Source organism: Onychostoma macrolepis, chromosome 05 (assembly GCF_012432095.1).
Source record: "Onychostoma macrolepis isolate SWU-2019 chromosome 05, ASM1243209v1, whole genome shotgun sequence".
In the NCBI taxonomy this organism is placed as follows: domain Eukaryota; kingdom Metazoa; phylum Chordata; class Actinopteri; order Cypriniformes; family Cyprinidae; genus Onychostoma; species Onychostoma macrolepis.
Genome location: NC_081159.1, coordinates 36,813,970 through 36,886,058, shown reverse-complemented (window position 1 = coordinate 36,886,058; position 72,089 = coordinate 36,813,970). Strand labels below are relative to the sequence as shown.

At 37.0% G+C, this 72,089-nt stretch overlaps 2 long non-coding RNA genes across 2 annotated transcripts; one reads left to right on the top strand and one right to left on the bottom strand.

The window, feature by feature from the left end:
• The first annotated feature begins 55,189 nt into the window (after positions 1–55,189).
• Positions 55,190–58,097, top strand: LOC131540215 (uncharacterized). Its single transcript, XR_009271218.1, has 3 exons — positions 55,190–56,819; positions 57,026–57,513; positions 57,621–58,097. It is a non-coding gene; the product is annotated as an uncharacterized LOC131540215 (long non-coding RNA).
• Positions 58,098–60,297: 2,200 nt separating this feature from the next.
• On the bottom strand, positions 60,298–63,088 carry LOC131540217 (uncharacterized). Its single transcript, XR_009271219.1, has 3 exons — positions 62,520–63,088; positions 61,947–62,081; positions 60,298–61,128 (listed from the first exon to the last, which is right to left on the bottom strand). It is a non-coding gene; the product is annotated as an uncharacterized LOC131540217 (long non-coding RNA).
• Positions 63,089–72,089: the final 9,001 nt, after the last annotated feature.

The following is a 72,089-nucleotide window of genomic DNA, read 5'->3' as shown; positions in this document are numbered from 1 at the left end:
TAAGACACGAACCAAAACATTACTTTATTATGTTATCGGTCCTTTTACACATATTTTGTGTGCTATCGATTTTAAGAGTGTATGGTTTATCGTTCATGCAGATTATGTTTTAAAGTTGTTAAGCCAAATCGATGAGTTTATAAGACCGGTTTATTCTTTCTACACACTTATACTTCAGACATGTAGAACATATCAGCGTTTACGTGTAGGCTACTCAATATTGGTCGGTCTGACTCGTATCCGACATGAAGGATCGGTGAATGAAATCATGACCACAAACAGATTAAATGAACAAAAGACGCCTTCACGCTGTTAACTTTATTTGTATGTTTCACTGATATAAAACGACCCGAGTTGTTAGGAAAGAAGTGTATACTGACATAACTGCGAGATGGCGTAAGGATCCGATGAATCGGTTCGTTGAACCGAACTGTGGGAAAGAATCGATTCACGGAAATGAATCGGCTTCGCGACACTAACAGAGCTCACAAAAAGGGGTTTGTAACATCGCAACACAGAACTTAATATTCTTCACAAAAAAGTGTGGACGTGTGTCTTTTTATATAGGTTATCTGAGCGTGCGAATAATTAGAAGTCCGACGATTTAGAGATCTGTCGCGTATGACCATTTTGGTATATGTATCCCCGACGGCCATGTTTGTAGTCTGAGGTGTATGCTGGGTATTGTAGTTCGTTGGCCTGAAAGACCGCGACATTTGAATGAGGTATTAGTTACACGTGTTCAATTTAACATCTTTGTAAAACAAAAATAATTGTTAAAACGTATTTAGCCTAAACAAATATATATATATAAAAGAATACGATATACTTATGGTAAAACAGACTTGACGTGTATATGTTGAAATGGTGCACCCGTTGTTGTGTTATTTCGTGAAATAGCTTTAGGATTCGGTTGTGTGTTCTTGAAATCAAATCTTAAGAAAAAGTCAGTCAGTCCTGCTGCAGGTGAATACCCCGTTGGTCTTCATCGTGAAATTATGAACCCATCATCAGCACCATTCTGGAGAACGTGTGTTGTGTTAGACTGTTTGCTTCGCGACCCTCCCGAGTTCGTTGTGTTCGCTACCTCGGCATGTCTTCGTCTAATTGAACGTGACCGGTATTTTGAACACCCGTTAGCTCACGTCTATATTTTCTAGTTTCATCATAAACTAGGTAAGCAGGGACTTGTAATAATACGTAGAACGTCTGATAAGTTGTTCGTCCAGAGTTTTATCTTGCTGCGGTGTTATAATATAAATTTTCCAGTTTTTAAGTTGTCTAACAAGAGTCTCACTGTGTGTGCGAAAGTAAAATACCTTGGACATTTTATCACTGAACGCGTGACAGATGCTGAGGATATTGAAAGGTATGATGTATATGCAGGCGAACATACTTTACGTAAGTTTAGTTTCTGTTCAGATGAGGTAAAGGTGTCACTTTTCAAAGCGTACTGTACAACACTTTATACTCATTTGCGGCGTAACTACAGACCATCTAGTTTACAAAGCCGCAAGTAGCTTATAATGATGCAAGGAGAATCTTACTACGGAGGCCTAGATGTCATAGTGCAAGTGAAATGTTTGTGAGTGCGAGTAATCACTTTTAAAACACTGTTACGAAATCTTATGTATAGTTTTATCGGTCGGCTTAATGCTTCTAAAAATGAGATTATTGTGGGTTTATCAAATATAGGGGTTAGTACTACACGGTATCAGTCAAAGTTGTGGAGACACCGGTATTGCTGTATTTTGTAACTCTTTATGTCTGTGATAGATGCTATGGGTTGTATATGCTGTCTACTGTCTTTTTTAAATCTGGACCTTGAGTCTGTAATAAAGTTTGATTGATTGATTGAATACATTTGCTGCAATGGTTGTACTTGTTGTTAGAATGTTTCAAATTGGATCCAGGCTTGTTTTATGATCGTACCCTTGTTTGTCAAACTAGTCTTAAGTGATATTGTTCACATTTTAAACAGGTTAAACAGGTTAATGTCCTCTTCGGCATCTATAGTTGTAATAATGCAAAACATAACTCCATTATAGGGTTTCTAGATGATAAAACAAAACTTATGTATGTTGTTGGGAGTTTGTGGGAAAGCCATGTGCTTGCGTGAGAGAGTTTGAAAGAAAATGCTTTAGCTTAAAGTTAAGATTTTACTACACACTATAAACATTCTAACTTAGAAACACAACACTATTTTAATTTTTTTATTATTTCCAACAAACCGGTTGTTCTTTTTTATTGATTAATATGATAGAATCATGCTGAATTTACAAGGATGTGTATTTATACAATAATGTTTCATGTACTCACTGGTTACTGTATACATATTCAAGAGAAATGCGTAACCTCAGTTGTTTTAATCAATCTAAAGTTGTTAGTCTGTCATTATAATATCTTATTATAATAAGAAAAGTCTTTCATACATTCTATTTTCATCTGCCCCCGGGGGCGGGTCTCTGTTACAGAGTGTGGTTGTGAATCCTATATGAAAGCTAAAAATGACCCTTTTAAACTATTTTTAATAGTAATATTGAACTTGACACATTTTACACATACGTAACGTGCATCTTAACACACGCTTATTGTTTCATTTCAATTTTGCACATATCATAACTGTACATACATATTTGTCTATATTATATATTGTGTTTTTGCTATTTTGTACATTGTCTATTTGTATATTATTCTTTTATTATCTGTGTCCTGTCCTGTTGTTGTCTTTCTGTTGCACTGTGGAGCTTCTGTAACTATAACAATTCCTCGTATGTGCAAACATACCTGACCGATAAAGCTCGTTCTGATTCTGATTCTGATGTCATCACAAACCGTAAGACACATCAGTTTTGGTGATAAGATGGAGTTATCAAATATTTGATTGTTGCTTATATCTATTATTTGATCAAATCTTAGTGAAATAAAACTATAAAGAGCCAATTGTTTTATTTTAATTAAATAAAACATTATAGTGTGAAAAATAAATGTTGCATTTAAACAGCATGGTTAATAATGCCGTTTTAAAGTGAGAAAGAAAGATTCTGTGAGGGATTTGTTGCACCTTGTTTAAGAATTACTTTTGTTGTAAACAACCTTACAACAGCTAATTTTAGTCTATTTTAGATCTAATTTATAAAGAAAAACCTCTGTAAGCGCATTGCATTCATCAGAGGATCATTTGACAACTTCGGATCCTCATCACGGTTTTAGGTGTGAAAGATCTAAAATCTACAAAACCTTAAATTATTTGTTAAAACAAAAGTTACATCATTGTTTAATCATACTGTTTTCCATCATCTTGTAGAGATACCCTGTGTGATGCTAAAAGTGTATTTATACGACATCGTAAAAGTTGAAATGTTTAACTGCAGGGGTTGTTTTAGTGTGTGTGTGTGTGTGTGTGTGTGTGTTTTTCATGTGAGTGTTTGTGGTTTATTAAACTATTTTTAGCAGTAATATTGAACTTTGCACATGTTTTACACATACTTAACATCTTAACACAATTGTATCAGTAAGATATTTGTCACAAACCGTCAGACACATCAGGCGGGGTTGATAAATTGGACTTATCGCTTATTTGAATTATTTCCTCTGTCAATTATTTGATCACATCTTAGTAAAATAAACCTATATAGACCAGTTGTTTTTATTTTAATAAAATAAAACATTATACTGTGAAAAAAGATTCTGTGAGACATTTGCACCACCTTGTTTAGGAATTACTTTTGTTGCAAACTACCTTATGACAACTAATTTTAGTCTATTTAGCTCTAATTCATAAAGAAAATCTCTGTAGCTGACTTGCATTCATCAGAAGTTAATTTGACAACTTCTGATCCTCATCATGATTTAGGTTTGAAAGATCTAAAACTTATTTGTTAAAACAAAAGATATATATCATTGTTTAATCATACTGCTTTTCATCATCTTGTAGAGATACCCAGTGTGAAGTTTTTATTTGTAAACGTCTCGTATGAAACATCATACAAGTCTAAATGTTTAACTGTATAGGTTTGTTTTAGTGTGTGTGTGTGTGTGTGTGTGTGTGTGTGTGTTTGTTTTGCAGTGTTTGTGTTTTATTATACTATTTTTAACAGTAATATTGAACTTTGCACGTTTTACACATACTTAATATCTTAACACAACTGTATCAGTAAGATATTTGTCACAAACCGTCAGACAGGTCAGGCGGGGTTGATAAGTTGGACTTATCGCTTATTTGAATTACTACTTCTGTCAATTATTTGATCAATTCTTAGTAAAATAAACCTATATAGACCAATCGTTTTTATTTTAATAAAATAAAACATCATACTTTGAAAATAAATATGCTGCATTTAAACACCACAGTAAATAATACAATTTTAAAGTGAGAAAGAAAGATTCTGTGAGGGATTTGTAGCACCTTGTTTAGGAATTACTTTTGTTGTAAACAACCTATGACAATTAATTTTCAGTCTAATTCATGAAGAAATTCTCTGTATTCACCACAGGATCGTTTGACTGCTTCTAATCCTCGCTTTAGAGGTTCATGTTAGGTTTGAGAGATATAAAACTACAAATCTTAACTTATTTGTTAAAACAATAGTTATATTGTTGTTTAATCATGCTGCTTTTCATCATCTTGTAGAGATACCCTGTGTGATGCTAAAAGTTTTTATTTCTAAAAGGTTTGTATGAGACATCATAAAAGTTTACATGTTTAAATGTAGGGGATTGTTTGTGTATGTTTGAGTATGTTTTTCCTAAACTATACCTAAACTTTTAACTTAACCAGCTATGTGTCATATAAAAACTTCAAAAGGGGACACATCCTTTGATAAATGAACAGCTACACCAAAGTTTACGATGCCAGATCCCCAAAACTCGTTAGATTGCAAATGAGTTGCGTCTCCAGAAACACCTTTAGATGTTTTACAGCAACTCTCTCGATCTGATACGGATGCGTCGTTAATCATTCGTCCAGACACACAGTTCTCATTTCGTTGTCCCTTTACATTTCGTGCGATAATGTAAAAAGTTTAGGCGTCTAATTATGGCTGAAAAATCCAAAGACGTCCGAAATATTTGCTTTCATTCCGGTTTCCGCTCACATGCGCGCGTATGCGTTTGAACCGTTATAGCAGGCTAGAAAGTTTAAAGATTGACAAAAATCAAGAGTAAATAAAGGCATTACACTACTAAAATAAAATAAAACAAGACAGACAACCTTTTCCTGCGGCTTAGAGGCGATTTTTATAAGAAAAAAATAAAAAACAAATTTTTAAAAGTGAAAAAAGTCTGGGTTATATAACACGTCAGAAGTCTTAAACTTGACAAAAATAGAAGAGTAAATAACTAAACTAAAGTAAATAAAATAAGCACCATTTCCCTGCGGGTTAGGTAGGCCTACTGTTTGTTTAAAAGGTCAAAACTAGACTAACCTAATTTTAAAATGAAACGCTTTAGGATGAGTGCCGAATTGTTTCATTAATTAAGAAATACTAAAGATTTATTAAAAATAACGTTCGTTCTAATGTTAAAACATTACTTTAATTCTTTTAAGTCTTTGCGTCGGTCTCTCCTCACGCTGTTAGGGGGTGGCGGAAGGCGTGGTCTGGATTCACCGGCGTAAACGCATTCTGAGTTTTGACGCGCTAGTGTGCGGTTATCTGACGGAGTCTGCTCTTTTTCTTTTTTTCTTTCTTTCTTTATTTTACATCGCAGTTATTTTTTCTCTTTCTTTTATTTCCTAACTTGTAACAAGATTTTGACGAGTAGCTTACATAACGAACGTGTCTGATGCTTTTTTCTGTTTTAGAAGACGGGTAAGATAAGTCAGAGCTATTTGCTGTAACTTGTGAGAAAAGCTACCTTTTAATCTGTAATGATAGAACGTTGTAAAGTATGCTTTTTTTGTTTTAGAAGATGAGTCGACATTATTTAGCTTGTAATGTTATGCTATTGTTTTAACTAAGGTGTTTTGTTTGTTTTAAATAAACAAACACGTACACTTCTTTTTATTTAACTTAAAACGTTTTAAACTAGTTAGAGTTCGTTAGAACAACGCTAGCAAGTCGTTGCTCATTTTACGTATATGTTTGATGTTTTTGTTGATATGTGTGCGTGAAAACTCTAATAAAACTTCCCTTTATCCCGTTTAACACAGTTTCACAATTTAAAGTTTAAACACATAATAGTCTTCAATGGCCCACACAAAACACGGTTCCCAAAACATTCATAAATACCTTAGGATCACTGGACAGTAAAACAGATGCTCATTTAGATGGTTGGGGGCGGACAAACAGGTGTCCAGTTTGGGTGGGTGGGAGGGTGGGGGTCTTATCTTTATGAGGGGCAATAAATCAAAATTTGGACACAAAGCATACTACTATCTCTCTCAGAACTTTGTCAATTTCTGTTGTTTTCATCTGACTTTATCTTTTTACGTCTTGACAATTATAAAGTACACTTCACAAGTACAACTACTAAATTGAATTATAAATGGAATGACTGTGTATACTTGTATAGTGCTTATAATAAACAATTATTATAAGTTAAATTAATATAATATAACAAAGCAGCTTAACAGAACATTTTACTGTTGTGTTTATAATGCCTTATTGTTTCACAATAGAGCAAGTTTTAGGACTGGGTGATATTACAATATATCCCCTGGATTTAGAACTAGCTATATTATATTTATAGTTCTGTCTAGCACATATATCAGTACTTCAGTGACTCAAGCACAATGATCTTTCTCCACGGTCGTTCGTGCACTATGCCGGTAATATCAGATCTGGTATCCAAATTCTGTGCAACAGTGAACCAGTCCAAAACAACAGATGCTCGCTTCCACTGCCCAGGCCTGGATACAAAGGGCAAAGCATGCCATTGACCATCACTTATGTCATCAATGAGCCTTATTCGCTCAATATACACTGTAGTTGTGCACAGTTTACACAGACAACACCACACAAGTGTATTTGCACTGCTAGGAGACTGAGAGGTAAAATTATTGATAGTTTTGCACTCATTCATTAGAGTGGAGGTGTTGAAACTGAAGTGCCATCTGTAGTCAATCCACGGGGTCTTAACCAGCAGCATTTATTGCACATATGATTACGGGGTGGCGTGCTGTTTTCTTTACAAGCCATCTGTCCAGGAGAGCATACAGAAGACCTGACTAGATACAAAAAAAAAAACACAAATTCTCTGATAGGATGTGGTGTTGGAAAACATGAATCACACATTAACTACAAAGATCTCATTCATTTTGCTTTAAGGCAACAGACTCGTTAGATTTTTTGCCACCTAATGCATAACAGCTTGATCCAATAACATCCTATAAAGCGCAGCAGCCCACCTGCCCTCCTGGACACTCTCCAGTTTTCTCTGGCATTTCTATTTCATTAAAGGAATGGTTTGCTCAGAAATGAAAAATTCTTCTTCATACAGTAGCGGTTCATGAGGCTGTGTCCGCCAGGCCCCAGAAAAGGGACAATAAATACCTGAAATACAGTTAAAGTGATGCATATGACTTTATATTCCAAGTCCTCTGAGTTGATACTGTATGATGGCTGGATGATTATTTATCATATGACTTGTAAAATGTAAAGTTACAAATGTAAAGGTTTTTTATTTATTTTTTTATTTTATTTTTTTTAACAGTGGGTAACACTTTACAGTATAATAACTGCACACTATGAATCATTAGGTAAGCATTAGTAAATAGTCAGTTCATTCTTTATAAAGCATTGTCCCAACATTAATAGTCATTAGTAAGCAGTTTATAAATACATCTATAAATGCCTTGTTCTTGATTTATAAGCATCTATTACAAAGGATATTTAATGTCAGGGTCTTGCCCTGACAGCTGTGTCAGCCTTGTCTGTCTTGTCTATGTTTAATGTCTCCTTGTTTGTCTTGTGCATGAGCACATGGTTGTGTCTTTGTGTTGGCCATGTGCTCCCTTTGTCCTGCTTCCTTGTTTAGTCCTAGTCTAGTTCTTGTTTAATTGATTGTGTCCACTTGATCCTCATGTGCTCTGCTCCTTTATATGGTGCTCATTTTCCCTCTTGTCTTTGCTGGTTCGATTTGTGTACATTAAATGTGCTTGCTCCTAGCTAGTATCATTAGTCTTGTTAGAGCTTTCTATTCAGTATTTTGCATCCTATCAAGTTTAGTTTTTTTCCCCTCTTGTTATGTTCTAGTTTTTATTTTGTTCTTGTGTTTATTCTATAGTCCAGTTCCAGTCTTGGTTTAGTTCTTCCTTTTTGTTTGTAGTGCTAGCTATTTATTTCTAGCTTTTTCCTTTTGTTATTCCTTTGGTTTCATAAGTTCCAGTTTATCATTTCTAGCATTTATTTTATTAGTTTATTTTCCTTTACAGTTTTATTTCTTGTTTTTATCCCTAAGTTTTTACTTTTGATTGGTGTCTATCTCTTGTCCATCCTGTTGTCTTGTCTTTGTGTGTGTCTGTCGTGTTGGTTCCTGCCCTGCTCCCTGAGTCCTCCTTGGTCGCTGATTCTTCTGACCTGACTAACATTTGGGGATTCAAGAGTTATCATCCCCAGGGCCAAGCCTGGGGTTCCTTGAGCTGCTACCTAGTCCCCGTTTTCCTCAGAGTCTGGAGCTACCCCCCTTCTCCGACCAGCCTGTTCTCCGGTCGTGTGCCCTGCCCCATTGTGTGGACTGTTCTGCATCCGGGTCCTCCCTTGCCAAACCCTGACATTTAAAGGCTCAGTTACCTTCCTACAACAAAAAATAAACCAACACAAAGGGATACAGAACTCAGAAATATATATATATATATATATATATATATATATATATATATATATATATATATATATATATATATATATATATATATATATATATATATATATATATATATATATATATATATATATATATATATTTTTTTTTTTTTTTTTTTTTTAAGTGTATCTTGAAAAATCTTGAAAAAAAAAATTTAGTTTGTTTAACTTTTCTGTTTGGAAGAAAAATGAGCCTTTAAATCTCCTTTGTAAATCCTTTACAAGGTATAAATAGTCCTCACTTTAGATGATCTCACAAAAATAGATGGCTGGCAACTACTAAATGTTTTATAACTTCCTTACTTATTCATGAATTACAGCAGGAATATGTGTTAATAAAGCATTTATTAACACACTGAGCAACTATTATCGTGTCTAAATAATAAGATTTATAAATGTGCATTTAAATAGTTTATTAATAATTTACTTACACTTTCTAATGATCTTATAAACCACTGACAACTCCTAAATAACTGGATTGTAAATAACGTAATAATTTAGAAATGATAAATTGATCATTAATAAAGTATGAAAATACAATCATTAAACACAAATATGCTCAAGAACAAAACAGTTATAGCTATATTTATAAACTGCTTACTAATGCCTATTAATGTTGGAACAATGCATGATGAATAAAGGATGAATTGACTACTTACTAATGCTTAACTAATGATTCATAGTGTGCAGTTATTATAAAGTGTAACCGATAACAGTAAATTACTTACTGTTATCACTATTGTAAGTAAGCCCTTGTGAAAAAGAAATGTGCTTAACGTGCACTTGTAGTATATTTCAAATCTTTAAAAAAATTTATAACTGAAATAAGTGACCATTTATAAGACAGCTTAAAGCTGCAGTCCGTAAGTTTTGCCTCTTTGTCGCCATCTCTGTTTGAAAACCTGGAATTGCAGCCGTGTGCGGAATTATCTTAATGAGTGAGGTTGTGAGTTGGCACGGCTCAGCGCGGATGAATCTAATATTCTGAAGAGTAAGTGTGGCAGTCAGTCACCGTAACGGTGTGGATATTTACTGTAGCCTACTATGCAATCACAGATTCTAGCCTACGCCTTGGAATATGTGACCCAAATAAGAATTTTCACCGTATATTGCCATCTGAACAAGTAACAAGTCTGCCATGTTTGTTTTTACCAACTGAGGAAAAAAAGCATCACCATAAATCTCGCTACCAATGGTGATTAAATCCAAAGATCGGTTAGCTCATATCACATCAAACCATGCAAATTATTATAATTGTTATACTTTATTCTCAAATTATTAATGTTAACAACATCAGTATTGCTTGACTATGAGTATAGTGTGTATTAGCGTGTAGATTTCAATTTCTGTATAGTGTAATCTAATTGTCATGCCATTCAAATTTCTTAAGAAATTCTTTTAATCCAAAAAGCAAATTATGCTCCCTTCGAACTGATTTTCTTTAAAATACAAATCGTGTGTAATCCCAGGCTATCTGTAATCAGAAGCACATGTAAAACTATATATAATATACTTTAATATACTTTTCACAAACACATAATCCTTTCTGGATTACAATCCGCCATCAAAATGACACATTTAATTATTCTAGCTGCTGTGAGAAAAGGCTATAAATGATCCATCTCCTGCAGGATGCTCACATGTGATAGCCTAGTAGCCAGGAAAACTACTTTATGTTTACAAACCTGAAGTAATGACGCAGTGCTATGCTCGAATTTCCTGCGAAAACCTACCCGTACCACTCAAATTAGAAAACATTATTATAAGATAACCATTGTGAATCGGGCTAAAGTGAGGCGATAGTTTTAAACACTGGCTGGTTATGTACTTTCTCAAATATTGATTTTGGATCATTTTTAACCAAAAAAAAGTTATGGACTTTTAAAAAAGTGCACTTTGTAATTAAAATCAAATTAAAAGTATCACTTTAAAATATATTTTAAATCACTTTTTAATAATATTGTGTCATGTTTTAAAGAAGTACACCTATTTTGATGTGTTGAGTAACATACTAAAGCATACACAAAGTACTTGATTATAATTGTACCTTTTTTTTTTTTCTTTTTTTTTTTTGGTATTACATTTAAAGTTAACATTTTAAATGTGCTAAATTGTAACTTCATTACAAATGTGTATTTAAAGTGACATTAAAATATATTTTAGTTTGCCATTAATGCTGGGCAGTACATTTAGCAGTACATTTTAACCATATTTCAAAGACAATAGAAGCAATAATGAAATTAAGTTATGGAAAAAAAAGTCCAGCTAATTGCATTTAATATAATTTTAGACTGTAATACATTTTAATTTAATTGCAATTAACATGCAATTAACTGTCCAAAAATATTACACTCAATGCACACTAAAGTATATTATTTCTGTAATATCTTTTCAAAAGTATGCTAAAGTGTACTTCTTTTTCACAAAGGAGTACATACAACATGTACAACAAGAAAAATCCGTTCTTTTTTTCTGAGCTGTGTCCATACAGCAATCCCGCTGCGTCTTCACTCCCCATCGCATCAGTCTGTTGTGCATGTGCTCAAATTCAGCTCATTAGTCATATTTCTGTCTTGCTTATTGAGAAATAACAAGAGACACTTGGAGAACAGACGACTCCTCCTGTTGACTAATCTCTCAGCCCGCTCGGCAAGACTCGGTTAATAAGGGCCAAACTTGTTCCGTCCTATTGTCTACAATGAGCTTGGTCTGACACTTTGACAGGAGCCAATTATGAGAAGGAAAAAATAACAGCGTACTGAGAAACAGTGGGCATCTGTATCTTATATTAATGCACTTATGTAACCATCTGACTCTCCAGAACAATGAGATGGCAACTGCTATGAGAAACAGATTGTACCAATCACACAGCGCTTGTCACGCATATCCATCTGATTGAAGAAATACCTGTCCTCTGTATTTTAAGACTAGATTGAGTGAAGCTGGTTAGGGACACGGGAGAGCTATAAGGCTGCTCACTAGGGCACATCGAGTCTAGATTACAGCTGTCAATCATCCAAATCACTGCAGCACTTCTGTCTCTATCAGCGATTAGAGGGTCGTGAAAACCTTTAAAAAAAAATAAAATATATATATATATATATATATATATATATATATATATATATATATATATATATATATATATATATATATATATATATTTTTTAGAACTGTAAGATAAATCTACGGAGCCCCTAAAGGGACATTGGCACTTTACTTTACTTTCGTAAACTTTTTGAGCACAGACATTGCAGTTTCCGGTTGCATCACTTCTGCCATCTTACAAAGAAGAAAACAAGAGCATGCATGTGCATGAATTAGCCTAATTGAGATCTATTTTAGCCTTCAATACTAAAATATTGTTTCTGTTCTTGCATTCAGACACAGATAAATCATCACTGAACAGCATAAGAACAGCTTTTTCCCTCAGGCTATATTCCACCAGAACAATACATAGCCTAACATCTCAGGACTGTCCATCTGTACATAACTTCTCAAAATTTTTCATCTGTAAAATAGCACATTCATAATTCTATTTTATCTATATTTTTATTACCATAGTTATTTTTTTTTTTAATGCATCGTCTATTCTGTTTATTATTAGCCTTATATTTCATTCTATTACCTTAAATTATATGCATGACTACACTCTCTCTGTACTTTCTCCACTGCATGCTCCTGTCACCAAGATAATTTATTGTGTTTTTGTGTGTGGAAACACACTTGACAATAAAGCTCTTTCTGATTCTGACATTTAAAACGCATTTTGAGGTATAGAAGGATTGGTAGCTACAGTATAAAAGCTCAAATTTTAGATTTCTATATGGCAATAGCCTATTGTCACACATAAAACTTTAAAAGCCAGTCAAATATGTGCAGGTGCATCTCAATAAATTAGAATGTCGTGAAAAAGAAAAATCTCTTGTTTTTTGAAACCACGATAATGGGGAAGACTGCTGACTTGGCAATGATCCAGAAGACGAACATTGACGCCCTCCACAAAGAGGGTAAGTCACAGAGGGTCATTACTGAAAGCTTTGGCTGTTAACAGAGTGCTGTATCAAAGCATATTAAATGCAAAGTTGACTGGAAGGAAGAATTTGGGTGGGAAAAGGTGCACAAGCAACAGGGATGACTGCAAGCTTGAGAATACTGTCAAGAAAAGCTGATTCAAACACTTTTGAGAGCTTCACAAGTGAACTGAAGCTGGATTCAGTGCATCAAGAGTCACCACGCTCAGACGTCTTCAGGAAAAGGACTACCAAGCCACTTCTGAACCAGAGACAACATCAGAAGCGTCTTACCTGGGCTAAGGAGAAAAAGAACTGGACTGTTGCTCAGTGGTCCAAAGTCCTCTTTTCAGATGAAAGTAAATTTTGCATTTCATTTGGAAATTAAGGTCCCAGAGTTTGGAGGAAGAGTGGAGAGGCACAGAATCCATGTCGCTTGAAGTCCAGTGTGTGTGAAGATTCCACAGTCTGTGATGATTTGGGCTGCCATGTCATCTGCTGGTGTTGGCCCACTGTGTTTTCTGAAGTCCACAGTCAACGTGGCCATCTACCACAAAATTTTAGAGTATGCTTCCTTCTGCTGACAAACTTTATGGAGATGCTGATTTCATTTTCCAGCAGGATTTAGCACCTGCCCATACTGCCAAAGGTACCAAAAGCTGGTTCAATGACCATGGTGTTACTGTGCTTGATTGGCCAGCAAACTCGCCTGACCTGAACCCCATAGAGAATCTATGGGGTATTGTCAAGAGGAAGATGAGAGACACCAGACCCAACAATGCAGATGACCTGAAGGCTGCTATCAAAGCAACCTGGGCTTCCATACCACCTCAGCAGTGCCACAAACTGATCACCTCCATGCCACGCCAAATTGAGGCAGTAATTAAAGCAAAAGGAGCCCCTACCAAGTATTGAGTACATATACAGTAAATGAACATACTTTCCAGAAGGCCAACAATTCACTAAAATTTTTTTTTTATTATTTATTTTTTTATTGGTCTTATGAAGTATTCTAATTTGTTGAGATAGTAAATTGGTGGGTTTTTGTTAAATGTGAGCCAAAATCATCACAATTAAAAGAACCAAAGACTTAAACTACTTCAGTCTGTGTGCATTGAATTTATTTAATACACGAGTTTCACAATTTGAGTTGAATTACTGAAATAAATGAACTTTTCCACGACATTCTAATTTATTGAGATGCACCTGTATATAATCGAGAGCGATTATTTATTTTTGATAATTATTACTTTACTTCAGTTTGGTTTTCAATAACTGCTGTTAGTTTCGTTTAATTTTCGTTTTTTATTTCTTTGACATTTTTCTTTCTTTCTTTCTTTCTTAGATAAATAAATGCCTTTACCTTCGTTAAATACAGTTCCTAATACAACATATTTTACCGTTTAAATATGCATACAATATTTCATTTAAACTGGTTTAACAAGCATTTTAGAAGTATTGCCTATTGTCCCACATAAAACTTTAAAAACCAGTTAAATATGTATATAATGGAAAGTGATTATTTATTTTTGATAATTATTACTTTACTTCAGTTAGGTTTTCAATAACTGCTGTTAGTTTTACTTAATTTTTTATTTCTTATATATATATATATATATATATATATATATAATTAATCTAATTAATCTAAAATGCTTGTTTAACCAGTTTAAATTAAATATTGTATACATATTTAAACGGTAAAATGTGTTGTATTAGGAACTGTATTTAACAAAAATAAAGGCATTTATTTATCAAGAGAAAGAAATTAAGAAAAATGTCAAAGAAATGTTAAATAATTAAAAAAGAAAATGAAACGAAACTAACAGCAGTTACTGAAAACCAAACTGAAGTAAAGTAATAATCAAAAAAAAAAAAAAAAAATCGCTTTCCATTATATACATATTTGACTGGCTTTTAAAGTTTTTTGTGGGTCAACAGGCTATTGCCATGTCGAAATCTAAAATTTGAGCTTTTATACTGTAGCTACCAATCCTTCTAGACCTCAAAATGCGTTTTAAATGTCAGAATCAGAAAGAGCTTTATTGTCGAGTGTGTTTACACACACAAAAACACAAGAAATTATCTTGGTGACAGGAGCATCCAGTGGAGAAAGTACAGAGAGAGTGTAGTCATGCATAGAATTTAAGGTAATAGAATGAAATATAAGGCTAATAATAAACAGAATAGACTATGCATTAAAAAAATAAAATAAATAAACTATGGTAATAATATATAGATAAAATAGAATTATGAATGTGCAAATGTTTTAGGATGTTTTGTGCAACATATAGAGAAAATAGAAAGAATTATGAATGTGCTATTTTACAGATGAAAAGTTTTGAGAAGTTATGTACAGATGGACAGTCCTGAGATGTTAGGCTATGTATTGTTCAGGTGGAATATAGCCTGAGGGAAAAAGCTGTTCTTATGCTGTTCAGTGATGATTTATCTGTGTCCAAATGCAAGAACAGAAACAATGTTGTAGTACTGAAGGCCAAAATAGATCTCAATTAGGCTAATTCATGCACATGCATGCTCTTGTTTTCTTCTTTGTAAGATGGCAGAAGTGATGCAACTGGAAACTGTAATGTCTGAGCTCAAAAAAGTTTATCTTGACCTCGGCGATAGTGGCACGCAAAAGTTTCTCGTGTGCACGCGATTTTTTTTTTTTTTTGCCAATGTCCCTTTAGGGGCTCCGTATTAATCACACCTTTTTAATAATAATAATAATAATAATACCTTTTATTTATAGGCGCCTTTCAAGACACTCAAGGACACCGTACAGTAAAATACAAAACATAAAACATGAGCATTATAACATTTAACACATTAAACAAGCAAATCATTAAAATATATTCAAAACAAATACGTTTTTATCTGAACTTTAAAATGGGAAATTGAGTCCAGCTGGCGAATGTGCAAAGGTAAAGAGTTCCATAACTTCGGCACTCCACAACTAAAAGCCCTACCACCAAAGGAACTCATCTTTAACTATTGAACAGACAATAAGTCTGCAGAAGATGATCTCAAAGAGCGCAAAGGAGTATACAAATGAAGAAGATCTGAAAGATAATGAGGTGCCAAATTATGAAGAGCTTTGTATGTAAGAAGTAAAATTTTATAATGAACACGATAACGAACAGGAAGCCAATGCAGCTGAAAAAGGAGATATATGGTCAAAAGTATGTGAGTTAGTAACTATCCTAGCTGCTGAATTCTGGATTAACTAATCGATGAAATTGCTTTTCAGGAATGCCAACTAAAAGAGAATTACAATAATCAATCCGAGATGTTACCAATGCATGAATAAGCACTTCAGTACTATCTTGAGAAAGTGAAGAACGAAGTTTAGCAATGTTACGTAAATGAAAAAATGCAGAACGTGAAATATTACTAATATGAGAACCAAACGAAAGCAAACCATCAAATATAACCCCAAGGCTTTTCACATGGGTAGAAAAATTGACTAGGCAATTATCAATAAGTTAAAGGATTGAGTTTTAGATAAAACAGATCTAGAACCCACAAGAAGGGCTTCTGTTTTGTTAGTATTTAACTTAAAAAAATTATTAGTCATCCAAATACAGGTGCTGGTCATATTATTAGAATATCATCAAAAAGTTGATTTATTTCACTAATTCCATTCAAAAAGTGAAACTTTTATATTATATTCATTCATTACACACATACGGATATAGACCATTTCAACGGCTATTCGGCTGTTTAAGGAAGTGACGTCTTTGGTCCTCAAACGTTTCTGGTTAATGTTAGAGTGCATTCAAAACAATGGCGGCAGGCGCTTGATGCACAGTAGGATTGCGATAATTTATTTAATCCTGCTGTTTAAATTGTCAAAATTCAAATTGAGATCCTTGTTGCTCAGTGTTTGGGTGCTCCCTCTGGGCTTGAGCTAACATTTATTTATAAATAATCGGAAATTAAAGGCTTTAGATTTCCGAGAAACGCACCTGGATTGCAGCAGTGAAGCGAGAAGCAGAATAGCAACTAGCAGCTCTAGGATATACAGCGAACATTTCCATTCAGGTAAGGTAATATTGTTTTTTCCCCCCCATTTGATTATTTGTATTTCTTTACGTTAACTCTTCAAGTATGATGCAGCATTGTGTTTCCATCATTGTTTACATATGCCCCCAGCGTTTTGATTCTTTTTTAGTGAAAAAGGCCAAGCTTTTATTTCCGTTTTATTGCAAGCATTATGAGGGCTATAATTAAATATGAGTTCACATTAGTTGTCCAGCTATCTTGTCAGCAGATAAATGCAGTGCGTAACACATTATAGAAATGTATACTGTAAACTTGAATGTTATATAGTGTAACAGTTAACTGCAGTAGTTTACAAAAGGTAACGGTAAAAAAATGTATCACTTATTAAGCTTGTCTAATGTTAATTCCAACATGTACTGATGTATTAAACAATAATAGCATTATTTTTAAATATTGGGCATTAAATTAAATAATTGTTTTTCTACTTTTGTCTTTATGAAAGCCATCATCTGTAATGTCACTGAGTGCTACAGGGAGACAGGACAGTGCCAAACCACATGTGACCATATGAACACTCAGATGTGTTTGAGAACTTGAGAATGAAATGCAATGTAGTACTTAAAGCTGCTCATGGCCAGGCCAGATACTGACTGCTTCTTTTGATATTGATCACATATTAATACATTTGGTGGAAACAGTTGAAAGTGAGAGGATGTGTTTTGTTTATATGCAGTATTGGTCAAAAGTCACACTATACATTACTGTAAGTATTAGATTTATTACTATTAGACACATTACTATTTTTAATGTTTTTAAAAGACGTCTCTTATGCTCATCAAGCCTCCATTTTATTTGATCAAAAAATACAGACAAAAACAGTAATATTGTGAAATATTATTACATTTTAAAATAATGGTTTTGTTTTAATATTCTTTATATTTATTTCTGTGATGCAAAGCTGAATTTTCATCAGCCTTTACTCGTCTTGTCACATGATCCTTCAGAGATCATTCTTATGTGCAGATTTGATATTTGGTTATTGTCAAAAATTGTGCTGCTTAATATTTTTCTTGAACCTGTGATGCTTTATACAGAACTGATTGATTGAATCCTGGCAGGCATTTTCAAAATATAGAAATTTTTCCTAACAGTATGTCCTTACTATCACTTTTTTTAATCAATTTAAAATCCTTGCTGAATACATGTATGAATATTCTTTCAAAAAAAAGAAAGAAAAAATACTGACCCCAAACTTTTGAACAGTAGTGCATGTTGTTACAAAATATTTATATTTTAAATAAATGCTGTTCTTTTATTCTTCAAAGAATCCTAAAATTATCACAGGTTATAAAAAATATTAAGCAGCACAATTGTTTCCAACACTGATAATAAGCATATTAGAATGATTTCTGAAGGATCATGTGACACTGATAACTGGAGTAATTATGCTGTAAATTCAGATTTGATCACAGAAATAAATTATATTTTAAAGCACATTAAAATAGAAAACCATTATTTTAAATTGTAATAATATTTCAAAATATGACTATTTTTTTTGTCTGTATTTTTGATCAATTAAATGCAGGCTTGATGAGCATTGGAGACTTCTTTCAAAAAGTCTGTTTTGTTTTTCTCGTCTGGTCGACGCTACAGAGATCTGAGCACCAGAACGGCCAGTACAGAAACAGTTTCTTCCGTCAGGCAATCCATCTCATGAACACTTGACAATAATTGTGGAACAAGTGAAATGTCAACTAATCAGCTCCCTGGACATCTTGGCGACAAACCATGATAAGTACGTAAGTGACACTGTTTGTCTAGCTTCAGTTTAACCAAACATAAGACTGATGTCATCCATTGTACGAACAAATGATCCCAAACTTTCCGCTATGGAGTTCATTGTAAGCATCCAGACTGTGATACATTTACCACCATGTCTCGTGTACACGCATGCAGCATCAGTCAGAGTCGCTTTGAGCTGTCCGGAAGACTACCTACTCTTTGTAGGTTTGCGCCTCAGACATATTTAGGATATTCCAATCACCATTTATTTATTTATTAAATAACTTAAATATTACGTTTTCGCTATACTTAAATAGTACGCGCTTGTTTTGACAGATCTGAGATTTTAAAATGGCGCTACCGGAAATGCTTCAGGACCAGACATGCGCAGTAGAGTTCCAACGCCTTTGTTATTGTTTACGTCCTTGAAATGGTCTATATTTCAAATGTTTATTTCTTTTAATTTTGATGATTATAACTGACAACTAAGGAAAATCCCAAATTCAGTATCTCAGAAAATTAGAATATTGTGAAAAGGTTCAATATTGAAGACACCTGGTGCCACACTCTAATCAGCTAATTAACTCAAAACACCTGCAAAGGCCTTTAAATGGTCTCTCAGTCTAGTTCTGTAGGCTACACAATCATGGGGAAGACTGCTGACTTGACAGTTGTCCAAAAGACGACCATTGACACGTTACACAAGGAGGGCGAGAGGCGAAGGGAAAGAAAAGATGTGGTAGAAAAAAGTGTACAAGCAATAGGGATAACCGCACCCTGGAGAGGAGTGTGAAACAAAACCCATTCAAAAATGTGGGGGAGATTCACAAAGAGTGGACTGCAGCTGGAGTCAGTGCTTCAAGAACCACTACGCACAGACGTATGCAAGACATGGGTTTCAGCTGTCGCATTCCTTGTGTCAAGCCACTCTTGAACAACAGACAGCGTCAGAAGCGTCTCGCCTGGGCTAAAGACAAAAAGGACTGGACTGCTGCTGAATGGTCCAAAGTTATGTTCTCTGATGAAAGTAAATTTAGCATTTCCTTTGGAAATCAGGGTCCCAGAGTCTGGAGGAAGAGAGGAGAGGCACACAATCCACGTTGCTTGAGGTCCAGTGTAAAGTTTCCACAGTCAGTGATGGTTTGGGGTGCCATGTCATCTGCCGGTGTTGGTCCACTGTGTTTTCTGAGGTCCAGGGTCAATGCAGCCGTATACCAGAAAGTTTTAGAGCACTTTATGCTTCCTGCTGCTGACCAACTTTATGGAGATGCAGATTTAATTTTCCAACAGGACTTGGCACCTGCACACAGTGCCAAAGCAACCAGTATCTGGTTTAAGGACCATGGTATCCCTGTTCTTAATTGGCCAGCAAACTCTCCTGACCTTAACCCCATAGAAAATCTATGGGGTATTGTGAAGAGGAAGATGCGATATGCCAGATATATCATCAAGGTCAGTCTTCCAGTATCCCAGTCTGATGTCTAGTGTGAGGGATGTACCGCTGGTGTCTGCACGTGCAGCCGGCATCCCCAAATCCACTCACTCCAACCCTTCTCTCCCTGAACTAATTCCCATGTCCAAAGTGCTTCCCATTATGGGAATCGCTTTATGTTGCGTTTGGGCTGCATACACCACCGCAGAACTGCCCAAGGTGGCGGCACCCGGTGCAGCTTCTCCAGAGGTGGCGGCACATGCTGCAGAACCTCCAGAAGCGGCGGGGCTCAACTCAGCCCCTTGTATGGTGGTGGCGCCCAGCAATGTTCCCTTAGCCTGTCGAGTTGCGGTCGAGGAGACTGCTACCGCTGTAGAACTTCCAGAGGTGGCGGCGACCGCTGTAGAACCTCCGGAGGTGTCAGTGGTATCCACTCACCAACTCTCGTCTAGCTCTGTCACGGCCACGTAGGCCGTCCGTGAATCCTCGTCTTGCCCTGTCATGGCTATGGAAGCCGTCTGTGAATCCTCGTCTTGCCCTGTCACGGCTATGGAGGCCGTCTGTTAACTCTTTGCCTGTCCTGTCGCAGCCAGAAGGGCTGTCCCTGAACTCTCATCCTGCCCTGTCACGGCTATGGAGGCTGTCTGTGAACTCTTTGCCTGTCCTGTCGCAGCCAGGGCTGTCCCTGAACTCTCATCCTGTCCAGTCACGGCTATGGAGGCCGTCTGTGAACTCTCATCCTGCCCTGTCATGGCCACAGAGGCCGCTCTTGAACTTTTGTCCCGCTCTGAACCGGCCGAGGAGGCCATCTCTGAACTCTCGCCCCGTTCTGAAACAATCATGGTGTCTGATTTCGAACTGTCTGAAAGAGTTCCCGTTGAGCCTAATGGGGTGCTTCCAGCTCATTGGCGTGGCCAACGGCGTTCGCGTCATCGGAACAGATGAGTAAATGTCAGCAATCTTTGATCGATCAAACAAGATAAGTGCATGAATCTTCCACAAGTTGATAACACCATCTCAGTTAAGATGGCGTTAATAAATGCAAGGTCCATGGTGAATAAAACTTTCATTTTAAATGATTACTGTTCATCAAATAATTTGGACTTCCTTTTTGTGACTGAAACTTGGCTTGATGCGTTGGACTTAAGTCCTTTGTCTGAACTTTGTCCTTTTAATTATTTATTTTTGAATTCACCTAGAACTTCTGGAAGGGGTGGAGGTATTGCAACAGTGTACAAAAATCATTATAAATGTGGTCAACTGCCATCCAGGAAATATACTAGTTTTGAAATACAAATATTTAGGGTTGATTCTGTTTCTTCATTGCTATGTGCTCTTATTTATAGGCCTCCAAGGTATAATAAGGATTTTATTGATGAATTTTCTGAGTTTTTGTCTGTCACAGTTCCTACTTGTGATAATTTTCTTATACTTGGTGATTTTAATATACATGTGTGCTGTCCCTCTAAGCTAGTGAATTTTTGCAGTTGATCGATTAATTTAATTTTACTCAGTTTGTGTCAGGATCTACTCATAGAGCTGGCCATACTCTTGATCTTGTATTGTCCTTGGGTCTCTCTGTTACTAATGTTGTGGTAAATGATTTCTGTTTTTCTGTTCATTTGTTTGTTTGTTTTGATGCTGCATTTCCTTCGCTGATTTCAGTAAGCAATAGGTCTGGCCACTCTATTCGTCTTATAAATACTTCAACTGTTGATAAATTTTCAGAGGCCTTTTTTGCCTCTTCATTCTGTCATGATTTAGAGTTTTCTTCTCAGAACCTTAGCGTGTAAGGGTATTTTAATTATTTTAATTCGGTTTGTACAGAAATTTTAGATGAGATAGCACCCTTAAAATATAGGGAATCAAAAAAACAATCACAGCCATGGGTGAATGATGAAATTCGTACCTCAAGGAAAATTTGCAGAAGGGCTGAACGAAAATGGAAGAAAGATAGGTTGCAAGTATCATTTGATATATTAGTTTTTTTCAATTGTTTACACGCAATTTTGAAAACCGGGTTCTTTTTTTTCAAAATATAATCACAATTATCCAAACACCACACTCAATTTGCATAATTCCTAGATTGTTTGCAAAATGACACACTTCAGTCAAAACATATACACATATTTGTGAAAATGCTATTAGTTTTCATTTAACCAACACAGTCCTCAATGATCAGACACTATTGCAGCCAGTTTCACACTGCTGTGACAAATAAAAAAACACATTTGTAAAAAAACTAATTTTACGAAATAGCATGTGCTAGATTTTTGGCCAGACATTATGTAAGGGATAATTTAGATGAAAAAAAATAAAAAAAGTGACAAACCTACAACATTCTTCATGATTAGTTTGAGATATAGGGAGAATGTACACAAATAGGCCTTCTATAAACTTACCAAGCACTGCACAACACTGATGCTGCAGACTGAATATTTCAAGTATTTATTTCAATACTTACAGTATTTCTTACCTTAATCAGTTACAGTAATCAACCAACAATGAAATCAATGAAACAAATAAAATCTGTAGACAAATAAAAGTTACTGCATGAAGTACATACACTTTGACTCTGAAGAAAAACTACTGTAAAAGCAACAAGAATACTGTAACTATTCATCATCTCTCCGTCTGACTGGATCAGGCCATAAGATTTCATCCACATCACAGGCTATGTCTTCATTGGCAAGGCACCGTTGGAAGAATCGCCTCATGTGACGAATCCACCCCTGCACAGAAGCTGCTTCGATATGATCACAGGCCTGCTCCATGGCCTGAATGAGGGGCAGACGGTCATAGGGCCGCAGGTCGTATACCTTCCACCGCCATGCTGAAAAAAACCTCTTCTATTGGATTCAGGAAGGGGGAGTATGGGGGTAGGTATAAGACTTCAAATTCAGGGTGCTCATGGAACCAATTCTGGAGCAGAGCAGCCCGCTGGAATGAGGCATTGTCCCAAAGACAATGTACCGCATCTGGTCCACTTGGTTTAATGCTGTGACAATCTCGTGCAATCTGTGAAGAAATACAAGTATTAGATTTGCATTATAGGGTCCCAGATTTGCATGGTGGTGGAGGACCCCATTTTGTGTAATAGCAGCGAAAAGGGTGATGTTACCCCCCTCGCTGCCCTGGCACATTGATTGCCCTGTGTCCAATTACATTTCTCCCTCTTCTTCTTGTTTTCGCAAGGTTAAATCCAGCCTCATCCACATATATAAATTCATGTTGAATTTCTGCAGCATCCATTTGAAAGACTCTCTGAAACACTGTAAAAGACAATAGGATGGTATTCAATATCTATTGCACAGTGTTTTTTTGTGCCAGAACATTATGAGCAGTGCACAATACCACACCATAGTAAGATGAACAATACATACCTCCAAATACTCATTGCGCAGATGTTTCACTCTCTCTGAATTTCTGTCAAATGGTACCCGATACAGTTGCTTCATGTATATTTGATTTTTCTTGAGGATTCGACCTAATATTGACAGAGAGACTCGTTGGATGTTATTGAAAATATGGTCATTATTGATGATATTGGCTTGGATTTCTCGCAGCCCGATACAATTATTGGTCAAAACCATGTTCACAATGGATTCAGCTTTAGTTTTAGATAAACAGGTTTCTAGTGTTGTGAAGGCTGCCTTTTATCAACTTAGAATTATTTCTAAACTGAAATCTATTCTTTCTTTTAAGGATCTGGAGTCTCTTATTCATGCTTTTGTGTCATTACGCATCGATTACTGTAATTCTGCATACTGTATATAGGTATCTCGCAGGGTCAGTTATCTCGTCTTCAATTAGTACAAAATGCTGCTGCCAGACTTTTGACTCATACAAAGAAGAGAGAGAATTACTCCAGTTTTGGTTTCTTTACACTGGTTCAGTGTTAATTTTGGCAGGCATTTTTGATTTAGTCTTAGTCTTTATCTTGAGACGAAAATGCTTAATAGTCTTAGTCACATTTTAGTCATTTGAGTCTTTCATAGTTTTAGTCTAGTTTTAGTCGACGAAAATTCATTGTATTTTTGTCAACTTTTAGTCATTACTTTTAGTCAAAGTGCCGTTAACAACATTTATTTTGGTAGCTATTTTATATGTAGTATTCAAACAAAAAATAGGCATCAATTCTTCTCTCTTTAGACCAAATCAATTAAGCTTATGAGAAATTTGAATCAAGGATTGAATTTGGAAAAACTGGAATAAATTTTCATATTTTGGTAGAGATACAAATTAAACTATTTTTTCAGATACAGTAGCTTTACTTAATTATACATTTATTTAACAACTTTTGTTGGTTAACATTATGACATGGATAGGAATGCTGTCCCTTTACGACAGAAGGCATGCATGTAATACTGACACACATTCAGTTTTCACCCACCTGTTTACGCTCACTTAAGCCATAACCGACTGTATTTACGTGAAATACTCTACACGATAGACATTTGAATTTCTGTGTGCAGGGGCATAAATTTCATCTGACAGTAGGGGGGGACAATAAACGTAAAGATTTCCTGTTCCCCCCCGGGATTTATGCCTATGGCTGTGTGTGTATTTGAGCACCGAGAACTGATCGCGCGCTGTATGAGAACTGAAGAAGTGGAGCGTGCGCGAGAGAGAGCACTTCTATCAGCGCAATACCGCTTATTCCGCCATCACTAACTTTAAGTTAATCGACAACGAACTGTGACTCCCGGGAAAAACGGGACGTCTGGTCACCCTATCCCTAACCCTTCGGGTGCTGAGGCTATTGTTTCAGATCGCTAGTTCGCGTTTTGATAGCCTATCTGTCCGCTGCTGTTGCCATACTGAGACTAGATATACAAACGCTCATCTAATTGCAATCCAATGACAGGGACACACATTTTGAAAGACAATACAGTTAACTTAGCCTGTAGGATGTATTTTGAATGTCCGGTAGTCCTCAAATAACATTTTAGTCCCGTCTCGTCTTGTTAATGAAGACGCGGCATAAATTTCGTCATAGTTTTTATCATCAGATATTAATTTTAGCTGGTCAACGTCTCATCTTAGTCACAGAAAAAAGGTTCGTTAATAAATATTTTTCGTCTTCGTCTTCGTCGACGAAATTAACACTGCACTGGTTGCCTGTAGAATTTAGAATTTAATTCAAGGTTTTGTTGATGGTTTTTAAAGCGTTGCATGGCATTTCTCCAAAATATATTGCTGACCTTTTAATTCCTTATCAAAATTCAAGAAACTTGAGATCTTCGAATCAGATGATTCTTCATGTTCCTAAAACGAGATTAAAATCTAAGTGCGATAGGGCCTTTTCAGTGGCTGCTCCCCGTTTATGGAACCCTCTCCCAATGCATATTAGATCTTCCCCATCTGTGGATGCTTTTAAGTCTAGATTGAAATCGTACCTTTTTAGTAGAGCTTTTGGAGTCGATTAGAGGGATCAGGTTTTACATTTTAATGTTGAATTGTTGTTGAATTTTGTTTTTGTGACTATGTATTGATGCTGGTAAGCACTTTGGTCAATGGCAGTTGTTTTAAATGTGCTATAGAAATAAAATGTGTATCGTATTGTATTGTATTGTATTGTCTGTCTCTCTCAAGGAATTTAAACCTGAACTGTCTGTCTTGAACTCAGAAACTATAAATGCACCCCATATTTGTCCTTTTAACCCTGTCTCTTCCAAAGAGATCATTAATGAACAGTCTGTCTGTCCCCTTCCAGTCAGTGAGTTATCCATCTGTCCAGTTTCTGTTACTAGGTCTGAGTATGAATTATCTGTTTGCCCAGCTTCAGTCACTGAAATGTCTACCAATTCAGCTTCAGTTAATACAACTAGTTTTGAGCTGTCAGTTTATCCCATCTCAACCCATGAATCTGTTTGTGAACTACCTGCCGGTCCAGTTTCCCTCAATGAATCTGAGTTTGAACTGTCTGCCAATCCAGTATCAGTCATTGCATCCAATTGTGAACTATCTGTTGTTTTAAACTCTGCAGTTAAATCTGATTCTGAAATGTCTGTCTGTCCATATTCAACTAATGGACCTGAGGGTGAATTGTCATGATTGTCAAGAGCATGATTTTGAACTGTCTTCCTGTCCCATTCCAGGCAATGAATCAGATGTTGGACTGTCTGTTAGCCCAGTTTCCACCAATAAGCTCTATGGTGAATTGACTGCCCGCTCAGTTGTAACCAGGGAATCTGTTGATGGACTTCTTGTGTTCCCTGCCTCGGTCCTTGAGTCCATATATGCTCTGTCTGTCTCGTGTGTCTCAGTGTTACCTAGGTCCCATTTCCTGCCGTGGTCTCCAGTTCCTATGAACTTCCGTTCACCCAACACCAGAGGTCACTTGCTCACCACATTGACTCTTGCAATACACTACTGTTGCACGTCACCCACGGACTACAATACCCATCATCCATTGCACTGACGACACACACACACACACACACACACACACACACAGCTGATTGCACTGATCACACAGCTTACTTAAGCCATGGACTTCCTTAGACAGATCGCCGAGTATTGTTCTGCGTATAGCACTCTCCTAGTTTTAGCTGCCTTACCGAGCCATTCCGTGTTTCTATTCAGTTCCAGTATTGTCCTGCGTTTATCACTCCCCTAGTGTTAGCTGCAATACAGAACCCGTTTCTTGTTTTCTAGTCTGTGTTCCCTGTATTTACCCTTGTCTCACCGTTCAGACTCTGTTTATGCCTCGCCTGGACTATTGCTCTTGTACCTGGATTATCTCTCTGCCTTACCCTGTTGGATACTGTTCACCGATCGTCGACCCATGCTTGTCCTAGGATTCCTCTGTGTCCCTGTGCCATACCTGTTTGCCGTTGTTTGACCCTGCCTGTGTTTTGACCACGTCACTGTATAATAAAAGCTTTGTACATGGATCCGCACATCTCACGTCTCGATGGCTCTGTTACAGAAGTCATCATTATGCTTTGAATCATCAGGTTGTGTATATTTATATTTAAACCTTTGTTCTCAGTGTTTATAATATTTATTTTTTTCTTTTTCTTTTATTTTTTTATTTTTTTTTCTTCCTGTGCATGTGTGTGTATGTGGTCATAAGCACGCACATATATTAAAGACATTCAAGATATGCACCTAAACAGGTCTCTGTGAATAGAGCTGTTTTTGACAGGGTAAAAAGGTTTTGCTTTTTACCATTGGTGAATTTTAACCAAAGTATTTTGCAGACATTTCATGAAGACCCTAAATAATTATACCAACTTGTGAAAAATGTACATCGGATCCCCTTTAACACTCATTAAAATGCAACAATGTTAACACTGGGTTAATAATGTTCAGATAAAAAGATAAACTAGCTCTTAAAAGTGAAAGCAAAAATAAATACAGACCAAGACCAACATGCTATTAAAAACAAAACAAAAAAAAGTTTTCAGTATTTTTCTGTAAAAACAACAACAACCTGGTCTCATAAAAATACGTACCTCTGCGCACTTTTTGTGCGACACCATTTACGTACCTTGCTGCACGTTTCGCCACAGTTTCAAATAGAAATGTCCACTGAGTGGCGCTAAAACACAGGTTCAATATGTGAACCCTGGCACGTTTTTATTACGTAGATATTGGTACGTATTGCTGTTTTTTTATTACGCTGCTTCAGATACGTATTCAGGGGTTAAAGCAAAAAAAAATCTGTTGACTGAAAATTTTTCCTCGGCCAAACCCCGATCCACAGCCATACCTGTCACACACCCAGTTTAAGAGGCGTGTTTTTCTTCATGTAATTAGGAGCGCTTGTCCTCCTAATTAAAAAAAAAAAATTAGGAGCACCTTCTAATCAATAATAAAAAATTCTGATCAAAAATTAGCCTTCTTAATACGAGGTGACATTTGACAGTGATTTACAGGGGCATTTTCTTTTTACTTTTGTAAATGCATTTTTCTAATTTTATTAAATGTATGCAGTGTTTCCTCTAGGATTTTTTTCCAGTTGTGGTGGCAGGACCACGTCCCCTCCCCACCCAAGAATCACCTGCACTCAGAATCAAATTTATTAAAAATAGTAACAAGATACAAATTAAATTATCAGTACTTCAAATTTTTCAGTTAGGTCTAACTATAATCTATTCAACTGTAAAATAACACTGGATAGTCTTCACTGTATAATGAAAGACAGCAGCAGGTTTATTTAGGCTGCTGTCTCTTTAAGACCTCATGCATGGATCTAATGTGTTACACATGGCTCTATGCTTTCTTTTTTTTTTGTAGGAGCTTTGTTCTCTTAATTTAATTAGGAGCAGCTTCTGATAAATAATCAAAAATTCTGATAAAAAATTAGCCTTCCTAATTCGAGGTGACATTTGACTCCTTAAAGTGACTTACAGGGCATTTTCTTTTTTGCAATGGCATCATTTTCATCTGTCAAATTTTTAAAAAAATTATGTTTATAAGCTATTTAAAATTTCTATTTAAAAAAAATATATATTAATAAGAAGTAGAATAAGACAAATAAGTTACCAATTATATGAAATTAGTATTAATAAGAAATTAATTTGTACTACAGAGGTGGCACAGAACACAAAAGTGGCTTGTAGGTACATTTTCGGACGTTTAATGAGGCTCAGAGGTGGCATGAGTGCAATTAAATTCATAAATTCATGTGGAGATTAATGTTTTAAATATACAATTTTGAATACAGAACTATTAAATGATTTAAATAACTGAAATTATACAGTAACCCCTGTGTTTGCTTTTAGAGATGAACAGCGGCTCAGCTGTTACTTTATTTGGAACTATTTTCGTTGATGATATAGAGCAAAATCATGCAGTACTTGTTTATTGATCTGTTGTATTAAATCAATATCACATTTGCAAACTCCCTTAATAATTATTAAAAGCTGTCACTCTCCTTATCTGTGCACAGAAAATCAGAGCGCGCGAGTGAGTTCTCAAAACTCAAAAGCAGGTGCAAATGTGATACATTCCGTCGGAACCTGCGGGAATGATCAGAATGATTATTAATAGCCGCAATCCCGCGCCGAAATTCAAGTTCTGCTCTGTTCTCTGATAATAACCCGACTGTGAATGATGCGAGCGGCGTTACTGTTGTCAGTGAGAAGCTGCAGCCGTGGCGGGGATGATTTTTGGTGTGCCGGCAGAACAACAATGCGCTACATGTTTCTTCCCCCTCATTTATCCCTAATATCTAATGGAATGAACGCGCAGCAGTTTTTCAGTGAGCGGGAGCACAAAACCCGGAGTGGATGCACAGCGGAGTGAATAGAGAGCGCTTAGAGCAGAGAGAGGAACGTGCTTTCACTCCACTCCAGGCTTTGATCACATCTCCCTCAGCAGGCTGAATACACCTCGACTTTCCTTAATTTAAGACCTATTCAAACTAAAAATAAGACATTTATTACACTATTTGAGAAATGTAAGCCTATTTACGGCCTTAAAATAATGAAAAGTGCATTTAAGACATTAAAGACAGGCGGGAACTCTGCAAATGACGGAAATCCGTCGTAGACTCGCTGCAATTAACGGAAATCCGTCGTAGCGACGGAGAATTTTAATCCCTGCGTATTGCGGCGGTTCAGAATTCAAATATCCGGGGACTGTCGCTAAAGGTTAATGCTCTATCGTGTTGGAAATATGCCCTAAACCTACCCGATAGTGTTAACAAATGCAAAACTGATATAAAAACGTATTAGCTGATGCAACTGTGCCATTTGAACTTCCTTGTATGCAGATTTTAGCTGCTTTGTCGAACCGTATTACACAGGATTCGAACCGGTGCTTCTCGTCTCCTACATCCGTCTCTGTACTCCTACCGAACAAACTTATCATCTATGAAAACCCATAGATATGAAGCTGGATGTGTGGGATGCTAACGTTCAAAAGCATCATTTTTCAAATCTCCCAGCATATTAATATTGTTTTGAAGTCATAGCATGATATTCTTCAAGTAATTGTGCGAAAATTACGCTTTATTAATCGCAACTCTGTAAATTTGTGTGAAAGTGTTCATTTATTTTGGAAACTGCAGTGATATGTACTTATTGGTACGTATTTCGTGTCACGCTAAAAAGTGCACCCAGGTACGTAAATGCCATGAGATCAAATAGAAAAAAACACACTCATAATTCTGGTTGTTAATAATCTACATTGTCAAGCACATATTACAAAATTCAGTATTAACTAAGAGTTTGACAATGTTATATGGTTAAAGTATGTGTAATCCAATGTTAAACCTTTTACAGTTTAACAATAAAATAGATTATTTAACGGATTAATTAATATAGTCACAGTTTATGAAAATAAAAACATTAAATACAACTAGAAAATACTGGGGTGGGGGAAACTGGTGTATCATATGTTTTCATATTTATTTTGTTTCAAGTTTATGTGTTTTTGTAAAGCAGTATAATTAAGTAGTATGATAATAATTAAGAATAATTGCTACAAAAATGTATGTACACATGTATGTGTGTGTGTGTGATAGTGACAGATGAAGGTGTGTTTCTGTGTCCTCAGGCTGCTTGTCACACTGACACTTGTGAAGTTTAGAAAGAGCTGATGTGGCTCATAATCAACATGCTTCATGTTAATGAAGAAATCAGCAGAGAGCTCAACTTCCTGTGGTGTCCAACCTCAACTCATGCTCCATTCATCCCTTTTGTGATGGCTTTTGCGTGCAAATGAAATGGCCACAGGGTCTGCATGTGTGTGTGTGTGTACTGGTATATATGGTTTATGAGAACACAAATGTGTATAATGACATGGGTGCTACAATGTAAGTGAAGATATTAACGTAATTTCGGGAGGTGTACACCCATCTAATCTTCCAATTAATATCCAAGTATAAAAACAGCCTCTTACCATTTCCATTTTTAGTTATTTCAGCATCCCTCCACCTCCACATCTCCTCCTTTATGCATATTTATTTAATGTATCCTTCTGTCTATAGGGGGGCTATCGGAGCTCATGTATAATAGTCTCTCTGAGCCCTCCATTGCGGACATCAAGCCAAATCCGTTTACCACTAATGCTAAGATAATATGGGCACACGAACTCATGAAACATGGTTTATGAGGACACTTCCTGTGTCCTCATAAAACAAAAGGCTTAAAAAACATACAAAATGGTGTTTTATGAAATGCAAAAATTGCCAGTAGTTTCCTGTATGGGGTAGGTTTAGGTGTAGGGTTGGTGTAGGGCGATAGAAAATACGGTTTGTACAGTATAAAAACCATTACGCCTATGGAGAGTCCCCGTATTCCACAAAAGTGTGTGTGTGTGTGTGCGTGTGTGTGTGTGTGTGTGTGATGAACACGCATACTGTCACTCAGTGAGATTGAAGAGGTTGAAGGGCAGATTAGTAAACACTAAGGGACGAGTCCTGTTTGCTGTCACGTCATTCAGATGTTTCCTTCTCCTCAACTCATCTGTCGATTTATTCTGCTAGAGTAGATTTGCCCAGAGGAAAATTACATTGCTCAGATGTTGCTCTTTCAAAGTTCAGGTGAAGTTCATCTTGATTTTGTTTCATTCAAGTACCAACTTTTATAAAATAATGGAGAAAATAAAAAAAGGAGCATAAAAAACAAAAATATAAATGGCTGTCAATGAAGTCAATGGCTGACATACAGTAAGAGTACAGTGCTATAAAATGGAGAGCAGCTCAGATCTTTTGATCTGGGCAAATTGTGATTAAGTTCATATTGAGATCTCTGATATTCAAATGCAGTGTTTGTTATCTTGGCAAAACAAGATATTGTTGAGATTTATTGAAATTTATTTTTTTATTTTCCAGAAGCATAAACCATTTGCTTTCAGTTTATTTTCATCAGTGTCTAGGAGAAAAAAAAGTCACTCCAAAAAGGACAAGAAAATCTCCATCATGGTTGCAACTTGCCTCTAGTTTCCATATGACTTTGTGTGAGGAACAGCTAGATGTTATTTTCTGTAAATCTTCTTCTGTGAACTCCCATATGGGTCTTCATATACAGTACCGTTCAAAATTTAGATAGATAGATAGACTTGTTATTTTTATTTTCCAAAAATCAAGTGTAATTTACCAATTAGATTTATTATTATTATTATTATTATCTGTATGAAGTAAGAAAACTTTCTTTAACCTGATTTTTACTGTATATATATATATATATATATATATATATATATATATATATTTTTTTTTTTTAAATAATTTTTTACACTGTAATTTACTGTACATTACAACAGTAAACCGTGATTTGCTACTTGTAATTGTTAGAGACAGGTGGTTTAGGGGGCAGAGCTTTCTCATTCTACCAGCATTTGATTGGACAAAATTGCACATGACCCTGAGTGCAAGATGAGTCATGAATGTATTTGTTCTGTTTTCTTGGTAGAACATGACATTTAGAGGAATATATCTGATAAAATAAAGTTTATTTTTGGGGTTTTTCTCAGCATGTTAGAAGATAAAAGACATTCAAATTGACATCATGCACAAATATTTTGGTTTATTTGGTTTATAAGTCTTTAAAATAACTTTAATAGTTTGACATGAAGGATGGGAGAGGATTTAGTGGCACACAATTTTTTTCCACTTCTTGAACACATTGGGAGTTCACTGAGGTAGAAGCTGAACGGACAGAATCGCTGTCCCTTCAAATAAACTGTCTCGCGCTAAAATAGACAGACATGTCAGCGAGGCTGGAATGGGAGACGGTGTGCCCATATGAACATCCCCAAGCTCAGCGGGACCCAAGTGCTCCTGCCAACCCTCACGCTGGGTGTTGCTGGATTTGTGCTGGGCTACGAGACACAAAGATGCTCGATTTTGTCTGTGATGGTGACACATGCAGCGTATAAGAAAAGACAAGCGCTCCACCTTTGACAGTTGACACACTTCAAGCATTGATAACAGAGTGTTCGCCTCTACATGAGATCTGAGGGCTGATAATAACTCAAGCTTCTTGTCTGATTCCATCTCTAGTTTCCATGTTAACTGTATAGGTACAGGCCATAAAGCCTCGAGCTTTGAAAATAAAGGTAATTGCATTTTTTTTCTTCTTGTAATTACAAGTTTATAACAGAATTCTGAGAAAAAAAAGAACAAAAAAAGTCAGTATGGTAAGTTTATATCATACAATTGCAGGAAAAAATTACTACTTTATTTACTTACTTATTTTTTATTTAGTTGCAGAAATGGGCTTCCCCTAAATGAATAAAAGTAAATGAAAAATATTGTAGAACTAAACCCACACACACACACTGAGAGAAATTAAGAGAAAGTTGTCAAATTTGCCATGACTCCCTCACAAAGCAGCATTAACTAGTTTTATAACATTTAATGCCAAGGCAATAAAACATAGTACAGATTTTTAAACTTCACTAGATTTACATCTTTAATAACTGTAGAAACGCATCACTAAAGTCTGTGAAAATGATCCATTACTGTATATATAATTTATACTCATTGTCTACTGTATACTTGTATCATCCGTTAACCTTATTAAAATTAAGACTTTGAGTGAACCATATGACTTTTACTTCAAAAATAAGCTGGTTCAATATAGCACGGCCCAATCAAAAGATGATTCGGATGACCTTACAAGAGTTGTTGAAGCTCATAAGACGGATAACCAAAGACCTCTAAACACTTCATTATTGCTGTTTTTCTCTTAAAGTCTGAATGTTCTACAAAAGACCATTACAGAGAAACACTGAAGGGCCCTTGAGTGATAGAGAAGTCTTGGTTTGTGAACAGACTCCACCATAACATACATTTCCAGAAACCCTACCCATCTCAAGGACAAATTGCATATTCTAATGGAACTGATACATTTGAATTCTGTATAAACTACTATATACATCAAATGTCTGTATTCACACCCTCAGACTGTCTTGTCTCAACATTATTCAGTTTAGCTGTTTCCCACTTATTCCTGACCACGTTATCACATCCCATTATATTTTTATATACACGTAAAGCATATCAAGGCATATTAAATTATTAAGTGCAAGTAAAATAACGTTTGTGAAAATTAAATGTGAAAATATGGGATAAATAATGTTCCACTGTCATTCAGTGTAACGTGTGTCTGTGTGTGTGTGTATAAAAATAAAATAGCACAATTATTCTGACCTGTACTTATTTAGATTTTTTTTTTTTTTTTTTTTTTTTTTTAACGATTGCTTGCACACTAAAATGTAAAATAACACACAGTTAGTGAAACCTGACACATAAAGAGCAAAACCTCAGCCCAAATCAGCACATCTATAAGCATATTCTCACATTCGCACGTTCTGCTACTTGTGTGTGTAAATGTGTGAATTGTGTGTTGTGTTTTGACAAAAAGACCCTTGTTTTTAAAATCATGCTTAAGCAATAGTAAAAAAAAAAAAAAAAAATGTAAACAGGCTCGTATAACCTCACTTCTTAAGAGACCCACTCTTAACCCAACTCTTTTAGAGAACTACAGACCGGTTTCCCTTCTGCCTTTCATTGCATAAACATCTGAACGAGTTGTGTTCAGATGTTTCTGTTTCTCTCTCTTTCGACACTACTAGACTTCACCCTACACATAAAAAAAAAAAAAAAAAAAAAAACTCTTTCTCCTTATTTATTCCTTCCCTTGCTAGCTTGTACTTATTTAAACAATGCCTGAGACTTGGTGTTACAAGCACTTCGTTTGTCAGATTGCCTCTTCAAGATGAATCGCTTTATGTATTCCCCAAATTGTAAGTTGCTTTGGATAAAAGCGTCTGCAAAATGACTAAATGTAAATGTGTTCAACCAAGTCTCTGCCTTTCTCACACAGAACAACCTCCAGCAACCAATCTGGCTTGCAGACACTCGACCGAAACTGCCTTGCTCTCAGTTGTTGAAGCCCTAAGACTTGTAAGAGCGGCTTCCAAGTCTTCATTACTTATTTTGCTGGATCTGTCCACTGCTTTTGTTATGTCAACCACCAGATCCTCCTGTCAACCTTATTGGGAAAGGGCATCTCAGGAATCGCACTCCAGTGGTTCGGGTCTTACCTCTGAAATAGGTCCTTCAAGGTATCTTGGAGAGGTGAGGTATCCAAGTCGCAACATCTAGCTACTGGGGTGCCTCAAGGCTCAGTTCTTGGACCACTTCTCTTCTCTGTCTACATGGCATCACTAGGTTCTGTCATTCAGAAACATGGCTTTTCATACCACTGCTATGCTGATGACACTCAACTCTACCTCTCATTCCATCCTGATGATTTGACGATAGCTGCTCGCATCTCAGCATGTCTAATGGACATTTCTTGCTGGATGAAGGACCATGACCTTCAACTCAACCTGGCTGAGACAGAACTGCTGGTGGTTTCAACAAACCTATCACAATTTCACCTACCAGTTAGACTCATCAACCATAACTCCTTTAAAAACAGACAGAAACCTTGGAGTTGTGATTGACGATAAGCTGAATTTCTCAGACCGCATTGCTAAAACTGCCTGGTCTTGTAGATTTGCTTTATACAACATTAGGAAGATCAGGCCCTTTCTTTCAGAACATGCAGCACAACTCCTTGTTCAAGCTCTTGTTCTGTCCAGACTGGACTATTGCAATGCTCTCTTGGCAGGTCTTCCAGCCAGTTCCATCAAACCTCTACAATTTATACAAAATGCTGCTGCAAGATTAATATTTAATGAGCCGAAAAGAACGCACGTCACACCTCTGTTCATCAATTTGCACTGGCTACCAATAGCTGCTCGCATAAAATTCAAGGCATTAATGTTTGCCTACAAAACCACCACTGGCTCTGCACTCCTTTACCTAAATCCAGTATTTCAGACCTATGTGCCCTCTAGAAGCTTGCGTTCTGCAAGTGAACGACACATTATTGTACCATCCCAAAGAAACACAAGATCACTTTCACAGACTTTTTGATTAACAGTTCCATCCTGGTGGAATGACCTGCCCAACTCAATCCGAGCAGCTGAGTCCTTAGCCATCTTAGCCGTCTTCTTTGTATCTATCTGACCCTCTAACACTCTCTTTTTTTTCTATTCTATCTACTTGTTTTCTTTAAAAAAAAAAAAAAAAAAAACTAGCTACGTGTACTGCGTTAGGCTAACCAAGAATTGTCATAGCACTTGCATATTGTTGCTCTTTTGTTGGTTTTGATTGCTTCTATTGTCTTCATTTGTAAGTCGCTTTGGATAAAAGTGTCTGCTAAATGATTAAATTTAAATAAGTATTTGACCCCTTCGCAAAACATGACTTAGTACTTGATGATGGCAAAACCCTTGTTGGCAATCAAAGAGGTCAAACGTTTCTCGTAGTTGACCACCAGGTTTTCACACATCTCAGGAGGGATTTTGTCCCACTCCTCTTTGCAGATCCTCTCCAAGTCATTAAGGTTTCTAGGCTGACGTTTGGCAACTCAAACCTTCAGCTCCCTCCACAGATTTTCTATGGGATTAAGGTCTGGAGACTGGCTAGGCCACTTCAGGACCTTAATGTGCTTCTTCTTGAGCCACTCCTTTGTTGCCTTGGCCGTTTGTTTTGGGTAATTGTCATTCTGGAATACCCATCTACGACCCATTTTCAATGCCCTAGCCCTGTGACGGTACATGTCCATCATCTATTTGATGCGGTGCAGTTGTCCTGTCCCCATAGCAGAAAAGCACCCTCAAACCATAATGTTTCCACCTTCATGTTTGACAGTGGGGATGGTGCTCTTGGGGTCATAGGCATCATTCCTTCTCTTCCAAACACGGCGAGTTGAGTTGATGCCAAAGAGCTCGATTTTGGTCTCATCTGACCACAACACTTTCACCCAGTTCTCTCTGAATCATTCAGATGTTCATTGGCAAACTTCAGATGGGTCTGTACATGTGCTTTCTTGATCAGGGGGACCTTGCAGGCTCTGCAGGATTTCAGTCCTTCACGGCGTAGTGTGTTACCAATTGTTTTCTTGGTGATTATGGTCCCAGCTGCCTTGAGATCATTGAGAAGATCCTCCCGTGTAGTTCTGGGCTGATTCCTCACTGTTCTCATGATCATTGAAACTCCACGAGGTGAGATCTTGTATGGAGCCCCAGTCCGAGGGAGATTGACAGTTATTTTGTGTTTCTTCCATTTGCGAATAATCGCACCAACTGTTGTCACCTTCTCACCAAGCTGCTTGGTGATGGACTTGTAGCCCATTCCAGCCTTAATAATAATAATAATAATAATTTTTTGGTCTCTTTGGACATGGCCATGGTGGAGAGTTTGGAATCTGATTGATTGATTGATTGATTGCTTCTGTGGACAGGTGTCTTTTATACAGGAAACAAACTGAGATTAGGAGCACTCCCTTTAAGAGAATGCTCCTAATCTCAGCTCGTTACCTGTATAAACGACACCTGGGAGTCAGAAATCTTGCAGATTGATAGGGGATCAAATACTTATTTCACTCATTAAAATGCAAATCAATTTATAACTTTTTTGAAATGCGTTTTTCTGGATTTTGTTGTTGTTGTGTCTCTCACTGTTCAAATAAACCTACCATTAAAATTATAGACTGATCATTTCTTTATCAGTGGGCAAACGTACAAAATTTTTTCCCCACTGTAACAAATGCAGAGTCTGTGTAAGGAATGAAGAGATGATGCCAAGGTGTTTTTATTGTTTGTTTGTTTTCCCATCTCCACAAAAGTTTACTATATTGCATTTGGAATATATTCTGATTTTCAATGTGAAAAACAAATTAAAAATCATGAATGTGCAGTACTTGTCTCATGTGTTGTTTTTGGTCAATATATGCATACTTTAACAATATCTAAAAAAAAAAAAAAACTGTATCAAAAATAGAAATGTTACAAGTGTTTAAGATTGAGCACAGCAGTGGTTTAAACATGTGGTTTAAACATAATCCAATTGTATGAGCCATGTGTGTGCCATAAGGGACCAAAATTGGGTTTCGAATGAAGTGTTTAGTTTTGCAAAAGATCTGAGATGTTCTGATTCTTGTGTGTGTGAATTGTGTCTAGTGTTTTGACAAAATGAGCCTTGTTTTTAAAATTGTGCCTAAGCAATTGTAAAAAAACCCAAAACAAAACAAAACAAAAAAACACATGTAATACTAAATATCATTATATTTTATTATAATTAAAATTTATTGCTGATAAATGGGTAAAACTCTTTTTCATCTCTGACCCATTTACATCATCTGTTTTGTATAATGATGCCCATTTCCGCCACAGGATAAAACGTCACAATTATCATTATTATTATTTTTATATCTCACAATTATGTCTTGAGATTTTCATAATTCTAAGACAATATAGTCAAAATTCTGAGATATAATCAATTAATATATATATATATATATATATATATATATATATATATATATATATATATTTTTTTTTTTTTACATCTTGCATTTATGTGTGTTCCCCTGTCACGGAAAATAAATAAATAAATAATAATAATAAAAAAAGGTGATTGTGAGGTAAATATTTTTTTTCTTTGTGTTTGTCTCACAGTTAAGACTTTTTCTCTCAAAATTGCAAGTTCACAATTCTTTCTTTCTTTCTTTCTTTCTTTCTTTCTTTCTCTCCCATGGTGGAAACAAAGGTCCACAGTTTGGCAGAAAATGCATTATTAAAGCTATTTTAAACTGTAAACCCTGCAAACCCTTCACCAAAACAGCGTTACAAATGAAGAATGCCATCAAATATTTAGTTTCACTTGGTGAGACTGATGATCATTTGAGAAAAAGCTTTATTGATGGAAAGTGCCTTTTAATTCATTACACAACTCACACAATATGATGTGCTTTGAGAAAACACAGCGCACGCAGCCTATCAGCCGCAGCTCATGGCAGCTACGCCTGTGGAGGGAGTCCAGCGCTGTGGCTCTGTGTTCCTGCTGAAGGCTCCAAACAGCTTGAATCATTAGAGGGATCAATGCATCTCAAGATCTCTACAGCAGAATGTCAGTGTGTCTGTGTGTGAAATGAGCTGCCTCTGAAATAGAAGAGTAAATCAGAGTAGAGATCAAACAGAAACTCTGAAGTCAGGTTCCGGCTCAAACTCTGATGTACTGTATATTTGTAAAAAAGCTCCACAGGTTTGATCAGCAGTTGAAGCTGATGTTGCTGAATAACTAATTAATCAATCAATTAGTCCATCCTTATAGATCAGTGATACAGTGCTTTAGAATATTTGTTGTGATTTCTAATTTATCAATATGATGACAAAAGTACAATACAGATATCAGCAATTTCACAGAGCTCAACACCACTGTGAATGACATTACTCATGATTCATTTATCCGTCAGACACGTTATCCAATGTGACCCTGAAACAGGTGGCAAGTGTGTTCCAATAAAAATGAAAATCTAAGAAATTGAGTGTAGTTTGGACAGCACAATTAATAGGCTTATAAGGTATGAAAAATAGTTGTTGTTGTTTTTTTTTTTGTTTTTTTTTACATTTTGTTGTTGATATCCAAGGCTGTGTCCAGTCAAACTTTGTTTTAGAAATAAGTACTTATTTATAAGTCTGCTAAATTTATTATTTACATTATTCACAAATTTCCTGATGTTTAACATTCTGCTTACTTCTGACAGTCTTAGGTAACACTTTATTTCGATAGTCCACTTTAGACACTCTACTAAGAGTGAGTAACTTTGCAACTACATGTCAACTAGCAGTCATTAGACTATTAGGAGACTATCTGCTTAAAAACGAAACACTTTATTTTGATGGGTCTACAACATACTGATTATGAGAAACTTTGCAAGTATACAGTATGTCAACTTAATGTACTAAACCTAAACATACCCTAACAGTCTACTCTGAGAGTTAGTAGACATGAATTAATGAGAATCAGTTGACATGTAGTTGACATGTACTTACAAAGTTACTTATAGTTAGTAGAATGTCTAAAGTGGACTATCAAAATAAAGTGTAACCCAGTCTTATTCTCTGTTATTTCAATATTCATGTTGGCTGACCGTCTAAACTGGGTTGTCCAAACCTGTTCCTGGAGGGCAACTATCCTTCAGAGTTCAGCTTCAGCCCTAATTAAACACACCTAAACCAGCTAATCAAGGTCAGCTCAGCATTGGCGCTCCAGGAGCAGGATAGACAGCCCTGTGCTAAACATTTGTACAGGAATTCAGGTTCAATTATTAATTTATTTTGTTTGTTTGTTTATTATTATTATTTTTTGTTTTTCCTGTTTTAATAAAAGGACAAAAGTACTTGATTTTTAAATGTCCTTAAGATAATATCACAATAATCCACAACACTCCAATCAATCAATTAACATCTTGTGTAGACAAAAGCTGAATGTTTGTAATAAACAAATCCATCATTAAAAGGATAGTTCACCCAACAATGAAAATTCTGTCATTAATTGCTTACCCTCATGTCTTTCCAAAAACATAAAATCTACGTTCATCTGCTGAACACAAATTAAGATGTTTTGAATGACATCCGAGAGCTTTCTGACCCTGAATAGACAGCAGCATAACTACCACTTTCAAAGCCCAGAAACATATATTTTTTTAAATATGTGACATCAGCGGTTCAACTGTACTTTTATGAAACTATGAGAATACTTTTTGTGTGTAAGGAAAAAAAATAAAAAATAAAAGACTTTATTCAACAATCCTTCACTTCTATGTCAATCTCCGCTGCGCATTCATGAGATTACCACGACACGTGTGTGGTGCTGCTGAAGCAGGAGCCAGCATTCTGACATAGAACCTGCACTGTGGCTTGCTTGCTTGTTGTGGTAAATAAACCCAAAATTAAATAGGTTTTTGTAATGTCACATACTTCAATTTCACAAACAAGTGCAGCATTTTGTCCAAGAAATTATAAAATGACACCTTTTCATTTATAATTTGTTTTAAATCTCATTTTGTTAAAATAAAAATAGTGAGAAAATCATATTGTGAAATCAGTATTGTGAATTGTACCGCATCATTAGTTGAGTGAATTCTATACATTCCTGCTTGTAAATTTGTGCTTTATCTGTGCATATTTCTCACCTTATTCATACTAGATCACTTTTTCACTAGAGGAAGTGTTACTATGGATTATGAACTCATACAACCTGAATTCCGGAAATGTTGGGACGTTTTTTATTTATTTATTTTTAATTTGAATAAAATGAAAACTAAAAGACTTTCAAATCACATTTCATTCACAATAGAACATAGAGAACATAACAAATATTTAAAATTAGAAATTTTACACTTTTATCCACTAAATGAGCTCATTTAAAATTTGATGCCTGCTACAGGTCTCAAAAAACTTGGCACGGGGGCAACAAAGGGTTGAAAAAGCAAGACATTTTGAAAAGATTCAGCTGGGAGAACATCTAGCAACTAATTCAGTTAATTGACATCAGGTCTGTAACATGATTAGCTATAAAAGGGATGTCTTAGACAGCCAGAGTCTCTCAAAAGTAAAGATGGGCAGAGGCTCTCCAATCTATGAAACAGTGCATAAAAAGATTGTGGAATACTTTAAAAGCAACGTTCGTCAAAGCAACGTTGCAAATCTCATCATCTACAGTTCATAACATCATCAAAAGATTTAGAGAAACTGCGTAAGGGACAAGGCCGAAGACCTTTGTTGGATGCACGTGGTCTTCGAGCGTTCAGACGACATTACATCACTCATCGGCATGATTCTGTCATTGACATTACTAAATGGACCAGGAATACTTCCAGAAACCACTGTCAGTAAACACAATCCGCCGTGCCATCTGCAGATGCCAACTAAAGCTCTATTATGCAAAAAGGAAGCCATATGTGAACATGGTCCAGAAGCGCTGTCGTGTCCTGTGGGCCAAGGCTCATTTAAAATGGACTGTTTCAAAGTGATTCTATGGAAAAGTGTTCTATGGTCAGACGAGTCCAAATTTGACACTCTTGTTGAAAATCACGGATGCCGTGTCCTCCGGGCTAAAGAGGAGGGAGACCTTCCAGCGTGTCAGCATTCAGTTCAAAAGCCAGCATCTCTGATGGTATGGGGGTGCATAAGTGCATACGGTATGGGCAGCTTGCATGTTTTGGAAGGCACTATGAATGCTGAAAGGTATATAAAGGTTTTAGAGCAGGGGTTCCCAAACTCGTTCCTGGAGCCTCCCCAACACTGCACATTTTGCATGTCTCCTTTATCAATCACACCTGATTCAACTCATCAGCTCATTAGTAGCAACTCCAAGACCTGAAATGTGTGTGTCAGACAAAGGAGACATGCAAAATATGCAGTGTTGGGGAGGCTCCAGGATCGTGTTTGGGAACCCCTGTTTTAGAGCAACATATGCTCCCCTCCCGACAACGTCTATTTCAGCAGGACATACTGCAGCTATTACAACAGCATGGCTTCGTAGTAGAAGAGTCCGGGTGCTGAATTGGCCTGCCCGCAGTCCAGATATTTCACCTATAGAGAACATTTGGCACATCGTTAAATGGAAAATATGCCAAAGACAACCACAAAACTCTTCAGCAGCTGGAAACCTTTATCAGGCAAGAATGGGACCAAATCACAACACCAAATTTCCAGAAACTCATAACCTCAATGCCCAGATATCTCCAAACTGTTTTGAAAAGAAGATGAAATGCTACACCACGGTAAACATGCCCCCGTCCCAACTATTTTGAGACCTGTAGCAGGCATAAAATTTGAAATGAGCTCATTTAGTGGATACAAGTGTAAAATGTCTCCATTTAAACATTTGTTATGTTCTCTATGATCTATTGTGAATAAAATATTGGCTCATGTGATTTGAAAGTCTTTTAGTTTTCATTTTATTCAAATTTAAAAAACATCCCAACATTTCCGGAATTCCGGTTGTAGTTTAGCCAAAGCAACTGTTTGAGGAAAAAATAAAATAATAATGTTAAAATGTCTTAATTGTTGTCACGAATCTGGTCTGCACTTCCGTTCATTCACCACCAGAGGTCACTCGCTCACACATGGACTTTCACACCACACTTCATAATGGACTCCAATTCCCATCATCCAAAACTGATCACAGCTGTCACCAATCACTCATTGCACTAATCACACGCACACCTGATCCCACGCACACACTGATCACACACCTTATATAAACCCTGGACTTTGTTTCCCTCGTTGCTGAGTATTGTATGCGTTTACCGCTCCCCTAGCCGTAGCTACTCTACAGAGCCATTGTTAGTATTCCTAGTCTGGCATTACCTGTTCTCCTGTGTTTATTTCTAACCCGTGTTTTCCTGGATTAACCCTTTCTGTGCCATTCCGTGTTTCTTTTCAGTTCCTGTATTGTTCTGCGTTTTTCACTCCCCTAGTGTTAGCTGCGATACGGAACTTTTGTTGTTTTCTAGTCTGTGTTCCTAGTGTTTACCCCTGTCTCCCTGTTCGGACTCTGATCATTTCCCTTGCCTGGATTATAGCTCATGTACCTGGATTATCTCTCTGTCTAGCCCCTTTGGATACTGTTCGCTGTCGCCCGACCTTTGCCTGCTTTAGGATTACTCTTTGTCTTGTCCCTGCCATACCTGTTTGCCATTGCTCGACCCTGCCTGTATTGATGACCATGCCTGTAAATAAAAGCTTGCATTTGGATCCGCATGTCTCACGTCTCGTCAGCCCCGTTACAATTGTGGTTTTGTTTCTTTTGGCTTCTCAAGATGTTAACTGATAGACTGGAGTGGTGTGGATTATTATGATATTTTTATCAGTTCTTTGGCCTCTCATTCTGATGGCGCCCATTCACTGCAGGTGATCCATTGGTGAGCAAGTGACAGAATGTTACATTTCTCCAAATCTAATGAAGAAACAAACTCATCTACATCTTGGGAGTAAATTTTCAGCATATTTTAATTTAGTTTAGGGCCGCTCCCTTGCAGTCTACTTACAACTGGCTGAATTCCCTGAAGTAACTTGCTCAAGACAACACTTGTGCCAACAATCTTATAGTTACTAGCCTAGACTATTAACTGCAATGCAACAACTTATAAGCAAATATTTCATGATTACATAAAGCCGTTTTAGATAATAGACTTATATATATGTGTGTAGAACCTGGTCGCACAGAACACACACATATAATCTTAGCTCAGGATATTCCTAGGAATTTATCTTCCATCATCGACTCATAAAATAGACAAATGACCAGCACGACGCCCAATTCTCTGACTAGCGTCCTGCCATAGACTCGTAAACCATGATAAGTTTGAGGATGAAATGACCGCGCTACATCTGCACGGAGTTAAGAACAAAGAACTACTTCTTTGGAGAGGTTCCAGAACCAGAATGTTCGAGATACTGCGACCCCGCTTACCATAAACTACGCTTCTGATAAACAAAAAGCAACTGACTTACAGCTTCGTCTGAGCTAAGAAGATCACCAGAGCTACACAACGTGATACTCTTAATGACCTCAAGACCTCAGCTTTGGTCTCCCACCTTCCAAAGGAATGCGCTCTTTTTCTCTTCTTCTGCAAAAGAGCACCCAAACTTTTATGGACTTTGCCAAAAGGACAATTAAGAAAAAAAAAACTGCTGCTATTAAAGCAATATACTCAAGAGGCGATATATATATGAATGTGGTATTTTATGCTTGTTTATCTTGCTGTGGTTATTAGAACTTAGGATATTTTAATCTATGACTTAACCCGTTTAGTAGGTAAAAATTATAGGTATTCGATATGACAAATACCTCATGATTGATGTCTTATATATATCTACAGTATATATATATGCTTGGTGTTTTATGTTATGCATGGTGTGTTTTAGTTTGATCTTTGCCTTATAACTGTCTTTTTGAATAGATAGCCGTGTGTAGTATTGGGTTAAAGCTTATCTCAAATGCCGGAAGTTGAAATGACTTTATATGTCGATTTTCAGTCTCGTATGAATGATGAATACTTTTATAAGAAGTTATTAAGAAATGTGCCTCACATGATGGATGAAACATTAAGATAATGTATGCACGAAGAGAAGCCGTGCTGGGCGGGGCTCCGCCCTACAGAGACAATGTGATTGGACCAAACAGTGAATAGGATGGACTCAAATCAGTCTGATAAAACAGACACCCAGCTTTGGAAAAACTGCGCAAGAAAAAACTGAGCTGGAAAAACTTGGCTGCTTGGAAACTTTGGTCTCGCCTCAACCGCCTACAGACTTAACATCTGGCTGATCATCTCAAAGGACTTCAACACTCTGTCAACGTCTGACCAAAGAAACTTGCAAAGACTGCAGCGTAAGAACTTCAAAGCCTTGCCATTCACGCGCTGCCAGGAAGCCATCCAATCGTAGAGAGGATTCCCCGAGTGACGTCACGCGACCACGACACATCAGCGCGAAAGTCCGGGATTTCCCTCAAGCAACCATCCAGAGAGAAGAATAGCCTTCAACTTCAACTCAAAGCAAGTAAACAAACCATCTCTATTTGCTGAGCTGACTTGAATGAATCTTTAAAAGATAGCGATAGTCGAGTCTTCTGTTTGTGAGGTCTTCAGGTCGTCTTTATTCTCAGGAAAGAGAATAGCCTTAAACTTTCTTAAAACTGCTTTCATCTTGCCAGAACGTGCGTATGTGTGTGTATGTGTTTTGTTAGTATTGTATCCTAGAATAGCAAATAAACTCTCGTTTCATTTATAATGAATGGTCTGGTGCCGTGATTTTCAAATTTGAAATTATTTGCCAAAGATGGTGTTACCTGTTGCTCAAAATTTCCCAACCAATTCTGTATTATTATCGTGGCCACAAGATAAACAGAATTGCTAAAATATACTGGTTTAATGCTCACTGGCTCGAGTCGTTAAGAAAGTATAAATTATACGTTTTGATTAGTGCTGTCAATCGATTAAAAAATGTAATCGCGTTAATCACAGTCATGGACTGTGATTAATCGCAAATTTAAAATACTAGGATTTACCTGTAAATGTGTTGAAAAAGAAATGCATGACAAACTAGTTTAAGGAAACAGAATCTTTCACACTTCCGCCAGGTACGAGACATAATCCTTATAATTCTTTTATCATTATTCTTTTGTTTTTATTCAGCCATAAATCAACCTTTAAACTGGCGATAAAACGTTTACCAAGCCACATCACTTCAATCCCAGTATACATTTACCCAACTATTATCAAAAGTATTTCTAAATAAATACAACAAAACATTTCTTGCGACCTTACGTGAAATATTATGACAAAATGCATTATGAAGAAGAATTGGACCTGTTTTGCAGCTGCATTAGAGCTAACATGCTTCATAAGACAATTTATAAGATTAATAGTACACTTTTTCTCAGAACTCACTTCAAACCACCATCGAGTGTTTGTAATAACTTCCTTTTACGATCACATGTGGAATTTGGTCGTTTACTGTTGTTAAAATATGCTATTTATAGCCTTATATATCGCTGCACAAATTAGCATTTCAGACGTACACATTCTCAAGAAAATCACATACAGACCATACCCTATCGTAATCGTGTGTTTATTATCTTATATAATCTATAGTGGCTGTTGTCATGTTTATTTCTGCTGTGTAAAAGCCTTAACATGTATGCTGCTGAAACTCACGTTGTTTGTGATGTTAACCGCCTCTCCGTTCTTAAGTTGCCAGGTACATTCCAAGTATAATACATATTAGTAAAAGGATATATTAAAATTTTTATTTGTCTATACACTTTGGGCGGCCGCGGTACATTATAAAAGTAGCCCAAAAAAACGCAATCCGCCACGGCCCTGTAATTTTTCCCGCGACTGTATTTTCAAACTAAACCACTTGTGCCGCTATCGTTACCCTGGCAACACAGGTGCTGTCCCCTCATCACACAATGATTACCATCCGCGCTGCGATGACGGGAAGAAGTTGGGGTCAAACCTTATCAAACGATTAATCTGCGTTAAAAAAATATTTAAAAATGTTGATTAATCGCATGTGTTAACGCGTTAACGTTGACACCCCTAGTTTTGATTAATACCAATTAATCAGATCCAGCAAATCTCTATTATTCGATTTCCTAAAGCTAAAATTCAGAATAAAAGCTTAAATGAGGAGCTTATCAAATTTACTACATATAAATTAGAGCTAAATTCCTTACATATATATATATATATATATATATATATATATATATATACACATACATCTTTCAACACAATTATCCTTAAAAATACATGTTAAGTGGCTCAAGCATTCACACGTCATGCTTTCACATACGGATGATTCTAACAGGCCTTTAATTACAGTTGCAGTCATCGAGAGCAGTATAGTCTCTTAACTCAGACTGACCTAATAGGTAAATATAATTTGATAGTGAGTATGAGTCACTTCAGTAACCCGTGTGCACAGAGACCCAAAATAACACCAGCGAGAGGGAACAGTTTAAACAGTTGCTTAGCAACCAATTACTTTCCGACAATTAAGGGTACTTATGATGTCTACATAAAATCTGGGTAATGAGAGTGTTTAATATCCTATGGGAACTGAGCATAACACCTTTCTGAGCACTTCTAAGTTTGGCTTAGGAAAAGAGCATGATGTGATGTTGTCTTTCTAAAATGTGATGTGAGATTTATGAGTGATAATGTCAAATGGTTTCTCAAAGCACAGCCTGTAATAATGACTTTATTATGAAGCCATCTAAACTTTGCAAATTACAAATCCACTCAATTAGTTGACCTGCCTCGCATTCAGCCGGCTGGGTGGTTAAATATAGTTTTGTTTTTTGTTTTTTTTATGATTAAACAACCTAATGATTTATCATGATTATCTTTCAGTACAGCTCATGTTACTTAATAGAGCTAAATTAATAAAACTCACAAGTGGGAGGAAACCAAGAACGGGTGGTGTGACTAAAATACTTCATAACCACAAGTTTCCTTTCAGTCGGTCACTCCGAGTCACGTCGGTGACCGACGAATTGGGATCTCGCCAGAGAGACCAATCCACTTCGAGTGTAACTAAATAAGCCAATAGACATTGGCATGCGGTATTTTGCTTTTGGCTGCCACACCCCACAGCGCGGGTCTGTTCCCTGCTTCAGGGAATAAGGGTTACATACATAACCGAGACGTTATTATTGCTGGAAATGCAGTGACAAAAAAATACATTATATTAAATAAACTTCATCTCCTCATATGGCCTCAAAGTACAAGCTGTTAAACATTTAGCCATTGTCAAACAAACTAAAACAAACACAACTTTGATGCAAATTAATTCAATTCCACATAGATAAAAAAACAAAAAAACAACTTGATTATCTATTTGCAACTCCATTTGCACCCCTTTGGTAATTTCTTCATTTTGATTTGTTTTTGCTGTTTTTATATTTCACCGTTGCACATGTAAATCAGTACTGATCAAAGAAAGTCTCTTGCAGCATGAAAATGACAACTCCAATAATGTTCTGACATCTTTTCACTCATAGTCATGTTAAATCGGTGTTGCTCACCTCATTCAAATGTAAAACTCATCTAATTGGTTTGTAGACTTCATGTTGAAAAATCATGCATTTCAATGCATCTGTTTTCTTCATCTCAGAAAAAAAAAAAAAAAAGGAAATATGGGATAATGGGATAATATTTTCTCAAAAGGCATTTGTACGTTATTTACCACAGGGTGCATATTTGTACCTAAATGGCACATATTAGTACATTTTGAAAGTGTATTGTGACCTCCCAGTGACAGCTCTGTAACTTTTTCTTCTTCTTCTGAGAGTACACAACATCAAGTATCTTCAGCAAATTCATGCCTTATTTACCCCTAATGGGTTCACAGAAGCACCTTAAAGGGTTAGTTCGCCCATTTAAGACATGAAGTTGTATGCAATCCTTACCAGCACTATAGTGCATACACACTGACCCACCCTTTAGTCACCTCCTTGGTCAGAGTTCTGGCCGCTGGAAGTTTTTCAAGATAGTACTCCCGGTTAGTTTCCGGGGCCTCAAAACTGTGCGTTTTTACGTTAAAAAATTATTTGCGTTTCAAAGCTTGATTAATTTACATCACAAAAAACACGCCTGACAAAATTCATACCTCAGTTTTAATCGGCACTATTTTCTTTCCATTTCTATCAATCCGCGCTGCTGTCAACGTCAACAGTGCGCACGTTCAGATCAGCTGTTCCATAGTGTTTACACAATCGAATGACAACGACATAAAAAGTAGAAAATGAACAATGGTGCGAACTTGTAAATTCCCAGGGTGTGACCACAAGAATGTGCCGGGATCACCATTCAGATTCCATCGTTTTCCAGTTTCGGATATAGCTACGAGACAGCTTTGGCTGGTTGCCATCAGCTACTCTGCGGGAGCTAAAATATCGAGAATCAAGGATTTCCGTGTGTGCAGTGCTCACTTCAGCGAAGACGATTACATCCCCAACCAAGGAGGAAAAAGAAAAAAAATGATTTTAAAGAGTTTTGCTGTACCAGTACCACGGGTAAGCTCTATTTACTAACTTTATGATCCAATGTCTAAACTGTACGGTAAACAAGCTGAAAATTACTTTCATCATCATCTGTTCCGTCTGACATTGTGCTAAAATTGGTTTCGTCATCAGAAGTTTCGTAGTCAGACATGTTGTCAGCGAGTCGCGCTATCACAGCTGATCTGAACGCGTGCGCACTGTTGGCGTTGACAGCAGCGGATTGATAGAAATGGAAAGAAAATAGTGCTGATTAAAACTGAGGTATGAATTTTGTCAGGCGTGTTTTTGTGATGTAAATTATTCAAGCTTTGAAACGCAAATACTTTTTTCACGTAAAAACGCACAGTTTTGAGGCCCCGGAAACTAACCGGGAGTACTATCTTGAAAAACTTCCAGCGGCCAGAACTCTGACCAGGGAGGTGACTAAAGGGTGGGTCAGTGTGTATGCACTATAGTGCTGGTAAGGATTGCATACAACTTCATGTCTTAAATGGGCGAACTAACCCTTTAAGGGTACATATTACTCATCTAAGGTACATATGGTACAACTTTGTCCCAGTTTGAATATACTGCCCCAGTGACAAGCTGTTGTTCCCTTTAAAGGAACAATGTTTGCGCAATTGTTTCTCAGAGTTGACAATTTTGGGATAAACAAACAAACAAAAAAAAAAAAAAAAAAAAAATATATATATATATATATATATATATATATATATATCAGTCAACAGACAATTCACCCTTCACCTAGAGCTTGGTTGACGGGCAATCTGACCAATTATATTGCTGAATCTGCCGTTTTTGTTCTGACAAACAAACCAGACATGAGAGTATATTAATGTTGGAGGACTTGAACTTGAAAAATGGTGTGCATTGACATCTTTTCAGAGTTGAAACAAGATACCTTCTGATGTTCATTCATGTTTAGCGCTATGGCTTGTCAGATGTAGCAACAGTAAGTAAAAGGGGCAGAACTTTCAGAAGAGGATCATGTGGAACCTTTGCAAGCTCAAATAAAGGGGATTTGGAACAAAAAGTGTTTCCTGTCACCATGGTAATAACATGCTACTAAAGCAACTCTTTTTTATCATCTTCTCTAGCGTAGCTCAACCAAGCCTCGTCTGTGGGTGGGAATTATTTAAATTAGTGACATTGTGACTTCACAATATACAGAAGTGGGCTGTAGTCCAAACGAGCCAATTGTTAGCCTTAGGGTTGTGCCGATAGACGATAGTATCGTGTATTGACGATAGTCAGAGATATCGACGATAGCAGATGTCTTTGTCGATAGTCAAGGCGATATTAGGCTCATTCTCCAATTACTGTATAAAACTATTATTATTATTATTATTATTATTAGGCGGCCTATATTATTATTGGGCTATTATTATCAAATTGCCCCGCTATTTCACCGCAGCACACTTCACACACGCGCATATGAGGATTAGGCTTCTCCTCCTCATTGGAAATGTTTTAAAAATGGACTCTAAAACTAAGCCCACATCAAAACTGAACTGCAGGGTGATAAACCTTTATTTACAAATTAGGCTATGTCAAGAGTGCAAAAAGAAACATCTTTTAGACATCTTCTTGAACAGCTATGAATGAACATGATGAAACTGCACCGGCGGCATTTCTTTTTCTTTACAGCACATTAACAAAAAAACAATGATGCTTATTCTTCATCATCGTTATTATAAAAAATATACAGTTATCAGTCTAAAACAGGGCTCGTCATGGGGCGTGCGGGCCGGAGCGCTGTATGACTGATGTATCCATTTAATTTAACTTTACTCCAAAAATATGAACTTACCTGAAAATACTTTTATCTTTAACATGTTTGTTTATGTCCAATATTTAGTGTTAAACTGTTGGTCTTTAAAATAAATGTACTTTTGATTTTCTCCTTGACTGATTTTTAGACTGATAACTTCCGCGCCGATGCGGCAAACTTGTCACAGTAGGACGCACGGTAGCGATGTATGACTGCTGTATCTGAATATAGTTTGAAAGTATATTATTTCGGTTATTGGTGCTCCCAGGCTCTCTCTCTCATGCACACGTGGTTTAAAATCACTAAATAGTTATGAAATAGCCTATGATAAGTACAGTGAGTCTCTCTCTTGCCCCCACCCACCCATGCACGATAATATCGTGTATCGGCGATCTCACGGGCTGGCAATATGGCGATATGAAAAATGACCATAACGTCCAACACTAGTTAGCCTTGCAGATTTATTTTAATGGTCAAAGAGCATTATTACTCACTATCTAAAGTATAAAAAGTGAAAAAGCATAATAGGACCCCTTTAACCTTAGAACTGATAGTTACACAAATATGTCTAAATCTTGGATACACAGCCCTAATTTACTCACAAATCACATTTCTTTAAATTAAAAATATGGCTTATTTTGTCATCATTTTTCATCATTTCTTGAATGCAAGTTTATCAGCTGCAAGTTGAGCTGAAAGGTAAAAAAAAAAAAAAAAAAAAAATAGGAAACTTTTTTTCTGAGGTCGATTGGCTTGGGCACTGGTAAAAGTTACTTTTCCAAGCTCTAACAAGCCTTTTGTATGCGGGCTCCCCAGGGACTGAATTATCCTGCCTGCTCACTCCCCATCGAAATAACATGATGCCAGAACAGCCAGACCCACACCCAGGTTCATTTAAAGCAGTCTAATCTGAGGAGGCCTAGTTTTGATAAATATACCCATCAGACAACTGCCACAATCTCTCGCCATCACATTTTCAACAGAGAGCTCAGCCGTTCTTTATCATCATGACTCAAATCTGCTGCTGTTTTATCTTGCAAAGCTCACATATTGTTTTCGGATGGAGGACCTTTTTTTTTTTTTTTCTTACACAAGTTCTGTTAGATCAAATAATGCTGAGTTCTTTAGCTTAGAATACATATACAGGAATGCTAACTTCATACTTTAAGATAAAATAACTTTTAATGTGGTCAGATCTTAAAATCCTATCCTAGGCTGGTTTTCTGGTCCTAGGCCAGTTTACTTTGTAGGTTTTTGACTGGGAAACCTTCAGCTTCTTTTTCTTCTCAGCAGGGTAGAAAAACGTTTTCATGGAAAGCAAAATACATTCTGTACTCCTTATAGAAAACCTTCTATAAAACATTAAAATGATATTAACTCACTTCTTGAACCATTAATTATCATTACGAAAAATACTGCACTCCGGTTTTTTTTTTTTTTTTTTCATTATTGTCTGAAGTATTCATAATAGACACTTAGGGTAGGAACAGCCATGTTCAGATGTGCAGAACTGCCTGTTTCTATTATCCACTATGAGTGAAATGCTGAAATTACTAATTCATTTATGATTCTGAGTGTTTGTTTTTAGATGCAAGAAAACTGATTTTAAAACAGGAAAAGTAGTACTATATTAAGGTTTGACGTCAAACGTTATTATTGTCATGGCCCGTTACCATGGTTACATAAAATAATTTAAGTATTAAGTTTATTTTCCGTCTTGATTGGTTGCATTTGACTATAATTAACACAGTTCAAATTTCTTTGAGATTAAAAAGTTTAATCTTAGCAAGTTTGTACAAACGACCTGGACTCTGCTATTTTAAGTGTATTCACATGGATTTTCAAGCGTTGCTCATAAACTGCATGCCTTACACATCACATTTACCATTTTTCCTACAGTATGCTTCCAATTTCTCTTTTATTAGTGTTTATTTTCAAGTTTAAATAATTACTTCTAGCGCACGTGCCTTATATCATCAGACTTGTATTTCTGCTGTACAGATACAGACAATAAAAGATATGTACCTTGAATGCATTGTAAGTCACTTTGGATAAAAGCATCTGCCAAATGTAAATGAACGAGGACCAGACCAGTTCAAAGATAACATTTCCCACTGCCATAGCTCTCAAATCTCATTTGCGTCTATGTTTTAAAATGCACAAACCTATGCCATTTGGTGATGTTTTTTTTTTTTTTTTTTTAGGAACGCAATTGAATACAAGTGTTAATAAGATTTGAAGAGCTCCAAAGGCTCATGAGTTGTATAGAGTAGTTCTATGATACTTTTGTGAAGGTCGGTATTATAAATTTCCTGCCACATTTATGTAAGACACACGCTCATCAAATGCAACAAACTTCCATATTGTGTAAAACAGGTTGCATCGCTTTCGGCTGCATTTCCCAAAAGCACCATCTCACCAATGGTCTCTACAATCTGCTTAGGTTACAATGCTTTTGGGAAACACTGCTTTGATCCTCTGTGGAGTATGTGACTGCATATGGCAATGTTTCACTCAGTAAATCTTCAGGAGCTACACAGCAGAAATCACTGTTAGGCTTATCCTGCATTTGGTGCTTTGTTGGTCTTGACAAAGGCATTTTCTTCTTTTCACTGACATTCAGATATTGAAGTAATAAAAGACTGCAACAATACAAGCAGCTAGGTTGGCTGATTACTTTATATTTAAAGGCTGTTGTCAGTTTATGCTACTTCCTTCTTTGTGGATGAAATGAGATACGTTTTTCAGTTTGGTCATGTGATGCTCAACACAAATTCTGTTAAAATTTCTAGACTAAATTCTACCTGCTACACAATGAATGAATGAATGAATCTTCAATAAATAATACAGCCTTATTTATTCATTCATTTATTAGAGTGGGAGAGAGAGATGGGGGTAGGAACAGGAAAGGTCCACGAGGCAGGATTCGATCTCGGGACACCCGAAGCGCAACTGCGCCATATGTCGGCGCACTCCCCACAAAGGCTATCGGCGCCGACCTCAGTGCGCTTTTAACTAGTTTTTTTTTTTTTTTTTAGAATCAAGCAAGAAAGGCAGGAGACTGTATATGACAAACACTAGGGGTGTCCCAGACTAAGGATTTTCATAGTCGAATCAGAATTTTCGAATCTTGCCGACAGTCGACTGATAGTCGAATCATATGTTTGGGGGCGGGGGCAAAATACACTACCAAGAGTCAAGTCAGACATTTGACAGTCATAATTATTGACGTTAACACAGGGAAAATGTGTAACGGACGCCTCGCAGATACAAAAATAATGTTTTATGTTTTGATTAAAAGATTATCATTAAAGTCAGCGAAACCCTAAGAATTTACAACATTTTTTTACCACAGTGCTCCCATTGCAACGTTATGTATATGACAGTTATTAATGTTCTGCATTTGAGCTGCGCGCACTGAAGATGACCAGTAGAGTGAAGCATTTGATAGCAGGTTTTTAATCAATGGGATTTAACTCATCATTTATCTCGTACAGAATCAGTGTTGGGAACGTTACTTTAAAAAAGTTATTAGTTATAGTTACTAGTTACTTATCACAAATAGTAACTGAGTTAGTAACTGAGTTACATCATTATAAAAGTAACTAATTACCAGGGAAAGTAACTATCGTGTTACTTTTTTAAAAAAATGTTCAAATGTCAAATAACTTTGGATGCCTCTAATATTAAATATGTTAAATTAATGAAATGGACACTAAAAAGAATAAATTATTATTATAAAACATTGTACATTAATCTACACTATTTATCTACTGACACTTAGTATCAGTCAGTCAAGCATTATAATATAATATTATGATAATTTAATATTATATGATGATAGAACTTTAGTAATTAGAATAACCAAGTATGAATGCATATTTGTCATCAACATAAAACGCACTAAGGATTAATGAGCTGCTGGGTTCATGAATATTAATCACATTGTCTGCATTCGCTCGAATTGATTTGCTGAAATCAAAACAGGGACGATAATAGGTGAGCGCCAGCCAATGAGATTGTCGTTTGCGCATTAGTTCCGCCCACTAGCAGAGAACCCGGCAGTTCCCAAGGAATTCCAACGGAACTCCGTTATTTTGACAGGAAAATATATCAAAGAATATCGTTTACATGTAGCGCGTCAATTCTGCATGTTATGAAAGACTCTCTTGCTCTGTATCTTTCTTTGCGTGCGTGTATGTGAGAGAAAGCGACGGCGAGTCGTGCGCCTTCACACTGTTTATGGTACGTCAAATACAGCTACACTGAGCATCCATTCAGATGAACTGAAAAATGTAATTCTAATAATATAGTAATGCCACATTGTATTGTCAGTAACGGTAAGGGCGTTGGGGAAACAGTAATCCGTTTGATTACTCGTTACTGAAAAAAAATAACGCCGTTATTCCCATTACTGTATAGAATACGGTTCGTTATTTATACGACATAACGTCAGTATTACGACTCATAGGCTATCTGCAAATGTCCCGAATGCACATGTCATGAACGTTTCTGCGCGGCTCTGAATGAACTCCTTTTGTGGACTCGTTCTTCACGCAACAACGTGCAGAAACACAGCAAATGTAAAAATTCACAGCGTTTTATAATAAGTGTTCTCTTTGTAATGTTATGTATATGACAGTCCCAGTCATAATTATTAATATTCTGCATTGCTTCCTGCTTGCGCTGCGCGCTGACGAGATAATCACCATAGTACTACAATGAAGGCTTTACTGCAGCGTAACCCAAATGCATTTTATGCCAGATAAATAATATATACAATATAAACCAGCTGAAATCTTTTGAAATCACTTATACCCTACCTGAACGAAAAAAATCCAGTCTTTCACTCTGTCTTGTTACAGATTTAAATCCTTGCCGCCAAGATGTTGGATTAAGTGAAATTTAAATCTATAGGGGTGGTTGGATTTATTCACACACATTAAAAATATTTATTAAAAGCTTCTTTCTTTTCAGATTTTTATTTACAACATTATCTTAATATGCTGTATATTAACTTATTGGGAGAAAACTGGTAGTTCTATGTGAAATCAGACATTGAGAACCCCCAAGTAGCCAAAATGGCATGATCATAACACCCAGTGAATATTCAACTGTGAGATTGGTAGTCGAATCGGGCTCCTCCTATGGAAGCATCGAATCATTGACTATTCGGGGTCACCCCTAACATGATTTGACTGATTTGGATGTTATGCAGTAAGGGCGACAGCACAATGCATTAAAGGAAAGGACCATTCATGTTTTTGTAATCGTTGGCCAAAATCAAAAAGAAAACTAAAATGAAATCATCTTTGAAAGCAAGGGGGCCCCCTGGTGTTTCAGGGGCCCTATGCAACATGCGTACTTTGCTTATAGAGAGGTTCGGCTCTGCTTTCTGGTAGAACATTTTTTGCAATTTGATACCTTTTGCTTTCAAAGATAGAGTACCCAATGCCTATTGATTACTCATTGCATTTGCAAATGTGACTGTAGCCGGCTTTGTTTGGCTAAGTGAACTGGTTGTCTGTTTGATTGTTTAACATTCATGCCTACATGCAAATTATCAGTTTGTGGCCTCCTCCATTCCTGACAATAGCAAAACTGCTACATCATTGTCCCAAAGGTAAGCTTTGATCAAACAAGCTGTTATTCAGATTTCCTTCTTGCATTATTTTGCACAACTAAATAATTAATTAATTAATTAATTAATTAATAAAAAATCAGTATCTGTTCTTTAAATAACCTCTGTGCCTCTGTTTCTCCCCTGCATGTTTGACATGATTCATCGCCCATTATTTATCATATGCAACATGAATGCCCATCAACCAGTTGTGAGTAATGGATTTGTCATAACCCACCATGCCCGGCTTCATTGCTTCTGCAGAGTGTGGGAGTATAACACAGGCACAGCGGCGTGCAGCGCATTGTGGCTGTGCAGGCGGCTGTCTGGCAGCATGTTTGTCAGTGTGTCAATGTACCGATGGGAGAGAGATGTCAGGGAAGGTCACTCCACACCCGGCTGTACCTGTGAGTGATGGGCAGCACTCAGGACGGGTCACCGCGGGCCCAGCAAACAGGACGTCTCAGGTACTGGAGCACAGCGGCCCCACCGAGTCTAGTGAAACCACTTGACCTAATTAGAGTGTCACACACGACTGATGTGAACAGCAGTCACTGAAAGAGGTCGGAGAACTTCATCATTTAAGTATGGGATTGTGAAACTAATTTGACAGCCCTGTCAGTCGGTTCCATTAGGCCTGGTTTATTCTTAGCACTCCGCGTGAGTGTGAGGATGTCTGCGCAAAAGGTGATGCCAGGTGAGTTTGATGATTTTGTTAAAAAAGAAGTTCCTTTAAGATGCATACTTGCTGTAAAATACAGTGTAAAAATGCAATTGAAATGACACGTGATATTTATATTTTAGGTTGGATGGGACTTTTTATTTCTGGAACGCATTTGATTGGAAATAATTTCTCCAGCACAATGGTAGTCATTTATTCTTCTGCAAATTCATAATGTTGATGCAAATTTTGTCAAGGTTTATCATATACAATTGCAATGAAAATGATTCATATTAAGCATTAATGTACAAATGTAAGCTGTTTTGAGGATCTTTTGAGAAGCTTTTCACAGCAGTTTAGAGGCATATTAAAAGTGATAATGTCAATATATAGTGTCTAATATATAATGTTGCTAATATTTGTGAGTTACAGGATTTTTTTTTTTTTTTTGTAATACAGCTGTCATAATTATTCAACTCCTATTCAGTGCTGCTGTTTTTAAGTCACTCATTTGTATGATAGGGCACCAAACAGTGTTAAAACACAAGTAACACTATGAAAAAAAACCTAACTAGTTTGAGCTGTCAATATGGCTAAAATATTACACTAAGCAGCGTTTATTGGAGATTATAAATAATAAAAGCATTTGCATTTGGTTTAATATTTTTTTACATGAATGTTAAAATGTTTTCATGTTTTGATATTGTGCTGCAAATACTCACAACATGACCATGTACAGAAATGCACCGCATATACTCGCAACACAACCAAATACAGAAACGCGCTGCAAATACGCACAGACCACATCTTAAATGTTTAAGGTAACGACAAGAAGTGACGAACCTGGGTGGCACATGCTTATCAATGTCTACTCTGAAAGGTGAGAATTTTGTCTCTTGGTCACCGTAAGACAGCCATGTTTTATGAAAATATTCCTATACAGAGTGATGTGATGATTACATACTTTTGTAGTCCTGGAAACCTGGAAATTAGCATCACCTTTTTTCCATCGACAAAAAACCAACAGGGTTTATTGATTGATTGATTTATACTTATTTGTTTATTTTATTTTATTTTTTCATTGACTTTTGGATTACAGCAGAAAATAAGCTCTGTGACCAACAAAAGTTCACGATTCTTACGTAAGTCTGTCAATATTCATAAATGAACACAATTTTTATGAATTTTGAAGTCTAAATACATTCACCAAAATAAAAAAAAAATAGCTAAGGCTATAAACAAACTACAATACATTTGTACTGTATGTTTTCAATGACAACTCTTTCAGTATTTATTTAAAAATATTTTTAATTTTAAGAAAATTTGAGTTAAGTGTTCTAGTTTGAAAGAGTGTTATTATAAACACAACGAGGCTGTGAAAGCGGCTAGTGACTAGATGAGTTTACCTGTTCACCATTTGAAAATTTTCATAATCCTTGTCACCAATGTCAATATCAAACTAATACAAGCCTAAAAAGATAAAAAATAAATAAATAAATAAAAACTCAAGCTCACTGAAAATAAATAAACAGTCAGTGATGAAATAAGTATAAGAAACTAATTGCAAGCAATAGGACAAAAAAACTAAAATAAATAAGAAACGCTACATACATTGTTTAAATTAATTAGTCTTCACTGTGTTAATTATATCTATCTATCTATCTATCTATGATAGATATAATTAACACGTGTATTATATATAGATTATACACACACACACACACACACACACACACACACATATATATATATATATATATATATATATATATATATAAACACACACACATATATATATATATATATATATATATATAAATAAACACACATATATATATATATATATATATACATAAACACACACACACACATATATATATATATATATATATATATATATATATATATATATAAATATATCATTATTTTTATAATTATTTCTTCTTATTAAAGTTACAAAAGTGATTTAGTCAAGAGTAGTGAGAGATTTTCTAGCAATGTGCTATGATTAATATGAATGGCAGACAGAACGAATATTGGACAGCTTCTCCTTTAAGACCGAAGTCCGGATCCAATATACTGTTACATATGCGTTTTCTCTTTTAGCTGTTTCCTCTCTCTTAAGACCTAAATCGCTGTCTTTATGAGGATACTTGCCAAGACGGGGATTCTGAGGCATATGTGTTTATGTAATCGTTCAAAGTCAATAAAGCAGCAAAAAAAAAAAAAAAAAAAGGCGCGGTCCTCTCACATAGAAACAGAGACGGCGCACACATATAGCTCTGTTGTTTGTGTTTCAACGGCTTCAATCGGTTGTTTTAAAACTGCAGTGCTTAAAAACGCATGCCCATGCTACAGATGTAGTCCCTCGTTTAGGAACGAGCTCCTCGTTTTGTTCTGGTCGTTCTCCACCTGGTTCTGTCTCCCCTTCACGCCCCATGGGTGGCGTGTAAAGATCGCACTCATCCAAATGATTAAAAAGTATTACCGTAATGTATTTTGTGACACCACGAAATAAACGATAGAACATCATATGAAACTATAGACTTTTTATTTCGTCCATCCGATATATATTGTCATATCGCACAGCCCTATTCACCATGATGACATTTAATGCAGTGGTTCTCACTTCCAGTCCTGGGGGCCCCCTGCTCTGCACATTTTGCATGTCTCCCTTATTTAACACACCTGATTGAGATCATCAGCTTGTTAGGAAAGAGATCCATGAACTGAACTAACGAGCTGATGATCTCAATCAGGTGTGTTAAGTAAGGGGGACATGCAAAATGTGCAGAGCAGGGGGCCCCGAGGACTGGAATTGAGAACCACTGATTTAATGTCCCTGACAACTTATGTAGTTTTATTTGGCCACTTGTTAAACTAAAAGTCAAAGTTAAACACTTTAATAACGAAACCACAGTTTCAGATTCTGAGTATTGGGTTTCAAAACCAGCTTACTCCTACATAGCTAATCTTTCTATGGCTGAATAAATATGATTATGCTTATATTAACTGTTCAGCCTCCTGCACCTCTTATCACCTTCTTTTTGGATCATTAGTCATCAGTTCCTCTACTGCAGGTGTCATGATGGTCGCAGCCATTTTAACTGCAAATTCAAGTGCGTTACGTGCAGCTAAAAACAAGCTCTAAAACAGATCATTTCATGTTTCAAGTTCATTTTGAAAGTGATGTCTGAGTGGGTGAGTTATTTACTCTGTAATTAGTCTATCCAGTTTCATGCATTCATGCTGATTATTGAACTGTCTGTGAGCATGAGAGGTGGGCATTATCTAATTGGCCTCATTGTTTATACTTATTAGTATGTACCATTTACAAGATGAAAAAAAAAATATATGCAATTTTGTTTGGATTGATTGACTCCCACTGGTCGTAGTTTCTGAAATACAATAGCAGTTATTATGTATTCTAAACTATAAAGATAATAGTTAATATAAGATCAATTAAATAAAGTAGATTACTGCTCACCATTATTTGAGTGCTTCACCACAGCCATCATCTTCTGTTGAATTATATTTTTGGTCATCTTTTTTTAGTTGTTACCAGTGTGAAAATAGCAATCACACACTGATAAAATGTCCATTTCCACACATTAATGTCACACTACTGCACATAAATGCTGGTGTACAGTGCTGTGAAAAAAAAAAAAATCCTGATTTATTCTGTTTTTGAGTATATCCAGCACTAAATATTGTCAGATATTCCTAAGAAAATTAACATAAAAAAGGCAAATACAGTTATCATTAATAAACTGTATTTTGTGTTTATTCAGGTTGCCTGTTTCATGCACTTTTTTTTGAAGATTTGAACCAATTTAAGTCGTCACCATTATTTATATACTGTAACACTTTATACAATACAGATTGTTTCAAAGCTGCTTTACAGTGATAAATAGAAAAATAATGATGCAAACAGAATTCACTTCTGCTGTGAAGCAGCTCTAAACAGTAAAACGTGTCATTGTTCAGTTGAAATCAGTGTTGACTCAGTTAATTTCAATTAACTGTATAAAAATCATCAAATATAAAATAATTTCAGTGCATCTAGATAGCAGTGGTGTCATCATCTAGCTCAGTTCAGTACTCATCCAATAGTGTCAGTGGAGTCAGATCAATAATATTGCTGAATACTATGTGTCCCCAAATTAGCACGCCAAAAGTCGACAGTGGCAAGGAACCCAAACTCCATCAGGTGACAGAATGGAGAAAAAAAACATTGGCAGAAAGTATGTTTAGTTTAGGGATCAGTTCTCCTCTGGCCAACAAATGAACATGGTGTGATTATGATTCAGGCTGCATCACAATTTAGTGTGAAATATACAGGACTGTAGGCCTACAAGTAGCTGGAGTTATTAATCCCATTTAAAGACTAAAATCTAAATTCAGGTTTACATTTGTGGCTAACTAGAACGTGAGTGACCTTTAAAGCATTTCCAGAAATAAAGTCTCACCAACATCTGTTGAGTGCCTTTTCACTTTCTCTCTTCTCTTTCCTAATGCTTTCTCTGTTGCAAAGAGGGGTACACTGTACCCTGAACACTTTTCAATTATTTATTTCCTCATGTCAATTAGGGGTTGATGCTCTCCTAGAAACAAACAAACAAACAAATACACTGTATTCAGTACAATTTTGTTTATTCCATTATTATAAATGATGTACTGATGCTATTGAGAACTGAACTGAGCTGGACAATGACATGACTCATTTCTACAGAACTGCTTATAAAAAATTGCTGAGCCATAGCATAATTAAATACATACACAGGGTTGTCACTGGTTGGATCGAGATGTTGGTGTTTATTATAGTAAAAGTGTAGTAAAAACAGCATTAAACCAGTTGTTTTGTTTGTGTATCATAAGCACCTCGCGCACAGACCCGCGTGCGCTACAGATCAGCACTGAAGCGGCATTTCCTCTCATTTTCTGCTCATCTCAGCGGGTTGAATAAGATATCCGTGAAGTCATTTTACATCTCTCTAAAATTATAACTAAAGATATATGAGGACATTAGACATTATACTCACCGCTAAACTGGATGAGTCGACTAGTCTCCAACTCGCCTGATGAACTTCTCTTCCGGAAAGCGTTTCTTCTCTTTTGTCACACTTGTGAATGGCCTCGGGGTGTAATGATGTTATTATGTCTTTGTGCTTTAATTGTGATAGTTCACATATGAACGATGTTGTCAAACCAAAACGTGTTTTATACTTTTATATCCATTCTGCAGTAGACACTACGGAAAAGACGCTGATTTACTGTCTGTTAAAAGTAATAATAAGCTGCTCGCGAGACTTGTTGTCAGGACAACGACCTTTGGCGCGAAGGAAGATCTCAAAAGGAAGATCTCAAATGCGGGTTATTAATCTATGAGGGTGAAATATTCCATAGGCAAATATTTTTTGTACAAAAATATTTTTGTACGAATATTTTATAGGAAGTCTACATTACAAAAAAAAAAAAACACTTGCCAAGTCTACTGTAACCACAGCACTTGCTACATGTTGCACAATATAGCATAACTTCAGTACAGGGCCTATACAAGAAGACTTTATTGGCAATGACAAGAACCTCATTGCCATTAAAGTGAAATTACTGAACCTAATCATAGGAGCTTTATTTAAAAATAAAAAATAAAATTTAATTAGACAGACTTTGAATCAGAAGTTTTTGCATCTGAAATCTTCACCTGCATTTCAGCGTATCACTGAACTGCAGTTATATTGTATCTGTACTGCATTAAACAGCAAATCTACAGTTGCACTTCATTGCACTTCAGTTTTACTGCTCTTGAACTTTAATGAACTGCAGTTATATACTTCATTATACTGCAATTGTCCAGTTGTACTTCACTGTACTGCATTTATACTACTTTGTACTGCAGTTTCACTGCAGTTGTACTTCAATGTACTGCAGTTATTTTTTGTAAGGGTATTTGCACTTTTAATATTTTACAGATACATTTTAGATTCCTTAATCATCCCCCCAAACCTGAACTTAACTATTTTATATCTATGTATAAATGGCTCTATTAGACATGTCTCTTAAAGTCACCACCAAAAGAAAAAAAAAAAAAAGGCAGTGCGGTGTGCTTCACATTTTCAGAACTAAAAAACGCATTCGGTGTGATCAGGGCCTTTTAAAAAAGAGCAGTGCACTGCGTTTTTTTATGTTGCTAGGCAACCACCAAATCAGCTGGCCTGTCAGTCTAATCAAAGGATTATAGAGGGAGCGCTCTAAAACCTTTGGTTTTTGCTGTTAAGTAAACTTAGCCTGGTAATACCAAACTCTGCTACTTCGCTTTGCTTCATAAACAGAGTCTGGAAGGGCATAATTGACAAGTGTTTACTTTCTCGTGGGCGGGCGCTTGTCTGAAGTTTAAAATCATTGGTGTACCCGTAAGCCAATCACATAACGTTTAGTTATGATGTATGTTATGTGCTGGCTCAGCTGCCTCGAACTTCCTCTGTAAACACAGGTATGCAGCGAAAACAAAACCATCGAGCGAAATACCGGAGTGAAGATGGCTGTGAACAACTTTTGCAGATTATGTGAAGTAAATCTACGCATCCACAATTATCGCCTTGCCGGACTTTGGCCTCCCCATTTTCTCGCTGACGATTGGTAATAGTTGATAAATTAAACTTTTCCCAAAACCTGTCGAGAGTAGGGCCACAACATCACCTCCATTCACAATGTGAACCAAACACTCTTCTTGTTCGGGCTTCAGTTGGCAAATCCATGGGATTTGGGAATATTCACCACAACAGAGCGAATAGTATCCAGTGTCTCCATGTCCGCTGTTGTTTTAGATTTCCCTCACCTAAACTACAATCTTAAATTCGGTGCTTAGTGTCTACATCACGGCTCTCAGCCCGCCCCTCTGTTCATTGGTTGGCCCGGCTGCTGCAGAGCCGGAGATAAACTGGGAGATGGTTTACTATATCAGACTGATTACAGAAGCTAAATTAAATTGAGCGGAAGTACGAAGTCTGACATAGTCAGGCTAAAGTAAACTGTCATATTAGCAGAAACCATCATGGAATCCATCATTCTTCACATTTAACATTAAAAAAACAGCAATAAAACGTAGACATATTGACATTTTTTTTAAAACTCTGACTGATTTCATGAGACATTCGTTTTGTATTAAATTGTTCAGATTTTTTTCAACATGCATTCAAATATTCATATTTATTTTGTGCCGTAAATATTAAAGAGGGAAATATAATTGATTCATATACCGCTTGAACTGAGGCGAATTATCTCACTACAAATTATAAAAACATTTGGGGCCTGGGGCCTGGGGCTGACTTGCTACGCCACTGCATGTCGCAATCTGAGCCAATAAGCGTTAGATTTCACTGCCATAAAACTTGTCATAAAGTTCTTAAAGTGGCTTTTGTTTTTTTGTTTTTTTTTAAAAAAAAGGGTTTATCTCAGTCAGCTCCATAGTTCAGTAGTTAGGACACTGAACAGGGCATTGGTCAGTTTAAGGGCTGTCTAAATCACAAAATCCGTCCCAAAAGATTCCCTCAATGCACTGGAAAAACCAGGAAACATCGATAATCAATATACTCCCTTCCTGGAAATTACATCACATTTCTGAAGCGTAAAACGTAAAATGCACATGCTAACTTAAAAATGATAAAATAGTGCATAATAGAAGATTTGAAAATACTTTTTTGGGGGTCGTCGAGTGAAATGACTTGCCTTAAAGGGACTTTAATTTGCATCGAGCAAAGGTTTTGATGCTTGCGATCACTGCTGAGGAAGGAGACTTGCATTTGGGTCTGTTTCTCACAATTGTATGCATTCGATTTGGATTACAGCGTACTAATAAAATTTGTAATTTATGTTGCATTTTTGGTGAGTTTAATGGTTCTATTGACAGTAACAACATGACTGAGAAAATGTGCTTTGTGTCCCAAACAAAATAAATCTTACATAAGTAATGGTTAAACAATTTCAGAAATGTTATTAATTTTGAGCTTTTTAAATTAATCTTAAAACTAATCATTATGTAAACCATAAAAATGAGCTAGCAACAGAAGTCCCACAAAACTGAACAAAATACTGTATCATTTCATATTAAGCAAATGTGTAAACTAATGTGTAAACTAATTTTAAACTCATGCACTCATGAAAAACAATCGTATTTGTTTGTATTCACCAAAACTGATTAGCTGAAGTCAAAACGCTGACGGTAAAGGGAATTGGAGTTAGTGCGAGCACCGCTTAGTGTGAAGCCGTGGTCACACTAGACTTTTCCTTCTATTTACTTCCATTCATATGCATGCGAATGCGTCAGACCAGAAACAAAAGCCCGTGCGAAGATATTGCGAATTCTGGCCTGTGAATTCGCATCACGTGATACTGTAGATACGTGAAACTGCAGATCCATACGTCACAGCATAACTTCCTATCTGAATTAAAAGAACATAAATTTAAAACTGCAGTACTGCAGGAAAGTGGATGTATTATAATTTCCTATGTATTGAATTTAAGTTTTTAAAAAGACTGTGACGTCATATCACAACCGTTGCAGCATGCAAAACGATTTTGCATACTCAAAGTCTAGTGTGACCGCAGCTTGAGGCGGGAGCGACCAGCTGGCAGAGGATTATGCAGACTTCAGCCGCGGTCACACTGCACTTTTCGTTCCTTTGACTTCCATTCATACGCATGAGAATGCCTCAGACCGGAAACACAAGCCCATGCAAAAAGATTTGCATTTCCCCTTCAGGAACTCGAGCTGCGTCAAGAAACGCTTTGGGAACACCTCTGTGTTACCGCGTTCTGAAGCACGTGTAAAATCAGTCCAATAAAGAGCGAGACGTCACGAGCGGGGTGAAGTGAGCAACCAGGAAGCATAAAAGCGCATCCGGCAGAGCGTAAGTTAGCTTCTGCTCTTCAGTAGCGCTCTGTGTATGTGTCAGTCATATTTACTGTTGTCTGTCAGTCCACCAAGCATGTCAAAGTCTAAAGTGGCGGGCGAACTGCATTTCAGATGTTGTGTTCCTCCCTGCTCACGATATCTTGCAGCGGGGGATACACACGATCTGTGCGTTGTTTGTTTGGGAGCGGAGCATGCACGATCAGCTCTCGAGGGAGCTGATTGTCATGACTACGAGTTGCTCTCGCTGCTTATGCTCAGCTCCCGCCTGGCTGTTTTTGACGAGAGCGGTCAGTCTCGCGGTCCCGCTGTTGCTGAGGCGCAGCATAGACTGTTGTCATGGGGATCGCAAGCGGATTTAGTAGAGGGATCTGAGACGGGCTCGTCCTTATCTCGGTCCTCACCCACTAGATCTGCGGCTCCCTCTCAGGGATCGGGAGCCTGCGTCGCGGTTTCTTCCCCCCAGAGAGAGAGCCAAACAATTCATCTATCTTCCTCTGAGGAGGTGGATGTGATGAGTGTTGAGATGGAGGAGACTGTGGACTTGCCACCACAGTCCCTTGCATATGAGGAGCTCGTGGAGGTTGTGACTCGTGCTGTAGCCAAGTTGAACATCGACTGGCCAGCCGAGAAGAAGGATGCTCGTCCTAAGAGCAAATTAGATGAGTGTTTCCTGAAAGCTAGATCACAGCCTTCACGACGGGGCCTTCCATTTTTCCCCGATCTCCACAATGAGATCTCGAGATCGTGGGAGAAACCTTATTCGTCCCATATCTACAGCCCCACAGTATTGAATTATTCTAACATAATGGGGCTGAATGAGAAGGGATATGGGGTGATGCCAGTGGTGGAGCAGATGCTTGCTAGTTATCTCTCCCCATCTTCAGCATCGTCCCTGAAGGCCCCGACGCTTCCCACCAGGCCAGTTAAGCTTACATCGGGTCTGGTTGGGAAAGCTTATACGGCAGCAGGTCAGGCTGGCACATGTTTGCACACCATGGCGGTGTTACAAGCATACCAGGCTGACCTGCTCAAGGACCTAGATGATAAGGGGGAGGAGGAATCCGACGTAGTAGCTGATCGGCCGTTCAGTGGCAGCAATGGTGGCCACAGAGCGGCATCTGTGGTTGCATGTCTTATCTTGTTATCTTGCATGTCAGACAGATTCTTCCTCCTGGACGCCCCGCTCTCTCCTTCTGGCCTCTTCGGTGGTGCAGTCGATACTAGGGGTGTGCAGCGAAGCCAGTATTTGTATCTGTATTTGTATCTGTAACAATCACAAAATTATTCGTATCTCTATCTGTATTTGGATAAAACCGGAAGTAGGCGGAGATTGAACCAGAAATTTGTACAGTTAAACTTGATAAGTCCATTATTATGTTTATGGTATTACAGCCTTTTGTTGTTGTTGTTGTTGTTGTAGTTATCACTGAACAAATATGCCGTGTTTAACTAAAATATTATAATTTTTTTAATGATTATAACATTTATTTAAATATCTTCTAACAGTTGGAGCCGATACCCTTGTATAGGCAGTGCTTTGAGCAACGTGAGTTCGAGTCCCAGTTTGGGGACCTTTCCTGATCCGATAAATAAATATTTAAATATATTCTAATTAAAACAGTAAGGGTTCTCACGCAGTTTAGAAATATGGAAATTGATTTAAGTTATTTAGAGGAAATGCATGGAAGGCAACTGCAACACTGCTATTTTATTTGCACCTATTTCATTCATAGTATTTTAAACTCATTTACTTCACACACTTGTTACTACGTTGTAATTTTAGAGGTTTATGTAAAACAACATGATTTTCTTTGGCTCACTGGTTACTGCACAGTTTAAAAAGTATTTCACTTAATTTCAGGTCTGGAAAAGAAGGCTATGGAAAAAAAGTGAACAGAGTATGGAAAAATATTTGCCCCATTCAGTGTTCTAAAATATAAAATTAATAAATTCTAAAAATAAATTTATCATAAAAGTAGAGAGATTTCATGACAAAAATTTAGTGATCATTTGAACACAAATTAATTAATTCAATGCGCACATTTTCATTACGCAGTTTTTTTAACTTCACTAAACAAATGTGAGTGTGCCATGCAAACAAACAAAAGATAAAGAAGCAAACATGTAGGCCTAGTAGAAAATGTATCTGTATCTAAGTTGATTATTAGCCTACTCTTGAGAGAGATCTGGTTTGGTTTTTGAGAGACACGCAGAGACGGCAACACGGCTGTTTGATTGATGATCGCGCTGTGTTTATTCCATTAATTCGTGTATCGTATCATAGCCTATAACGTTTAAATCATTGCCTTTTAAATATACACAAATAGAACGAATGTATGATGTATTATTTTAGGTAATATTACTCTTGCCAAGCTCTGATTTATGAGAGATTCACGGAGAGGCAACAGCAAGCTGTGTTTGATTTGCACTCTTTTCATTCGTAAAGTTTACATTCATTCACTTCACACACTCATCATTGCATGAATTTAGCGGTTTGTGTAAAATATTGCGCTTATCCCCTGGCTCACCTGTGAATCTAGCAAAACAATGTGCTGCAGCCTCAGCCGAATATTCGGGCAGAATTATTCGTTATCCGTTATTAATTTTAAAAGCCATTATCCTTGCCTTTCCGAATAAGGTATTCGGCTTCAGGCACACCCCTAGTCGATACTATCATCAAGAGGTTTCAGGAGGCGAGGAAGCAAGCGGCGGCGTTCCAACGATTCCTCCCTCGATGTTCCCAGGTCCATGGGGCTGCTGAGCAGGAGCCGTCAGGCTCCTCATATCGCCAGTCTCAAAAACAGTCTCAGTCGGGGTCTTCAAGACAGAAAGCGGATCTGCGGACCGTTAATTTGTTGAAGAAGTCTTCGACCAAGCAGTCTTGACACCACCATCGTCAGGATCCCGAGGGCAGCCCCAACTGGGGAGGAAAGGATAACACCTCAGTATACAGTGCCCAATCCTCCTCAGTGCCCTCGCGGGGCTTTACTGATACCCCTGCCACCCTCTGTGCTTCAGGGCTCAGTGAGCTCCAAAGGGCAAATTTTCCAGCTGCCGTCCGGCAATGGTACAGCGCGGGAGAGCTCATCTCCTCAAGTGAGGACGCTGGAGCAGTCAGGTCGGTCGTTCCCTGCCGGTCATCTGCCTTAGGCTGGATTCTGCTACAGAATCCAGTTCGGTTCTCGTCCGCCTCGTTTCAGCGGGGTGATTCCCACACTAGTGGGCCCCGAGCATGCTCTGGTAATGGAACAAGAAGTAAACACTCTCTTGAGGAAGGAGGCCATCAAGGTGGTCCCTCCTCGTGACAGAGAGTCCGGGTTCTACAGCCGCTACTTCATCGTTCCGAAGAAGGATGGGGGCTTGCGTCTGATCCTAGATCTGCATCTGGTTTGTTACGATAGATCTCAAAGACGCATACTTCCATGTATCCATCCTTCCTCAACACTGGAAGTTCCTGAGGTTTGCTTTCAGGGGTGAAGCATACCAATATCGGGTTCTTCCCTTTGGCCTGTCACTCTCACCCCGCACTTTCACCAAGTGTGTAGATGCTGCTCTGGCTCCGCTGCGACTCCAGGGCATCCGCATACTCAATTACATCGATGATTGGTTGATACTAGCTCAATCAGAGCAGATGGCAGCTCGGCATCGAGATGTCGTCCTCGCCCATATGAAAGAGCTGGGATAAGGCTAAACGCCAAGAAAAGTGTTCTTTCTCCACTACAGAGAACCACTTATCTGAGAGTGTTGTGGGATTCAACCACGATGCAGGCACAGTTGTCTCCTGCTCGTATCGAAGCGATTCTCACGGCAGTCAAGAGAGTAAGAGAAGGCCAGTCACTCTCTGTCAAACAGTTTCAGAGACCGTTGGGTCTGATGGCAGCTGCATCCAACAAGATACCTTTTGGCCTGCTGTACATGAGACCCTTGCTTTGGTGGCTCAGGACCAAGGGGTTTTCCCCGAGGGGAAATTCGCTTCGCATGATCAAGGTCACGCGGCGACGCTTTTGTGTCGTGCCTGGAGTTTGCCCGGGTTATGGCATTCCTTTACCCGAGGCCTGGGTATGCCCTTAAAGTGCCCACTTCTACACCAGGGCCCATTGTACTACATGCATTATGTCCTCCTCCATTCCAGGAAGCAGACCAATGTAGGGTTTGATACATAAATATAATTTAATTTAGCTCAAAGGGAATCATTTATGATTTTATAGGGAATTTGAACAGAATCACTGTTTTGCGGTTGGTCACTGAGTCGGCAGCGATTCACTGAACGAGCCGTATAACATTAATTCTGCACTGGATATTAAAATCCAAAATATAGTGAAAACACTATTAATAAGCACAGTAACAAGATCGGCAGATTAAGACATTAACTTGTAAGCACAAAACACAAGATACTTCTCTTTAAATATAAATACGACTTTATTTATATAAACCTAAGACATAAACTAATCTAACACATAAACACAAGCAGTCACACATTCACACGTTGCAGAAAGAGAGAAAGGAGGAGTTTAGAGAATGAAAATGTGATATCCCAAGTTTACAGCAATATGGGCTATTGCACAGACCTGAACAACCATCAATCACGTAATTAACCCTCGCATTGAGTTTCTCAATGAGGCTAAAATTTATATTAAATGCGCCAGTTCAGTTAGACCTGGAGGTACTTGCTTGCGTTGCCTTTGTGTTACAGGGATTCCCTTTTGTAGTCGTTGTTGCAGGAAAAGGGGTTTCCCGAGTTGGTGATTGGCTGGAAGTTCAGTAGTCGTTGAAGGGATGTCTTGGGCGTTGGCTGAGGATGCGGAGTTGGTCTGGTTGAAGTTTTGAGGTGGTCACAGGCTCGAGTTTAACTCTGAGACAAGGCGTGGCGGCAAAACTTAAACTGAGAACACGAAACTCGCAACAGAAAATAAACTAAAATAAAAGAAAGAAAGGGTGTAACGAGACTAGGTGGTTTTTCTTCTCATCGTGGTGTTAAGTAGCAACTGGCCTGTAGGCCAGAACACGCTCAAAGAGCGCTAAAAAGCAGCATCAAAACGCGGTGGCAAGAAGGGAAGATTTGATGGTGTCCTGAGTTTTTAAACTCGGCTTTTGGACACATCCCATTTGGTGTCTTGACCAGTTATATAGGCTATTTTCTTAGCTAGGGTTGTTCCTTCCATCATAAATCAGCATGTTATCAGTCACATGGTCTGAATTTTACACACTCTTGCAAAGTATAATTTTGGACATGATACATTTGACACAGAATTAATTGAAAGAAACATTTCAAGCTAGAATTGTCAAACTCATACATACCAAACATGAATAACCCTTAAAATTGTTCAATAGTTATTAAAAAGACATACATAATATGTGCTTAAAACATGATGGTCTAATGTGTGGATTACATACATAATATAGTGTTATGCCTAGCAATGTCCTTTTAGGATGATTTTATGTGCATATGAAAAAGAAAGTCTCTGTGTAGTTCTGTGGAGACCAAAAGGATATGTTCGGTGAAGACCAGAGAGAGGTTAAAAGGTCTCCTAAAGAATTTTAGTCTCAGTCTTTGTCTTGTATGGGTGGGGGAAAAGTCAATCTAAAGAAGCTTGTGATTTCCAGCGTGGAACGCACGTGATGGCCATCTCTTTGACCATCAGTCTTGATTATTTGTCCCAAATTTTACGATCTCCTTCCTTCGTTGGACTTATTGATA